This window comes from Marmota monax, unplaced genomic scaffold (assembly GCF_021218885.2).
Source record: "Marmota monax isolate L192 unplaced genomic scaffold, Marmota_monax_Labrador192_F-V1.1 WCK01_AAM20220418_F8-fsc00769, whole genome shotgun sequence".
NCBI lineage: Eukaryota > Metazoa > Chordata > Mammalia > Rodentia > Sciuridae > Marmota > Marmota monax.
In genome coordinates this window covers 6,711-78,799 of record NW_026693796.1, presented here as the reverse complement: position 1 = coordinate 78,799, position 72,089 = coordinate 6,711, and the positions used below count along the sequence as shown (strand labels likewise).

Below are 72,089 nucleotides of genomic sequence, written 5' to 3'. Positions count from 1 at the left end.
AATTTGAAGTACAGTTTACTTAGACAATTGTATGTTTGCTCATATATTTTTCTTTAAAATAAATGCTTCAAAAACTGGAGAATCCAGTAGATCAACTAGATCTAATTTTGTATATTTAAAGTAGGCATCAAGTTTCCCAAATCAGCTTTGCATTTGAGATATCTCTTTCTACTGTAGATTGAACCATAAAGTAGCTAAAATGTTTTGCGCTTCAACTGTTTGGATTCAAATCCTGCACTAGCCTCTGACTCCAGATGAGTTATTGATGCTCTCTGGACCTTAGATCTCTTACCTATAAAATAGGAAAAATGATAGTACCTGTTGGACAGGACTTTGGTAAAGATTTTAAATTATAATAAAATAAGTAAAGCAGTTAGGAATTGGGCTCAATATCTATTAGCTTTTAATGAGTTTTAGGGAATAATCATTTGGCTTATTTCATTTGGGATCTGCAAGTTTCTTACTTGGTAATTAACGTAAACAAAATGAACTTGTAGAGCCTCACAAATCAAATTTAAAAATTTTAAATGCAGTTTAAACTGCATGTGTAACAACAACAACCAAAAAAAACATATAAAACAACACTAGGAAAGATGTAACTACACCTAATAAAATAGCAACAACAGTTTTAGCAAATGTGTAAGATTACCATGCAGTGTGTCTCTAAGGATATTTTATAGTAAGAGATTTATATAGGACACCCAGGTAATTAAGTTAAATAAGAAAAGTCAAATAAAATGCCTAATTTGAAATTATCAATTAGTGGGAAAATGAAATAAAGAAAGACATTAAGTGTTTCACTGCATCTTTAGCCATCGGCTTTCATTCTTCCAAGAATATCATGCACATCACAAACCAGGGATAGCAAACAGGTTTTATCTTCTACCCAATTCTTATCAATTGGAATGACTCTCTGATGGAAGGATTCTGTGGACACATCAGGGTTCGTTGGGAAAAAGTCCCTAATCATTTATTGATGTACCCTACAAGTGCAGAAGGAAAAATGAAGCAGCACATGCCACGTAATTACTACTGCTAATAGTTTCAAACTTGTAAATCAAAGTGGTTTGCCAGTACCAGGAAAAAGCAGCCGTAGGTCAGAATAGTTTGGAACCAAGGCCAGGCTGTGCTTTCAGGAAGTCTGGTGGAGTTCACCACCAGGGTTTCCATTTGTTCCTTCATTCACCTCCTCCTTCCATTGTTCAGTACTGTGGTTGTGTAGCCTGATCCCTGGCACACCTTAAGCAGGTCCTATATCTAAGGAAGGAAGGGACAGGATTAATGCAAGAATTGCTCAGCAGGCCCTCCTGTGCTGGTGGCTTGTTGGGGTTTTGGAACTCAGACTCGTGAGCTACCCTGGAGGAAGAGTTTCAAGAGAACAGAGAGGAGAGTCAACAAGCAGAAAGCAAAGGTCTAGGTCTTGAGAACCTCCACCTGGAATCTGGTGAGTACTGGCTGAACATCCTCATAACGAATGACCAGAATAGCTTTCATCAGGGAGGAAATACAGAAGAGAAAAATATTTTTTTCATCTATAAAAGAGGGAAAAAAATTTTCTGCCTCTTGTACAACATTTCCCAAGGCCTCTTTCCATTGTTCTGTGGTAAAATTATTAGATTCATAACTAAGTCTTTCTTCAAGGGTTAACTTAAGTGCTTTCTGAGCAAATCACTGCCAGGTCCTTACCCTCCCTGTAGAAGAGAGACACGCTGCCTACCCTCATGGAGGAAGCTGGCCTCCCAATTAAAATGTGTCTGATTTAAGATTAGGCCAGGATCTCTTCAGTGGAGTTCACACAACAAGGATATCAGGGTTCTCTAGCCAACTTGCACTGCCTGTTCATAAAAATTCCTATTGAAAAGAACAGAAGCACAGACAGACAGCAGATTAAGGAGCCCAGGTAAGTAGATTGCAGAGTCTGCTTACCCAAAGACCTCCTTGAGGTCATTCCACAGGGACTGATCACCAAGGGTTGATCCTCCTTCCTTTCCTCTAGCTAGAGAGAGATACCTTCCTCTTCACCTACATCCTCAGAAGGAACTTGGACCACACAACCACAGACACTTGGATCTGACAGTCTGGCTTCACAAGTCTCACAAAGCTCTTACCCAGGTGGTCAGCAGGGCAATGCTAGAGGTAGGAATCCAGCAACTGAACTATTGACCCTAGTCATCATGCTACTCCAAGGCCACAGGAGGCAGAAGGAGGCTCTTTTGGAACTATCAGGATCTCAGATGAACAAGGCTCAGAGGGTGCCTGAAATACCTTTCACCCCAGTAACAGATTAACATGGTACTAAAAGCCCCTAGAGGCACTTAGGCATGAACTTGGTTTATGGAGACAGTATCTTTGTCACCTGACAGCATCAACTTAGTGGACTATCCTGTGACCTCCTAGCACTCTCTAGGCTCCACTGGAATGAGAATCTCAAAGCTGAGACCCATCCCTCAGGTGAATTTGTGATGTGTATGAAGGGACCAGGTCCCAGGGACCTCCTTGAGATTATTCCACAGAGGCCACTCACCAGTGTTGACTTCTGTGCCCATCACCCTGCCTTGGAGCACAGCAAAAGTCCACAAGGACACAGTAAGCATATGGAATGTAGAATAAGAGCATCCCTGACCCAACGGGGCACATTCACATCACCCAGGCAGTGACCTAGACCAGGCTTCTGCAGAAAGCACTCTTGTTCCCTAAGAGAGTACTGTCTCACTCAGACCTCCAAGTCTCAGGTGTGATAGAGGCTGGATCCAGGGGGCCTGAAACTCCCAGGCAGCCCAGGATGAAACTCTCTCCTTCCCAGTGCAAAAGAGAGCTTTCCATGTGCCAATTTCATCTTCCCACAGGGAAATCTGCAGACCAGAGCTATATCTGCAGTAATGATTATGTGTAGCCCTCTAGGGCTGGGCAGGAAGCAAGCTGTAACTCAAGAAGTAAAAGATGCCTTCCCATCTGATGGGTGGATAAGCTCAAAGTCACTTAACAATAACAGAAATCAGGTGCCCACTCTGCACTGGCATCAGACCAGCCACAGAAGGAGCAAGTTACACAGATATGGTTCCTGGAATTGAAAAGCAGAAGCTAGTTTGTTTATAAATTTCTGTGGCCAAGTTTGCTAAGTATCACTGTTTTCCTATGTTATTGAAATTATGTTTACTAAACTTAATGTGTTTAGATGCACATTTAAGAATTTATATTTTAGGTACATACAATTTATGTTTTTACTCAGTCTAAGAACTTTGAACCATTTATGGCAAGGAGATAAATCCTTTCTTCCAGTTCACAGATTAAAGGTTTGTTTTTTGTTTTTTCCCCTTAAGCCAAAAATACAGATTAAGGAACTTCCAGTTCTGATTTTAAAAACAGGCATATATACACAATGGACTATTATTCCGCACTAAAAGAGAATAAAATCATGGCATTTGCAGGTAAATGTATGGAGTTGTAGAATATCATGCTAAGTGAAGTAAGCCAATCCCAAAAAAACAAATGCTAAACGTTTTCTCTGATATAAGGAGGCTGATTCATAATAGGGTGGGAAGGGGAAAGCATGGGATAATTAGAGGAACTCTAGACAGGGCAAAGTGGTGGGAGAGGAAGGGAGGGGACATGGGGGTAGGAAAGATGGTGGAATGACATGGATATCATTACTCTAATACACGTATGAAGACATGAATGGTGTGACTCTACTTTGTGTATAACCAGAGATATGAAAAACTGTGCTCTATATGTGTAATACGAATTGTAATGCATTCTGCTGTCATATATAACATAACAAATTATAATAAATAAAAAATAGTGATTATATATATATATATATCTTACAAGATATTCTTTCATAATAAAATTTCATATATGTGTATTTATATATATATGTGTGTGTGTGTATATATATATATATATATGTGTGTGTGTGTGTGTGTATATATATATATATATATATATATATATATATATATATATATATAAAAGGCAAGACGAGACTATTTGAAAAACCCTCCAAAGACAAACACTAAGAAATCCTAAATACATACAAAAAACATTCTTTGAAATGTGGAGTTTAGTGTACAGGGATAAAAGGTAATTCCAATGTGCCCAGAAAAAAAGACTCCAACATCCAGGCACAGCATAGCTGGAGTGGCTGCCCCACTGGATGGGGCTGGTGTTTAATCCTCATGAAGATGAGGATCTTGTGATGAGCAGAGTATGATGAACAGTCTAATACGAATGTGAATTCTAGAAAGGGCTCTAGAACAAACTGCCACCCCCACCATAGGAGAAAAGTAAAAACGCTCAACTGTGTCATCCTGTGCTCAGAATATGTGAGCGTGAGTCTGTGCAACAGATTTAAATCATTAAGCTCATTAGCTAGACCCAGCAATCCCCAAGACAATAAATTAACACAAAAACAAATCAGAAATTAGTAAGATCCCTGAGCCACCTGGTCTAGTGGAGACAAGGCCCTGAGCCAGGCCTTATAGCACTCTGACACATGGCCCCACAGAAAATGAACTCGCCATCCAAAATCAAAAGTCCACTCAAAAGCAGAAAGGAAAACAGCATATTGAGGCTTTCTAAACCTTCTGCAATTGGAGCACAGATATATAGCCATTAATGTTTTAAAATGTACATTAGACATAACCAAAAATAAAAACAAGTGTATATAAAAATAGATACAGCTATGGAATTTTTTTTTTTTAGTAGAAACTGAACTTGGGGCCACTCACCTACTGAACCACAGAACCACAACCCTGGCTCTATTTTGTATTTTATTCAGAGACAGGCTCTCACTCAGTTACTTAGTGCCTTGTTGCTGAGGCTGGCTTTGAACTTGTGATCCTCCTGCCTCAGCCTCCTGAGCCACTGGGATTACAGGCACACACCTGTACAGGCACACACATGCCTGGCTCAGAAATCTTTTTAAAAAGCTAGGTAAAATACTTTTCTAAAAATACATATTCTTTAAAGCATTGCTGAGCTGGCGAAACTGTAAAGGAAACCCAGAGAAATGACAAGGAAGTAAGTTCCTAGTGAATAGGAGGGTTCTCATTCAGACAGCCAGAGGGACTTGGGGCCAGGAACCAAACCCCAAGAGCCCAGAACATGCAGAGCTTGCTAAGGGACCAAATCCAGTGGAAAACCTACCTTGGGAAAGGGGGTGACACACAATCCCCCACTGTGTCGGTGTTGACTTTGTAAAGAGGGAGGAACATTCTACTGAAAAATTTGAAACTATAAGCTGCCTCTCCCGTGCTCCCATAACACAGTAGTCTGACAGTAAATGGGACTTTGTTTTTCTCATATATTTTTCTTTAGATTGGCAGGGAGAGTATGAAGAATACTTGGGAATCTTCTCTCAGATTCGCTTCTAGATATTTTCTTCATGTTTTCCACTTCTGTTCTCCCTTCCCTTCTCATATTTATGTGCATATGTGTGTATTTGTACAAGTAAGCAAATATGAATGCACACTATTTTACTGAACCATCTAAAGGGATGTTGGGGGCACTGTGACACTGCAGCCCTGTATACTTCAGCTGATACCTCTGAGGGTAAGGCTATTCTTCTCTCTCATCCTAACACTAAACATACAGTTTATGTCCTATTTCCCCAATGCCTTCTAAAACTTTTTTTTTTCCCATTTTAGATTCCAGTTAAGTTTTTTGAATTGCATTTGTGTAGCTCTCTTTAGTTTTTTTCTAACCTAGAACTGTCTCCTCTGCCCAAGCCCTTTTGTCTTCTTTTATTGTATGTTGTTACATGATATTGATTCTTTTGAAGAAGCAAGTCAGGGTTACTTCCCCTAGAAAATAGAGGTTATATGCTTAGCTGGCTTATTACTCTTCAGTCAGAACTTGAAGACTTACTGCATAATCTGTGATTGTAGAAATCCAAGGGGATTTCTGTCATTCACTCTGTCATGGTGTAGTCTCTGGATGGTCATTGTCTAATGAGGAACCCCAAGAGGAGTGTAAATAACTTCCCCAAGCTCTACAGCTACTCAGATCCAATGCAGTTTATTCACCCTCTTCCAACATGCTTCAAAGCCAGTCAACCTGTATTCTGATTCCATTCTGGCTTCTTTGTGTTAAAACCTGACAAGAGCCCTTTGCCATGGGCTCTTCATATCTCTGCTTGTCACTCGGGCCTCAGACAGGTAGGCTCTGAAGTGCCAACCCTAGGGAGACAATTCCCCAGATCTGCTTTCCTTCCCCATGTTTATCTCCATTTGAGATGCATTTGCATCTTTATCATTTTTACACCCTGAAATAAAGCTTTTCAAAATGCTCCAGGCTTCCACAGCTTTGACTTTTCTTACATAAATAAATATTAAAAGCAATAATAAGCTCCTATCATGCACCTCTCCTCTCTTCAAAGAAAAAAATTAAGGAGTGACTGTTCTAAGTATTAGAAATGACAAAAGTATACCTTTCTTTTAAGCACCTGTCAAGTCCACATATTAAAATGTCCTTGGAAGAAATGAAAGATCTCCACCTGGAGGAAAAATACCTACAACCAGAAACCACAGAAATTGATGGAATCCTCATGACCAAGCTGATAAGTGATAACTGGGACAAAATCTGGAATTTCCAAGCAAAATCTGATGATCTCCTCATTGCAACCTATGCAAAGGCAGGTGGGTGTGCAGAAATAGTAGTAGGTGACATCAGCTTTAGCAAAGCAATGATATTGAAAGTGGGACTCCTATGCTTCTTTCCTCATAGGTTCTGAAGCACCCCACCTAAACTAGGTTAGGGGCTTTCAGTTTCTCAAGACTCTTCTTTCCTGACTAATTTGCTTTGGAAACTTCTCTTGCCTAGTTCTGAACTTCATCCTGTATGGTTCCTCAGGAAGAAATTTTGTTTCAACTCACCTTGGAAATTATGCAGTCAACCATATTGTCCTCTATATCATGGTCCTGACACTCTTTCTCTCTATTCCCCACTTCTCAATACCTCTCAACCTCCTGTGGGCCTTTCTTACACTTTCCAGCATGGAGAATATGCCCGCCTCTCTCTTAACTCTTGAAGTTTCCTCTCCTGGTTTGCCCTGCCTCCTTAATGGAGATGCACACTCCATTCCTGCTTTGATTCTTCATTCCAGGCCTTGTACCTTTCTCCTCAATTAAACCTACTGACCCCCTCTGCAGTAAGACAGCCTTCCTCCCATAGTTTAACTTTTGCCTACCCATATTTCCATTTATATCCCTCTTCTGTATCATTTAGAATTCAGGTTGACTACAAGTATCAGAAAACTCAAAATAACACAAAAGAAAAGTTGTCCTTATATTGGTAGTCCAATACTGAAACAGTGGCTGCACCCATCATCAGCAAACCTGACTCCTTCTAACTTTCTACTCCACCACCTTAAGATGTGGCTTTTGCTTCTATGGTCCTGTATAAATTGCTGAAGTTCCAATCATCATTCCAAAATACCATCAAAGAGGTCGGAAATAAAGAGTTAGTTTCTGTACCTTCCTTTAAAGACTGCTTCCCAGAATTTAGTGCCCTGGCCACATGTCATTGCAAGAAAAATTGAAAATGCAGCTTTTTCCATAAATAGTTATAAGTCCAGCTAATATTTGAGGATCTCTTAATTTGAAAGAAAAAAAAATGAATAGTAGCTAGATAATAAGCAGTCTCTGCCATTTCTCCTCCAAAAAAACATAGTAAGCTTGTTAAAGGAGGGATATTGGCTAATTCATCTTTATGTCTCATTACATTTGATTCAATATTTATACAACCAATCTAGGTCTAGTACCTGCAAATTTCTATGCTAAATACTAAGGATACAGAGAACAGGTGTTGCAAAGAAACACATATTATGAGCAGATCATGACAATGAGAATGAAGGGGCACCAGTGCTCAGAGGAGGACCCCACCCACTTTGGTTGGCACAGAGAGAAGGTGACACATGAGATGATCCTGTTCCATGTTCAGAAAAAGCAAATTTAACTGAATAATCAAGGAAAATGGATCGAACTGTGCCATGTGTGAATGGAATTGAGAATAATTGATGCTTCTAGGTACAACCTGGACACAGGAGATTGTGGACATGATCCAAAATGATGGAGATGTGCAAAAGTGCCAGAGGGCCAACACCTTTGACCGGCATCCTTTCCTAGAGTGGTCTTTACCTCCACCTCTCAACTCAGGTAAGTGTGCCCAACTGGGACCTGAGAGGTTATTACCAACATACAAGGTCAGATTTCACCTAAGAAAATCATTTTCCCATAGGCCTCTTAGGAAGTATTTCCAAATGAAACTGAGAAGGAATTTGAAGATAATCTAAGTCAGACAACTAGGAAAAAAAGACTTCCAAATTCCTTTTCTAAGATGTATGATTTGTCAGCATCAGGTACACATTCCTTCCTTATGCTTGAGCATTTTAGTGTAGAGAAGGCAGATGGATCCTAAATGTCTCCCCAGTGTCCACATAGTGAAGGCTTGGTCCCCATATGGAGTTGACAGAAGGTACAGTACCTTTGGTAGGCAGGACATAAGCTGGAGGGGTTTAGAGCATTGGGTGTTCCCTTGAAAGAGAGGGACCTGGGCCCTTTGCTCTCTGTCTTGCCCTTCCTGTCCATGAGGTGAGTTGTTTTGTTCTACCAAACACTCTCACCATGAGATGCTGCTTCATCATAGGCCCAAAACAAAAGGTCCAAATGCTCATGGACTGGAACCTCTAGAACTGTGAATTAAAATAAATATTTCCTCTTTATAAGTTGATTATTTGAAGTATCTGTTTTCATGATGGAAAGCTAATATAGCAGGATTGAGGAACCATAGCACTCATTGAGCCATATTTTTTTTGGTATATAGATACTGAAATATTATTTAGCCATAAAGGAGTGAAATTCTGTCATTTGCCCCAATGTGAATGTGACTAAAGAACATTATGTTCAGAGAGATATGCCAGACACAGAAAGAAAAATACTGCATGTTCTTGCTCATATGTGGGACTTAACAGTTAATTTTATTGAAATTGTAGACTACAAGTCACTAGAGGTTAGGAAGGGGGACCAGACAGAAATTGAATAATGAGCATCAAAATACAGTTAAATGGGAGGAAAGAGTTCCAGCATTCTATACAGGACAGTAGGTCATCTATAGTTTACAATAATTTCATTATGTGTCTTATAATGAACCAGAAGAGTTCAAAGTTTCCTAGCACAAAGAAATGATAAATAAATGTTTAAAAAGATAGCAATGCTAATTATTTTTACTTGATGATTACACGTTGTATACATGTTACATTATCACAGTGCCCCATAAGAATATATAATTTTGTGTTGATCATGTGTCAGTTGTTTTTAACATGTTTTAAAAAGCCACATTCCTGTGTCATTCTGCTACCAGCTCATGAAGGGAATGTCTTCAAATGTATTCTATCTAAAACCTGTCTACCAAAGAATTAAATCAAATTTATATAGTAACAATATCAAAAAAGATCATGCATCACACCAATATAGTAAGAAATGTAAGACACAACACTCTTGAAGAGTCTGTAATCAAGTTGAGAATAAAGAACATGTTTTTATAAAGTATATAGTAATAAATGGGAGCTTTGGCAACAGAAGATAACCCAATAGTGAGAAGGCATAGACTCAGGAATCCAACAATTCTGCTAGAAATAGTGGTTGGGATTCTTGACCATGAACAAGTTATTAGGCATCTCAAAATCTAATGTTTTTTATTTGTAAAATAATAATACCTATAATAATACCTATTATTATTTATATAAATAATAATACCTAATAATACCAGATATTTGTTATAACATTTCCTTAATTTAATAGGGTCTTTAGCACTATAAAGCTCCTCCTTCTTCATTTCATATGAGAATTGAATCCTGCTTTATCTAATAGCATCACAATCCCTTTTTATTTTTAATTTGCATGTTTTATCTCTCTTCATTCCTTTATTTTGGCCTTTATTAGTCAATGTGTTTTAGAAAGGTCTATTCTGCATATAGTTAGATTTCCTTTTATGAGTCAATTTGAAAAACCTTAATACTTCTAAATTTAAGAGCACTGACTCTTATTGATATGACTAATAGGTTTGGTTCTAATTATGTCAGATTTCAAAATTTCAAAATTTTGGTTCTAATTCAAAAATTTTGTTTCTAATTATGTCAGATTTAAAAATTTCATTTGAAATTACTGTGTATAATAATGTTTACTGTCTTTATATGATTTTTTCTTTTCTTTTATTAAAGTGTATGCAGGACTTTTTGTTTGGGCTTTTATTGTTTTGTTTGTTGTAGTATTTTTTTATGATTAGGAAAATTTCTACCTTTTTTCCAGTGTTTATCTATCTATAAATTACTACCTCTAAAAATGTAAATTTTTTTTTCTCTTACATAATCTTTTACGATCTGATATGCTGGTTTCAAAAGAATCCTCTGACTCCCTCATTACTTATACAGAAGCAGGTGATATTACTCAAATTTTGAGTTGCATTATTTCTACTTCATTGTAATCTATAAGATCTACACATTATTTTACCCAGGACTTCACTTGCATTATTTTAGATCTAGTACTAAATAATGTGAAATATTGCTCTTAAGTCCTTTTAACAAAGTGTTCTGGGTCGTTTCTTGCTTCAATGAAACTTATTCTCATAGATAGTGAAGGAAGGGCTCCTGTGTGCTGTATTTACTGACTTCTTGCACACGTAATCATTTATTCTACAACTTTTTGGTATTTAAAGCACAGCTGCACTGGTTGCAGTATCTCTTATTCACAAGTTCTTTCCTAAAGCCTCTTTAAAATGCTACTCCACTTTTTCCTTGTTTGTTTGTTTGTTTTATGCTATTTTAAAGAAGTCCAACGCTAGTTGTATTCTCTCAACTTCATGAATCATTTCATCTGTTTTCTAGAGGTCCTTATCTTTAGATGTATAACTTCAGTATGTTTCAGAATTGATCATTATAAATCTACTTCCCATGGCTCAGATGTAAATTAAAGGCCTTGTTCCAGAAAGTTTGTTCAACTTATGGAGTTAAAAATTAGTTCCATCCCACTATTTTTTTTTTTTTTACTTCTCAGGAACTTCAATGCATGCCAGTTTTGGAACTTCCTCACCTGTCTGCTGCTTTGGACACTTTCTTTTCACTTCTTTCATTTTGTCACTGTAATTTTCTTTCTTTCCTTCAATATCTCCTATTAAGTTTGCATTTAAATCTTTTGTACTTGTCTATCTTTTTTTTTTTTCATTTCTACTCTTATTGTTTGTAGTTCTGATTTATATATATATATAATCTCCCAAATTTCTGTTTCGGAATATTGAATTTAGTCTGACAGGTTGTGGCACCATGTTTTCAGGTTTGTAGTTGGTTTGGGAAAGTGTTTGGTTTGCTTTTTCTGACTTTTACAGTAATTTGGTATTAATACACTCAGCCCTTTTCCACTTATGTTTGTTTTATAGACAGTCCTTAGTTTGAAAGCACCCTCGTGCATCTGTAGCGCCTCTTCTGTGTGCTTTTGTTTGTGGATAGTGGTGATGATGGAGGAGGAGGAATAACAGTCAAGAGTTGCTTTTCTTTTCATTTCCACAAGGTCTTCACTTTTTTCTCCCTCCCCTTCCCTCTTTCCTTTCTCTACCACATTCCCATCTAATACCTCCCTTTCTCCATAGATCTGCTTCTTTGTCAGAAGGTTTGTTCTCCAGGGCTGATACTTCTGCTTTACTTGCAAGCCTTCCCCTGAAGTTTATGTAGTGTTTAAGCAATCCCAGCCTGCACTCAGTGTTCTAGCACTTAGCGTTGGACTTTCTCTTTCTGGGAATGATTTCGTCTATGCCTTACTCAGTCTTGCTGGCCATGCTTGTCTCCTGTTTCTCACAGAGCTCCACCTCTGTGGCTCTCCACACCCACAGACTGATGATTTCCCCTCATGGCTCCCACATTTAACTATGTGGACAAATGACTTGATCACTATAAAGCTCCACTTTTCAGTTAAAAATATCTTGCTGCACAGTACTCAGTGCTGGCACATGACAGGAACTTGGTTATGGAAGTAAAAGCTGAAAGAAAGGCTGAAATTCTAGACAGAGCTTCTAGGGCCATTGAGGTGCCCCAGTAACCTCCCTCCTTCAGAGGAATAGGCAGCTCTTTTCCATGCAATAATAGAGATGCCCAAAGAACCAAATACCCTGAGTCTTATTCTCACTAAACTTAAACCTCCCAAAGCCTCTTTGTCTGCCCACCCAGGCACACATCAGTGCTCAACAGGAGAGGGAAACAGTGTTGCCTCCATGTTTTGCTGTGCCTCATTAGTGTTGTACCCTACCAGAATGGACAAGTAAACTGATGGGCAATCATTCTTTAAGGCAGAAAGCCAGTCATGTGGTCAATGTGATTCCCAACGTTTGACAAAACACTATTGGATCCATGTAGCTGATGAGAAATGTTCAACTTATTTCCCAGGTCTGGACCTGGCCAATAAAATGCCTTCTCCTAGAACTCTGAAGACTCATCTACCTGTTCAGATGCTACCACCATCCTTCTGGAAAGAGAATTCAAAAGTAAGATTTGCTACTCTAAGTAGAAACAAGCAAAGACAGCCAAAGGAAACTAATCAGAGAACTGCATAGAACATGGTGGCTTTAGGCCACAATACCATACCCTCCACTCTAGATCCACCTTCCTTTCCTAATACTATTTCTAGAAATATACTGGGAAATTGTTCTGATTGACAACTAAGCCACCCTCAAAGGCAGTGATCAATGAAACAAAGCAGGCATTTCCTGAGGCAGGTTGGTATCTTAGTTTGGGTCCTCCAGCAAGCATAGGGTATGGGGGAGTTAGATATGCAAATATCTATTTGGGGAAAAACCTGTGGGGAGAAAGTAGAGACAAAGGAGCATGGAGAGCCATCAGATGGTGATGCAGGCCTGATCCCGTGGGGCAAGTCAGGAGAACTGGGGACATTTGCAATGAAGCCCTGAACAAAATGCAGCCACATCAATGCAGATTCTCCAGCCAAAGCCAACCATCAGAGAGTCCTGATGGCCTAGATAGCCCTATCATGCTCACTCTTTAGCTAAGAGCAGCCTTTCAGAAATGTGGCCTTTCAAGGAATATGGTGGCAAATTCAGAGTGATGCAGCCGAGTCTGTCAATTATATTCTCCATTGTCAAAATCCGAAGTCCATGCTCATGTTCACTATCTGGCTGTTCCAATTAGATAATGTCCACTTTGGTGTTTAAAACTATTTCTCTTCCTTTCAGGATGAGAAATCTGATTTTGTTAGCATCTAGAAACTTGGCCCACACTTAAAAAGAACATATCTCATGAAGCAAGCTTCCAGGTGCTATTATGCCTCTATGTACTCCTTTAAAAATATTTCTGACACTTCCTAATTCAATTCCCACAAATGCAGTGTACATTGACTATATTAGTGTTTCCTTTTGATATGTGCTCTACCAGTGAAACTTGAAATCAATGTAATATGGAATATAAAACAAATACCAAATTAAAATTTACAATAGAAAGTACAATCACGTGGCAGAATCAGATGCTCATATTAACTGGACTAGAATATCTCCTTATGGGCAAGATCCTAGGGAAACCCAATTACCTGAAAGTTGCAAAAAAAGTGAGTTGATGTTAAGTTTCTCACTGCCAAGATAACCACAAGCTCTTTCACTTTCTGTACTGAACTCAATGAGAAACCATAAGAGTTATGTCTGTTTAGCTATAGCACTGTCCTTGGTGCCGTGCCCATATACAAAATGCAATTCTGTTTTCTGGGTTTCTATGACTCACCAATTCTTTATCTTGACCATCTCCTCTCTCCAAATAAAGTACAATACTACTGAATAGCTGTTCATATTCAGAAATGCTCTCCCATTCCTGTAAGGGGGAAAGGGGAGCAAGACAAAATATTATAGACAGCCATAAGACTATGCTTAGGAATTCTATCCCATTCCTGAGATTACACCCAAGATACCTTGACTCGTGAAAAATTTTTGCTTTATTGCCACAGATACTTCCATTCATGACATGCTAATTTTGCTGCTCAAAAACCAGTATTATTACCAGATCTTGTAGGCTTAGTGTCAGAAGATACACTAGCCCTTGGTTAATCACCATACTAACACCTTCTTTTTGTAAACTCAGGTCTTCTAAATAATGTAGAAATATCAATGGCATTGTCTCTCTTTATGCACTAAGATTTGTGAGTTAGTTGAGTAGGAAATGACTTTAGAGAACTTAGTACAAGCTTTGCATTTTAGGATGGTATAATAGGATGAAGAGTGATTGCCCAAAGATATCTGCATCTATTAAACAGTACCTGGGAATGTTATTATTGCAAAATGGACCTTGTAGGTATGATAAAATTAAGGATCTTAAGATGGTATGATTATCCTGGATTATTCAGGCCCTAGATATCACCATGAAGGACTTTATAATACAGGAGAAAGCTGATCAAAGGAGGAAATAGGAAATGTGACAAATAAAGAAGTTAGAGTGATCCAGGAGGGTGTCAGGAGGCAAAAAAATGCAGGCAAAAAATGCAGTCACACTCCAGAAGTCAAACACAAGGAAATGAATTTTTCCATAGAACTACCAAAAGGAACCAGCTTTGCTTACACCTTGACTTTAGCCCAGTGAAATCTGACCTCCATATCTATAAAAGAATAAATCTACATTGTTTTAAAACACTGAATTTGTGGTGACTTGTTTCATCAACAATTCAAAACTAATACAGGTCAACAAACTCTTGGAAATTGATTTAACATTGGACTACACATCCCTATCTAGCCCAAGACTCATACTGTTAGTTACTCAAGCCTTGAAAGCAAGAGCCGACATAAAAATTAAGAAATATCTAAGAAAATATATTGATACATGGCTTTGTAGTTGCCTCAAATTTTTTGGTTTCTTAATTATGTTCATGAATATTGGATGGAAATCCAACAGCAAAAAATGGGCCAGAAAAATAGTCATGACAGGACTAAGAGAATAATAGGTGAAATGCAGTTGGGAATGTAAGAGAGAGAGAGAGAGAGAGAGAGAGAGAGAGAGAGAGAGAGAGAGAAATCCACCAAGAGGAAACAACTATGACTGAGTATTGGTTGTGTTGGACACAAATTCTGTTGATAAAGTGATATGCTGGGCAAAAGTGCTTGAGAAAATATTGAGCTTGTATCAGTTGGCTTTGAAGTACTGTAATGAAATACCTGACACAGCTACTTGTGAAGTAAAAGGAGGACTATTTTGGCTTGAAGGTCAAATACAAGACCAGGCAGCCCACTTAGTTAGACCTCCAGTTAGGGCAATTTATGGCAAAAGTGCATATTAGAGTGAGTTTTCACATCTTTAGCTATATACATACATATATATATATATATATATATGTATATATATATATATATATATATATATATATATATATAGAGAGAGAGAGAGAGAGAGAGAGAGAGAGACAGAGAGAGACAGAGAGAGACAGAGAGACAAAAAAACAGAACACAGGGTCCTACAATCCCCTCTGAGAATACACTTCCAATGACCTAAGACCTCCCTCTCACAAGGCTCAATCTCTTGAAAGTCCATAGCACCTTCCAGTAATTCTACCCTAAGTACCAATTCTTTACATATGGACCTTTTGGGGGAACACTACCCATCCTCACAGTGCTCTCCCTCCCGAACCCCACTGAAAGCAGCATAGGTTGGAACAGGAGCCAAGGTGGTTAGGGCAGGAGGGGGACAGCAAGACAAGAAGCTAAGAGTTCATTTTTTCCTTGCCAGGACATACCATTGCCTTTCCTTTAAGAATCAGCATCACAAACATCACTAAAGGAAGAGTTGGCACTGTCCTTAGAGGTCCTCAATCTTATCCATGAATAAAAACATAGAAATGATAATTTATCTATAAGCCTGGGATTCATCTTGTAGGAATGGGACAATAAGCTCATTGCTTTAGCTCCTTCCACTTTATAATTTAGATTTCTTGTTTATCAAAATCCAAGGAGAACCTTTCCTTCACATGTTATGACCCTCTCAAGTTCAAATATTGAAATTCTAATCCTCAAAGTAATGGTTTTAAGAATGGGGGTGCTTTCGTAGATGATTAGGTCCTTAGGTCCTAATATTAGGACTCTTATAAAACATGGTCATCTACGAGCAAACAAGACATGACCAGACAACCTAACCTCTAGAATTGTGAGAAATAACTTTCTAGTTTTTATATGACACCCAGTCTGTGGTATTTTGTTTGAGCACCCTGAATAGATGAACATACCTTATTCTCCAAGTTAAGTTAGGATGAGTACAGTATTTATGTGCAAACCAGGATAATTCTAGGATTTAAAAAAAAAAGAGGTACTCAATAGTAATACAAAGACTACCAGCTACAAATCAGAACAATTTCTAGGCAGACTGGAAGAGATGATCACTTTGTAGAAAACATATGTACATTCTATTACTCCAATAGGATCATCCAAGATTCTCCAAAACAGCTTTCTAAAAACAACAACCTCAGCACTAAATGGTGATAATTTTCTATCTTGCTTACTCTCTGCCTCTCTCTCCCTTTTCTGGATGATTCCAGATTATCTATGTAGCTAGAAATGCCAAGGACTGTCTGGTGTCCTACTATCATTTCTCAAGAATGAATTCAATGGTGCCTGACCCTGGTACATGGGAGGAATACATTGAAACATTCAAAGATGGAAAAGGTAAGTGAAAGGAAACTGTGGGTTCCTATTTTCTCACTCACTTAGCTATTGACATCAAAAAAGAAGAGTTTTCACTGAATTGTATCTGTCAAGGTCCTGCAAGGAAGTAGATGTCATGAATGAGGTCTCCCAGGAGATGTCAACAAATAGACTATTTACAATGCTGTGGGTAGAGTTTTGGGAAATCAACAAGAACTAGTGAAGTATTCTTGAAGGAGCAACAGTTTCCTGGAGATAGGAGAGGTCCCCTTCACAGGAGCTGAGGCCTTTGGTGGAGGTAGCAATCAACAAAGTGAGCCAACTGGGAGGCATCAGTGAAATAAATATATTGTTCTTCCTCTCCTCCTGCTTTCAAAAGCCTTCCAATGCTTCTTGAGATAAAGTCCATCTATAATTCTGAGGGACAAGGAGCCCCTGGTGACAGATTGTGCAGGTCAACTTGCAAAGTGCTTGGCAATGTAGACAAAGATGCAAGGTAAAAGAGGGTTCACAGGGACAACAAAAGACACCCAGCAATCTTCTCTCCCTCCCATTTACCATCACTGAAAACAAAGATGCCCAAAGAGCAGGTAATTAGAGACTTTTTAAAATAAAAGTCTTTTTTTTTTTTCAAAATCAGCATGTTGGAAACAATATTTATTGATCTATACAACTTGTGGTGATGCAAGGAAAAGATTTTTATTCCCTGGCCATAGACAATGTTTTGTGGAAAACTAAGTTCAAGGGTGGAAATATAACCCAGGAAATTCAGAATATTTTTCACAATTTTCCAAAATACTTTCAAAGGACAAGTTTTCCGTCTTGTGCAATAAGAATCCTTCTGCTCAGTATCTTTGTATTTTGGTTGTATTTAGTAATTTTCCTCTTTTATTTGATAAGTCATGCTCATTTGATAAGTTTCATATTGACATTGATGTCCCTTCTCTCTCCTCCTCAGTGCTATGGGGCTCCTGGTATGACCATGTAAAGGGATGGTGGGATATGAAGGACCAGCATCGCATTCTCTACCTCTTCTATGAGGACATGAAAGAGGTGAAGGGCAATACAATCCCCATCACGTCCTCCCAGTTCCTGGGATGTAGGGACACTGGAATGTGCACTTACCAACAGAAGAACCTCTCCATGACACTCTTTCCAGCTAGGTTTTCTCCTCAGCTCTAAACACATTATTTGTCTTCAGAATTATCTTGACTTTTGTTCACACTTTCCAGAAGATCCTTCTTCCTCTAGAAATAGCTTGTGCCTTCTAGCCAGATCACCTTGTTGAATCCTGATACATATGAGCCATGTTTCTTTACCTACAAAATTATATCATCTCTATCTCATGAGATTATTGTAAAAATTTTTTGCAATCTTAATTACCAAATGTGCATATTTCTGTTCAAGAAATCTAACTTCCTTCTCTCTCTTCTATACCCTCATCACTAATTGAGGTCTAGTCCATAGGAAATTGGCAGATTAATATCACACATTAGGACAGTGAACTGATCATTGTGGATGAGTGGATAGCAGATTCAACCCTTGTGAGTCTGGATTAATGTCCTTGAATTACAAAACTACCACCTATGTCCATGCTAAGAAGTTCTCTAAAATTTAATCTAAAGCTATAACTCCTTTTTTTGCAACTTTTTTAATCAGAAAAAAGCAAGGTATAAACATGTTAATTTCTGGGTAAATTGGATATCCCTTTTACTCATCCTTTTATTAGCCTTCTATTAAACTCATAGACCATTTGCTGCCAATTCTTATAGCCCAGAGACTAGAGTTAATTATCATACTAACCAATACTATCCGTTGTTCACTATACCTTCCCTGATCTCCTCCAGAAGATGACATTTCTCCTTCTCTTGAGGTCTCCTGGTGCTCTCTCTGGGTGCAGGAAGCACATACTTTCTCCACCAGAACCTCAATTGGTCATTTTATACCCAATTTCCTTCTTGCAGGGTAATTTCTTTGATGATAGAAATAGTCCCAATCTTCTTGTTGCTGCACATCTGGGGTAGTACAGTGCCTTTCACTAGTAACACTTGAGAAATATTTGTTGAATATGTTTGAATGAATCCCTTAACACATCTCTTAAGAAATGCAGTTAATCTAAACAGAATATCATCCCTAATGGAAGACCCCAAAATATTTGTTTTGTGTAATTGTTCTACATACAGGACCCAAAGAGGGAAATTGAGAAGATACTGAAGTTCCTAGAGAAAGACATAACAGAGGAAGTTCTGAATAAAATCATCTATCATACCTCATTTGATGTAATGAAGCAAAACCCAATGGCCAACTATACTACTCTACCTAGCAGCATCATGGACCACTCCATCTCCCCTTTTATGAGGAAAGGTAGATGAGACATATATCCTAAGATGCCAAGTGAAACCCTGTAATTCTCATGTCTACTTGGATTTTTCCATTAGTGTTTTATGCTGCATTGCTTATTCTTGCCAGCAATACCACTGTACAACTTGGGTGTACACTCAATTCTCCCTGGACTCCTGCAGCAATCACTGAGATTTTGCCTTGTTTCAGGAATGCCTGGTGACTGGAAGAACTATTTTACTGTGGCCCAAAATGAAGAATTTGACAAGGACTACCAGAAGAAGATGGCAGGGAGCACTCTGACCTTTCGCACGGAGATCTGAGACCTGCTGGTGGGGGAGGTGGGGTGCTGCCCCAGACTTTATTACTAGATTGTACCCATTTAAGCCCCATGATACTTAAAAGCATTCTTCCTCCCATCCTAAGTTATTCCACACTATCTGTAGATCCTGTACTACTATAATAATACTTCATTAAAACATAATCAAATCCTGGGTAGAAAGTTTTAAATTAAGTTACATGGTCATTGGTGTGGACTCCTGCCTCATGAAAATATACTCTGTACTAAGGCAAAATAAATACAACTTCACTCCATCACTTGTCTACAGCTATCTGGTTTCTCAAAGACAAAACTCCTGAAAAGAGAGAAATAAATAAGAACAGAATTTCAGCACAAGAGAAATTCAAAAATAAAGCAAAGGGAATGAGAAGTACCAGGGAGAATGTGAAGAACTATATTTTTTTATTCTAAACATTTGTCTTGGTCCACTTTGTGCTGCCATAACTGACATGGATGATTTATAAAGAACAGCGATTTCTTAAAATTCTGAAGCGTAGGAATTTCAAAGTTGAAAGGTTCACATCTGGCAAGGACTTTCTTGATGCATCGTTCCATGGTGGAAAGTGTGATGGCAAGAAAGGATGAGAGGTGGGGGCTTACCCTTTCATTAGGAACTCACTCCCCACCTCCAAATTCACTCCTATGGTAATGCCCTTAATGACCTAACCACCTCTTATGAGGATCTTCCTCTCAAAGGTGTTTCGATGGAGACTGAGTGTCTAACACAAGGTTGGGGGACATATTAAACCACAGTGGTGGTCAAGAATGAGAAAAATGATGACACAACTCTAATATTAGACTATGAGATACAGAGGATAACATGAAAATGGAACCCAGTGAGCTGGGTCTGATCCAGAATGACCTGAAATGGTATAAAGATCAAAGAGGCCACTGCTGGGCATTAGAGCAAATGCTAAGAAACAGAGGACAATCAAGAACCTGAGCCAACTTCTGTGACCAAAGTAAGACTGGAAAGCAGGAAGAGATTTTATATTTCAGATGAACTTCTTAGAAAAAAAAGAACTATAAATTCACCTAGGAAAATTAAAATGAAATATCCAGTCCCTTGTACATTTTAAGAACGATTTGAATCTTACATCTATGGGGGAAAATATCACTTTTCATACTTATTGAATAGACGGCTTCTAGCAAAATTGTCCTTATGGTCAAGTTAATCATAAAATCATGTTCTGTTTTCTCCTTTTCATTAAAACCTGTCTCACAAAAATGTCTGCCATCATTTGCACAAGGTATTCAAACATCTGCATTATTTTTATAGAATGTTAGCAAAATACATTTTGTGTGCGGGGTGATTTCCTATACCACTAAACAAATGATAAAGAAAATTATCTCCACCCAAGAACAAATTAAGCCCTATCTGTGTTCTTTCATCTTTCTACTTTCTAAGGGAAGCAAATCATTAACCACATGACAAACAATCCAGTACTGTGGTCGTTATGCAGTGTTGACCAGCATGAACGCCTTTAGTTCACATACCAGGAACTTCCTGAAAATTTACACAGAAAGCACATAATACTTCCCTTTCTTAATGTCATGTGGGCTGCTCATATAAGAGATATTAAAATATAAGCAATATGTCTGGAGTTTTCAACTAGGCAAAACCTACCTTACTTTTTTGAAAATTATAAAATTTTTTACTTTTATTTTTGTAAAAATGAATTCCACTTTCCTACTTCTCAAAAATTTCAATTAAAGTATTTCTGAACTTCTTTCTTTAAAGCTCTGTTATGCCCTTTTAATAATATTCTAGGTACTACAAAGAATAATTATCTGGCTTCCATGTTGCACTCCTGTAATCCCAGTGATTTGGGAGCCTGAGGCATGAGGATTGACAGTTCTAGGTCAGCTTCAGTATCTTAATGAGATTCTCAGCAATTTAGTAAAACCCTGTATAAAAATACAAAAAAGGGACTGGGTATGTAACTAAGTGGTCAAGTGTATCTTGGTTAATCTCTAGTACCAACAACAACAAAAAAAATTAATGGTTTAATTTAATTTTAAAATATTTGTGGTCCCAACCCTATAGAATAACGATGATAGAGGCAATAAACATCCACATAGCCTTCCTAATCTAACATGCTCAACGTTCATGGGTACTTTCAAAAAAAAAAAAAAAAAAAAACCTTTATTCTAATGAGACACTACACACACACACACACACACACACACACCCCTAAATGAATCAGTCATGGAAGACCAAATTGTAAATAGTTATGGAAAAATTACTTGGTAACCATTCACTTACAAGAAGTTTGATCAAAAAATTAGAAATAGAATTAGGAGAGCCAGAAATATTTCACTATTCAACAATCTCACTTTTTGGATGAGAAAACCAAGAAAAAGAGAGAGAGAGAGAGAGAGAGACTGACTATGTTGGATGCAGTGGAATAAGGACTCCCCCAGTCTCTAGCTAGTGTTCCATCCCTCTTCACTATAAAACCATAGATTTGGGCTGGGGATGTGGCTTAAGCAGTAATGCGCTCGCCTGGCATGTGCCGGGTGCTGGGTTCGATCCTCAGCACCACATAAAAATAAAATAAAGATGCTGTGTTCACTGAAAACTAAAAAATAAATATTAAAAATTTCTCTCTCTCTCTCTCTAAAAAAAACAACAACACACCATAGATTAAAAATGCCTTAAGCTTATAGGCTGAAGCAGAAAGATTGCAAGTTCAAAGACAGCGTCATCAACTTAGCAAGGCCCAGAACAATTTATTAAGACCCTGTCTCAAAATAAAAATAAAATAAAATAAAAATGGCTGGAGATTTTTCTCAGTGGTTAAGTACCCCCGGATTTAATCCCTAGTACCAAAAGAAAAGTACCTTCTCTTCAGACAACATTTTTTAGTTCTTTGATTCTACTTAGCACTTAGAAGAGCACTACCACAATTTAACTGCTCTTTGGATCCTTTCTTATCATGTAACAAATCCCGAAACCTAGCAAGCTGGCTTTATTCCATGATTAATCCTTGAATTTCCCTGACTCCCAAACCCACCTTGGCTTCCATTTAATTAACTATAAAATCTCTTCATTAAATCATCAACCATTTCATATTTCATCTTCATCATAACCAAAGCAAAAAGAAGGGTCCTTGTTTTTTCTGAATATCTTGGTATCCCTCTTGGAAACCTCTTCTTCCTGGGAAATCTACCTGTGCACTGGGCTGCATCTGGCCTTGTACTGGCATTGCCTCATGTGAGCAAACATTCTTGTTTTTTTATTCTTTATTTAAGCAGCCATTTTATAAATTAATATGTATATAATGTAATTTTGTATGTATACATTACAATGCATGTTTTAACAGGTATATACTTTATTGTTTTTGTTGTTGTTAGATACACATGATAGTAGAGCATATTTTGACATATTATACGTACATGGAGTACGACTCATTCCAACTAGGATCTCATTCTTGTGGTTGTACATAATGTGGCATTACACTGGTAGTGTCTTTGTTGAACTCATGGAAGTGTGTCTATACCAACCACCCACAAACCCTGAAAAGCAGAAGTCCTGGATTGCATAAATGTCCATCTGCCTTGAGTGAACATCACTGATTTGCCTTATCTGAGCCTTATATAAAGAGACAAAATGATAAAAATATATTCAGAACATGGTTCAAGTGAAGATTATATATATATATATATATATATATATATATATATATATATATATATATATATATCTCCTATATTCCTTCTCCTCTGCCCCAGAGAGGCAGTCTGGCTCAAGCTGAATTTCTGGTGCAATCTAACTGGAACTTCCCTGAGAGGGTGAGCAGACATTCTCCAGATCCATATTTATGAAGATAGAAGTCCTGGTTCAGGATCACATGGAAGTCCCAAAATCTAGATGCTATAAGAACTTTCCAATCTCTTTCCCAAAGAGCACTGAGGAGACCTCGTTCAAAATAGGAGACTATCACCAGAGAGGGGATTACATCTGTGTGAGGCTTATGAGGGGGAAAACACCCAACTGTCCAGGAAAAATGAGGGTCCAGGTTACCAGATCTCTTGAGCTCCTGAGGCGGGAACTCCTCCTCAACTCACCTCCAACACTGGACAACCTGTTGGGAAATGGTATACATGCCATGAGTTCTAGGAGTAAGGAGGTGGACATAGAAGGGACCCATGGTAAATGTGGGTCATGCTGGCAAGAATTCTGTAGTAAAGACAAGGTGTTATTTTCAAGTAATTAACAGGAACATGGCCTCCATCCAGAAGAGGAAGAGAATCCAGAAGAGTTTGGAGTACTTAGCTCTCCATGCATCAGGTTATCCCCAGTGAACCACTGAATTGCTGAAATGTTGTGGGAAACAAGTTTCCAAGGAGAATGGCATCCCCCCAGAGTGATCAGGCCTATATCCATAGTTTCAGAGAAAAAAACTGAACCGACTAACTAGCGCTTGGCCTACCAAGGCTTAAAATTCCATAATCCATCATGTCTTTAACCAGGGGGCCACTGTCTGCCTCACTAAGCTCTGAGGTGATGAAGAACATCCCCAACCACCATGTGTGAACAACAGGGAATAATGAACAGTGCAGGTGAGGGGAACAACAGGCCAATTTGCCTTCCTCCAGAGGGTCTATGAACAGTGGGCTGTAATAGCTGAATATGAGTTCCTGCGGGAAGCCACCCATGAGATGTATGAGGACCTTTATAGCATAGAAACCAGCGAGGGGGTATCAATTGGGAACTTACAGTGGCAATCCCTGCTATCAAGATTGCCCTTTGCAAGTGAACTCCCCCTCCATTCTGCCGAAAGGTCCCCAAGCATCCCCAGAGATGGGCATGACCCTTTAGGAACTGAGCAGCCTGCCTGCCCCCATCTTTATTCTGTTTTCGTGAAGAATTTTCTATCAAAAATCTTTGATGTTTTCTGATATAAATAAAACAAGTGTGGGCTCCCTTCTTTGTTAGAAACTGAACCCATCTGGTCAACTTGGCCCATGGCTGCCCTCACTCTGAAACTACTTTTCTGTGTCCTGTGGTTATCTCGTAGTAATACTTCTTAGCTTTGATTTCTCAGCCAGCCCAGGCTTCTGGAGGGGAACCTATTCCCTCGCCCTTGCAGGATGTGGGTGAAAAGTTCAGATGCCCTTCCCAGCAACCCACATATTTATGAGCCCAGGACTCTATTCCGGGCCTCAGGGAGGAGGAAGGTGGAATTTGTTGGAACATTAGGTCACGGCTTGCTTGTAATCCTGAAGGAAACTGCAATCGGCCACAGGCTGTTTAATGAGGCTGCCTTCTCACAGCTTCAGGAAGTCATGGAAAACTCTGTTTGGAGCTGGGCTCCCAGAAGCAGACCCTGGCAGTAAGATTTGGGTGCAAGTTCTTCCAAGAGAGAATCATCAGGGAGTAGGGAGACCATATGGAAGCCAAGCAAGGATGTGGGCTCCATAAGTCCCTGCCTCAGCCTGATCTCAGCCTGTTCCAGGTAACGTCCCTCCTGGAGGCAAGAACTGGGCTTCCTATTTACACATCAGTCCTTTGCCGAGGGCTGCCACAGGGAGGCTCTTGGAGTCTCACAGCACAGTGAATCAGTTCAAAGGACTGCACTCTGAAGGAAGCCAGGCCCAGGCTGCAGAGAGAAGAGCCAGACTGGGAGATGAGGCAGAGTGTTGGGGTTGGGGATTCACATGCATCTGAAAGAGCACCAGCAGCATAATTCCATCTATAGTGAGAATTAATCCTTTTCTGCATCCCACATGAACAGTAGAGCACTATATGGGCACCATGAAGACCCCTGAACTCCACATGACCACAGAGCATCCTTGTGAAGCCAGATTCTTGGTAGTCAAAGGAATATAGGTTACACATGGGGCTGGGCATACTGAGGCACAGCAGAAGCAGCACATGTGAGATTGACCTGCCAGCGCAGAGTTGTGAATTCCTTTTTGTCATCCAAGCTGGGAGAACCACAGGTGATTTCCACTTGCTGTTCAGGAGAGCAATGTTTCCTTGAGTGTTCTTGTTGTTGATGTCCAATATTTTAAATACTATGAATACCTAAATATCCATGAATACCTAAATCCATGGATGTTCAATTCTCTTACATCAAATGCTGCAGTATTTGCCTATAAACTATATACTCCTGTGTACTTTAAGTCAAATCTAGATTATGTATAATACCTAACACTGTGACAGTGCACTGTAAATTATTGGTATACTGTTTGGTCTAAGGAATAATGACAAAAAAATAGTTAGTACATATTCAGTATAGACACAATTTTCAATCTAGGTTTGTTTAATCTGAAGATGCAAAAACTGTGGACATGCAGGGTCAACTGTATCTACTTTCACTACCCATTTCATATACTTTTTTGTCTCCAGCAAAGAACTCAGCATATCTTTACCTGGTGTGTGGAAGGGGACTTAAACATTCATCCCAAAGTGTCTAAATCTGAATTGAAGTGTTATAATTCCCATTGATGCCCACAAGTCATGATAATACTAAGAGATTTCCATTCTAATTCATATTCACAGAGTATAATAATACTAAGAGAAAATCTAGGAGATCTCCTGTATCCTAGACTTGTTCTTCCTTGCCTCCATTGTAGTCTGTGGGGCTATGGGCATTTAGGGCACTACATTAGATATGGTACTTGCACCATCAGGGCCTGCCCAATCCAATCTCATATATACCTCTTCCATTCAATGCTGCACTGCACATGCAACCTAATAACTTGGGGGGCCAAGATTATAGCAGTTTGTGAGGGCAGCTCAGGTCACATGGTAACTTAGTGGCCCATAGTTAAATGTTCAGTCTCTATGAAAGTCCGGTAGCAGGCTAAGACCTATCTCTAAAATGGAGATAGTTCTCTGAGGGCGATTACAGTGACTTGCTCAAAAATCCTGAAGACCTGAGTGATGATTCACCTAGAGCCCTGCCTAAGGCTCTTCACAGAATCAATATTACAAGCACCATTCAAGCACCATTGTATCTGGTGGATCATGTGGCAAGGCAGACTGCATATACTGTTCTGGGCCTCACTCAAACACAGAAGCTTTTGTGGCCAACAATGTAGGGACTGTGCTCTGTCAAAGTTTTCCTCACTGGAAGAGCATGAGTGCTGCTCTCCATGTCGCACTCCTCTGCTCAGTGGTCTCTGTGTGGTGCTGAGTAAGGCCAGGTAGCATCTGCTCTAGAGCTGCATTGTCAAGACTATGGTTCCCGAGTGGCTGCAACAGCAGGAGGACCATGACAACCTGAGGTCTGTGTCTGCACACCTGAATGTTGATCCCTTACTTCAGATTGACATACCTGATGCACTCAGTGACAGAGACAAGGTCAAGTTGACAGTGCACACCAAGACTCCACAGCCCACATTTCAGAGCCCAGAGTTTTCTGTCACAAGGCAACATCAAAACTTTGTGTGGGTACATGATACTCTCATTGAAGCCATAGACTAGGCTTATTATTCTCCCTGCTCCTACAAAATCAGATTTCAGTTGTCCTCCAGAAAAGATGCAGAAACAAGGAGAGGGTGGAGGGGCTATGACCAAAAAAGAATTTGCAAAGATGAAGCATTAACTGGAAGCTGAGTATCTTGCTGTCTTTAAGAAGATTGCATCCTCTCATGAAGTATTTCTTTAGTAGCTTTTTCTCATTCTGTTCTCAGTAAATCACAACTTTCATGTTTTCCTGGAATACGATAAGGATCTAAGTGTTAGGTGGAAAAAAAGAGATGTTTGGTGGCTTCTTTAAAAGTGTGGTGAAAAGTGCTGATGAAGTTCTTTTTCCTGCAGTTAAGGAGGTGGATGACTTCTTGGAGCAAGAGAACTTTCTTATTTACTATTCCCACAGGATCAAGGATTCCTGTACTAAAGCAGACAGAATGACCAGATCTCATACAAATGTTGCTGATGATTATATTCACACTGCAGCCAGCTTGCATAGCCTGGCTTTAGGTAAACCCACAATCATCAAAAAATACCTATTGAAGTTGCTGAACAATTTGAACACCTTAGGAAAGTAGAGGGTGGAGTCTCATCAGATGAAGATTTAAAGTTGACAGAGCTTCTCCAATATTACATGCTTATAGAGGCTGTGAAGGGTCTCTTTTACAGAGGCACCAAAGGTTTCATCGACTATGAGAACTCAAACAAAGCTCTGGATAAGGCCCAGTTAAAAAGCAAAGATGTCAAGTTGAATGAGGAACACCAGCAGAATTGCTATGAGAAATTAGAACAGCTTTCTGAATCTGCAAAAGAAGAGCTTATAAATTTCAAACAGAAGACAGTGGCAGCATTTAGAAAGAACCTAATTGAGGTGTCTGAACTGAAAATAAAGCATGCTGGAAACTATGTCTCCTCTTGCAAAGCTGCATTGAGTTGTTCAAGAACAACTAATCTACCTTTTCTCTGAAAGACACAAATGTGAAAACTGCATCACTTAAATCAGTACCATAAAGTACGATTAGCTATGACTTTAAAATTATGTGAATAAATATTCTGATTTCTAAAAATCTTAACACTTAACCATGTTGGTTTAAAAATATATATTTTTATTTTTTTAAATATTTATTCTTAAGTTTTAGGTGGACACATTATCTTTATTTTACATGTATGCGGTGCTGAGGATCGAACCCTGTGCCCCATTCATGCTAGGCAAGCACTCTACCACTGAACCACAACCCCAGCCCTTAATTTTTTTAATATTTATTTTTGATTTGTAGTCAGACACAATCTCTTTATTTTATTTATTTATTCTTATGTGGTGCTGAGGAGAGATCCCAGGGCCTCACACATGCTGGGCAAGCACTCTACCACTGATCCACAATCCCAGCCCCTAAAAACATTTTTTGCATGTTACTTGGACATAAGTAATCTTTTCCTTATGCATTTAATACCTCAAAATGGGAAGAATCTAAATACTGGATTCTCATGTAGTTTGTCTTCCGTCACTTAAGAAAAGGTGTAGAAGACATGTGCCTTCTGGAAATGAGTAGACACAGCACCAGGCCCATGTCTGTCTCCCTAGTTCATGTGCCCATGTCCCCACAGACTGATTAGGTCAGAGAGGTTCCAGTTCCACAAATAAGAGCAGGTACTTGTTACGGCTAGCAGACATTCCATTCCTTCATTAGACGTTTCTTTTTTATTTTCTCCTTGTTTCTCTCACGGTTCTTGAGTCACCTCAAGTTTTGTATAATAACAAAGGGAAGAAGTACACAATAAAATAATACAGCACACTATAAAAACATATGGACTGGCATAACTCACCAAAATAAAAAAAAATATGATGCCTTCAGAATCTCCAGAGCTCCACTCAGCATTTTTTCTCTATTGTTTTGGCTGTAAGGGAGCAGCAAATTACCCTTTACCTTAGAGGGGATACCTCAACAGGCCTCATATCTCCGACACTTAGCAGTGTTCTAAACTTTTTTAGCAGGAAGATCTGAATTTTCATCAGAATTATTTCCTACCTTCTCACATGGAACTATCTTAAAATGTATGAAGTAGTATCTTTTTACTAGGTCCAATCAACAGAATGGACCAGCATAACATCATATGGAAGGGAAAGGAGATCAAGATTTCTGCAAACTAGTGAAAACTAAGGACTAGAGAGTTGATATACCCTTGAGGAAGGACAGAGAATGTGTGTTTATGGCCTTGCTAGAAAACAGCAAACTCTTTCTGGTGGACCTAATTGACAGGAAATGGATAAAAATAAATTTTTCAAATCAATAACTGCATACCATGTGCCAAGGATGTGTCAAGCAATGAAACCAAATCTGGTATAGTAGCTGCAATTGAAGATAATACCTAGTTAAACTTAGAATAATTCACTGTAATTTTCCAAGATCCTTCTGTTTTTTTCCAATTTATTTATTTATTTATATATGTCAGCAAAATTCATTACAATTCTTATTACACTTATAGAGCTCAATTTTTCATATCTCTGGTTATATATAAAGGATCCATTTGTTTTGTGCACAGGGTAAACAGGAAAGTTGAATGAGGATATGGAAATCGCCTTCCTTACATCTCTCAAGTCCTTAATGGTGGCACTACTCTCCAGTCCCTTCAGGAATGTGGTACTGTTTTTGGCTTGTGACTTTTTTCTGGAAAGGGACAGTTCTACTGTATGACACTTACTATTTTGCATGCACAAAAGTTAACTCAAAGTGGATCAAGGAGCTAGATATCAAATCAGAGACTCTGCGTCTGATAGAAGAAAAAGTTGGCGCCGATCTACATATTGTAGGGTCGGGCTCCAAATTCCTTAATAGGACACCCATAGCACAAGAGTTAATAACAAAAATCAACAAATGGGACTTACTTAAACTGAAAAGTTTTCTCTCAGCAAGAGAAACAATAAAAGAGGTAAATAGGGAGCCTACATCATGGGAACAAATTTTTACTCCTCACACTTCAGATAGAGCCCTAATATCCAGAGTATACAAAGAACTCAAAAAATTAAACAATAAGAAAACAAATAACCCAATCAACAAATGGGCCAAGGACCTGAACAGACACTTCTCAGAGGAGGACATACAATCAATCAACAAGTACATGAAAAAATGCTCACCATCTCTAGCAGTCAGAGAAATGCAAATCAAAACCACCCTAAGATACCATCTCACTCCAGTAAGATTGGCAGCCATTATGAAGTCAAACAACAACAAGTGCTGGAGAGGATGTGGGGAAAAGGGTACTCTTGTACATTGCTGGTGGGACTGCAAACTGGTGCGGCCAATCTGGAAAGCAGTATGGAGATTCCTGGGAAAGCTGGGAATGGAACCACCATTTGACCCAGCTATTGCCCTTCTTGGACTTTTCCCTGAAGACCTTAAAAGAGCGTACTACAGGGATACTGCTACATCGATGTTCATAGCAGCACAATTCACAATTGCTAGGCTGTGGAACCAACCCAGATGCCCTTCAATAGATGAATGGATTAAAAAAATGTGGCATTTATACACCATGGAGTATTACGCAGCACTAAAAATGACAAAATCATAGAATTTGCAGGGAAATGGATGGCACTAGAGCAGATTATGCTTAGTGAAGCTAGCCAATCCCTAAAAAACAAATACCAAATGTCTTCTTTGATATAATGAGAGCAACTAAGAACAGAGCAAGGAGGAAGAGCAGGAAGAAAAGATTAACATTAAACAGATACATGAGGTGGGATGGAAAGGGAGAGAAAAGGGAAATTGCATGGTAATGGAGGGAGACCCTCATTGTTATACAAAATTACATATAAGAGGTTGTGAGGGGAATGGGAAAATAAACAAGGAGAGATATGAATTACAGTGGATGGGGTAGAGAGAGAAGATGGGAGGGGAGGGAGGGGGGATAGTAGAGGATAGGAAAGGTAGCAGAATACAACAGTTACTAATAGGGCATTATGTAAAAATGTGGATGTGTAACCCATGTGATTCTGCAATCTGTATTTGGGGTAAAATTGGGAGTTCATAACCAACTTGAATCTAATGTATGAAATATGATATGTCAAGAGCTTTATAATGTTTTGAACAACCAATAAAAAAAAAAAAGACTGGTCTGACACTTCTAACTCATTCACTGTGAGCCATTTTTCAAGTCATGTTTCAGCCAACCATATATACTTTGAAAGCCTTTTCTAAGTCCCCAAGCTCTAAAATTAACTGCACTTAGTAAACTCATATCAATAAACTCAGCCAGATCCAACTGTGTGTTCCCCTCCTTGTTATCCCATCTCTAATATTTGCTTCACATGTAAACTTCAATTTTCTTGTATAAACTGGAAAACTCAAATTGTTATTATGGAGTATGGTTCACCTCTTCATGGGTCACATGTTGCACTTAACCTTGGTGCCTTCTGGTTTCAGACTCTAATTATAGGATTAGAACCATGAGGAATGAAGGGTTAGGTCCTGAGTAGAGGATCACTCCTTTGCCATACAACTGGCTGGTGTGGGGATGAAGCTATTATTTTTCCTTAGGTAATGCAAGGTTAACTCCTCAGATGATTTTGAAGAAGTTGCTTCTACTGGCAAAGACTATCATTGGAATTTAGGGATTCATTTTCTCTAAGTTCTTCAGTCTTTACTTATCTTCCAAATTCAACTGATTTCTTCTAAATGAATGTCCTTACATTAAGAGTAGACATCCTGTGAAGACGGTAATTCAATGTGAGTTGTAATTAAATCACCTAAAGGATAAGATTCTGGGTTTGATTTTTAATGAAAATAAACTCTGCAGCTATGGGAGATAAAAATCTCTCTCAGGACAGAAAAGCTTTCAGATAGATTTGTGTGGCCCTCAGCCCTGGGCCCAACTTTTTCTCTCCCCACTTTGTTCAGCAACATTCGAAGCAATGTTTTTATCTGCATTAATTTAGAACAGAATATTTGCAAGTACCATATATGTAATCACCCAGATTCTTGCTTTTTGTGCTTGATTAGGAATTTAGAAAGGGGATTTTTTTATACCTCTTTATTCAGATCATGTCATGGACTATCATGCTCTCTTTACTACTGAAAAGAGAATCATTAATGTTTTTAAGTCAATATATTAGAGAGTCAGTTTTCAAAAACATAGAAGCAATTCAGAAAATTCAGTCAAGATTTGTTCTTCAAGAACTACTCTCTAGAGAAATAGAACTCGTGGTACAAACATACATATGTGAATGTAATATATATTATAACCAAGCAACTCACACAATCATGAAAGCCGCAAGTCCAAAATATACAGAGCTAACAACTCAGTATGTCCAAAGACCACAAGACTGCCTGCAAGAGTCCCATTTCCAAGGCCATCAGGGAGTGCTGTAGTGCAGTTCAGTGGCAGAGAACTTGCTTAGCATGCACAAGATCTACTGTTGATGCCCAGCTCTGTAAAAAGAAAAAAAAATGGTGGTGGGAGGGGAGTGAAATAGAAGAATACTCTTCTAATCAGATAAGGTTTAGCCTTTTGTTGTATTTAGGCCATTAACTAATTAGATAAGGTCCAATACAAACCATTTTACTCAGTCTAAATGTTAATCACATCCAAAAATGTCCTAATGGAAATATATAAAATAATGTTTGACCAAATATTTGGGGATGCCATGACCCAGTCAAGTTGATATAAAAAATAGACCATCATAAGGAGCGAGAATCAAAGTTGTGCATTCTTAACATCTCACTCTCTAGCAAGCCCCATGTTCATCACATCCAGTAATGGCCACCTGTCCATAATGTTTTGCCTGCTGTTTTTCTCTTTCCCATTATCATTCCTGCTTCAGTAGCATGTATCCCTCGCCTGGGCTCCTATAGCAGCCTTGTAATTTCCCTCCCATTCTCCACAATGGTTTCTCCAGCCCATTTGGTGGTCTTCCAGCATACTATCCTTTAAAGGAAGCTCCAAATATGCCATTTTGCTACACAAAACACTTTGAAAGTTACCTATTGGCTATCAGATTACTCATATGCTCCTTGAAACAGGATTAGAAAAGTTACCACAGTATTATGGACATTATATTATTTAGGGGTCCAAATAAATTTTGTTCATCAATATATTTTCCGTTAGAAATTCCATGAGACCTTTTTTTTTAAAAACACAGGAACACATACTACTTATTCCATCATTTCATTGATCATCAAAATAATGGCATCATCACATATAATATAGCTCTGAAGAACCCAGGGCACATTCCTGAGAGAATGAGTGTGAAAAGAAAAATGCCAACTTATTATTATGAACATTACTTTGACCTTGTGGGACTCCTGATAGGGTTTCAATTATCACCAGTATTTCAAAAGCATACTTGGGAAAGTGCTGCTCTACATTGAAATCAAACAAGAATGGTCTCCATTAACCAAATAGATCTCCACCTTCCCATCCCCTTAACTTTATTCCTTTGTCTTAATCCTTTCTGACAATCTATATGCTATCTTAGAAGATACATTCTCTGAATGAAATCATGTAAGTTGCAGATAAATGGATGAAACTTGAGATCATATATTAAGTAAATTTAGCCTAAATCAGAATGTCAAGTTTTATGTTTTCTCTTATATATGAAAGTTAGAAAAAATGCAAAAAAGGGGAAAAAGTAGTGAGGGAATTATTAGTCAATGTTTTCTAATTGTGACCAAAATAACTGAAAAGAACAACGTAGAGGAGAGAAAGTTATTTTGGCTCAAGTTTTATAGGTTTATTCCACGTCTAAATTGCTTTGGGCCCCAAATGAGGTAGGTATCATGGAGAAAAGGTGTGGTGGAAGACCACAGCTACCTTCATTGCATTCAGAAGGAAAAGAGAGGAAAAGCTGAAAGGGTCACAGGAAAAATGAACCCTTTCAGGGCATGCCCTAGTGATCCACCAACCATGATACACCTGCCTATAGTTACCACCAAGTCAGTCCATTCAGACTAGGATGAACCAATTAGGTTACAGCTCTCATAATACAATCATTTTATCTTGAATATTCTTGCATTAGCACAGGAGCTTTTGAGGGACAACTCATGTCCAAATCATAACATTGTATCCCTGGTCCCCAAAAGCTCACATCTCTCTCAAAACACACACACAAAAATGAGTTTATTCACTCTCCAAGAGTCTCATAGTCTTAACAATTTACCATTGTTCCAAAAGTCCATGTCCAAAGTCTTCTCTGAGACTCAAGGAAAACTCTTGACTGTGAGTCATTGTAAAGATCAAAAACAAATTTATTGTTAGTTCACGATAAGTGGGGACTAGGTACTTTCGATTAGGCAGAGGGGAGTAAAGAGGGGTGAGGGTATGGGGGTAGGAATGTGCATATATGATTATACAATCAGTGTGATTCTACAACATGTACCATGAGGAAGTTACACTCCATTTATATATGATGTGTCCAAAATACATTCTACTGTCATGTATAACTAATTAGAACAAATTTAAAAATTACATAACCTTAAAAAGATAAATAAATAAATAGTAAAAAGGTTAAATATATCCAATGTACAGAAGCAAAGAGTAAATCTTCCATTCCAAAATGGACAAATACAGACAGAGACAAAAGTGATGGGACAACGAAAACACGACCAAAACTCAACCAAACAAATAAGCCTTATATCTCCACCTCTGGCATCTGGGAAACTTGGTGGTAAGATGTGATTTCCAAAAGATTTGGACAGCCCTGCCTCTTTAGTCTTCCTAGTTGCAGTGCACACATGTTCTCAATAGTCTGAGTCTCTGCACAGTCAGAAGATCTTTTCAGTGGTAAGTTCATATTACAGGCATCTCTTAATTCCTGGGATCTTCATTTCAGCTTTGTTGTTATGATCACAACTTCATGCATCACCCCTTCATGGTCAACCAATAGGGATTTTGATCCTGCTACACTTTGCCTGGCCTCCCAGTCATTCCATTGAAATCTTGGTGGAAGCTTCCATGGCCCTGACCTTGAGCATTCTGTATTTCAGCAGAAGAGACACCCTGTAGATGATGTTAATGTCTGCTACCAGTTGGGGAAGTACCAGGGGCCCCTGTAATCATGACAGCAGTATCTTAGGCCCTGAATGGCTGAGCCGTGTGAAACAATTTCCTAGGCCCCCTGGTGGAAGCAGGGTGCCACCAAGATCTTTTCTCAAAGGGTTTTTTTCCTCCACATTATCCAGTAGGCAATGTGTGCTGTCTTGCAAATTCCTGAGATGTCCTCAGCCATCTTTCCTATTGTGTCTGTACAAAGTGCTTAACATCTCTGTAGTGGTCATAATCTCCTTTAAAAATCACATTTTTCTTGAGCACAGATTTATATGCACTTGTCTAGTCAAACTGAAGTTTCTAAAATTCTTCAGATATGATTTCTGGCCCCAAATTTTCACAGTAAACCTGGCTAAAAGCTGGGGACAATATCCACACCACTGATTGAATTCTTTGCTGCCTTGAAATTTCCTCAAGAAGATGTCTATTGTCTTTATATAGAGTCTCACCTGAAGTCTCAGAACATGGGCAGGATGTGACAACTTCTTTGACACAATGTAACATGAATGGACTCTAGTCAAATGTCCAAGGGAATCCTTATTTCCCTCTGAAACCTCGTGAGCAGTTTTTATCTCTGCATTCAGAGCTCCCACCCGAATTTCCCAGTAAGCTCCATTTACAGCATTCTAAAACTTTTCTAGCTTGCAGCTCCAGATTTTTAAAAATTCTCCCCCAAACAAGCTCCAAAGGATTCTGGATCATATAGTCAGGTTAGCCACTGCTTCTTAGTACCAATTTTCATGTTAACAAATTTTGCATTTTTCTGTCAAAAAGACCTTAAAAGCGGGAAAGTTTACTTTTGTTCACAGTTCCATAGATTTAATCCATGTTCAGCTGAGTCCATTGCTCTGGGCCCAAAGTGAGGCAGAACATTATGGCAGGAGAATTTCATGGAGACCACTGCTACATTCATGGCAGCTAGGAATGAGAGATAGGAAAGGGGAAAAGGGTCACAGGGAAGATAAAACTATATTTCTAGGGCACATCCCTACTGACCCACCTTCTCCAGCCAGGTCCCACCTGCCTACAGTTGCCACCCTGTCCATTCAAACTTGGGTGAACTGGTCAAGTTACTACTCCTGCAATCCAATTCTTTTACTTCTGAATATTCCTGCATGAATATAGGAGCTTTGGGGGCACACCTCATATCTAACTCATAACAGGGCAAATGTCATGAAAATAGAAGGGAGACCTGTAGAGTACAGGAATGGTCCATAGGGAGTTTTGAAAGGAGTGAAAGGGGAAGTACTGAAAAATGACAATGACCAAATCAAATTGTTACATTGCATACATGTATAACCATGTCATACAAATCCCATTATTAGGTAGAATTTTAATATAGCCATAAAAATATGGGAAAAGAGAAAAATAAATTAAAAAATGAGTCCTAACCCCAAGATTATCTTAACTAATAAAATGCTGAAGTGCTTACCAACTTGAAAAAATAAATAAAATATGTCTTCTTAGAAGGAAAACAATGTCATTTCCTTTGTGCAAGTTTTCAAGATGAATCACTGTGTGTGTATGTGTGTGTGTGTGTGTGTGTGTGTACACACACATGTGCACATGCACGTCTTTCCTCAGAATTTTAAAAAGCTTCCTTCATAGTGCTTATATATTCCTCCTTCTGTTATCGCTCTTTATGCATTTATCTTGTTCCTTTCTGGTTCATATATACCGTGTTTACCTTTCCAAAACCAGTTCCCCTTTGGTTATCACCACCTTGATTTTGCTTTGAGGAAACACCCCTCCCTAAATGTACACAATTTCATGGTATTATCAATTTACAATCCCACCTTTCCTGGCCAAAGTGTGAACACATGACCCAAAGCAGTCCAGCCAGATTCTCTGCTCTAGAATTTCAATTATGAGCAGAGACAAAACGTATTTGGTGCTCACTCAATTTGACAGAAGTGATTTGAAGAGAGATTGTCCCATTAGATACAGTTTCCTAAATTCCTCATTTTCTGTCCTGGTTCTTTTCTCCATTTTGAGAACTATACCGTATCCTTCCTATTAAGTATTTTTGTTCCTTATTCAACCATGATCATTTCCTGTTTCTTACAGTCAAGGAATTCTAATAACTATTTGCTTCAATACACATATGCAATATAAACATAAACCCACACAAATGCAAGTTCCATGACAGCAGGGCACATGTGATCTCAGCAATTTTCTAAACTTCTGCCAACACCAACCCACCACACACACACACACATACCACATAACCTCACAAAGAAGTCAATAATAACTTGAAAAAGTTAATTCTATGAAATATTTATTATCACAAGTTTCCTAATTTAATGACATCATCTCTTTGCTAGCGATGGCAAATGAAAATTACTTAGAACCCCAAACTCTACAAAATCTGAGGCTTTTAGACATCATGCTACCTGTGGGCAATTCCAACTCCAATTCCACCTACTTCCATCTAATTCCACCTACTACCACCTCAAGTCCCCAGTTTCCATTAATACCTCCATCACTTCCAAAATAAGTTATGCCTGCTAATAAGCCAAAATGTTATCGACCAACCCTATCTATAATCAGTGATGCCAAGAGTGCACTTCCAGAAGCAATTTAAAAAGGCATTCAGCTACAAAAATAGAAGAGCAGCATAAACAAGAAGCTCAATGATGACATTGCCCCATCCTGTCTGGTCATATTGCCGTGAACTGGAGTGATTCAGGAGGTGTTTCAGAAGCTGATGAAATATAGTAGAAATAATAAAAATCATTGATAATTATAATAAAAATGAATGCAAGTGTCTTTTGCCATATTTGTTGTTTTAAAATGTTTGCTCATTCTAATGTTTTTCTTTATTTTTCACATGATAAATAATCCTTTATCACCTTAAATTATTATTTCTAATAAAATATATATTATTTTATTAGAAATAATAGTATATATTTATTATTATATATATTTAATAAATATATTATTTAGTATATATTTCAAAGTAAATGCTTTGTTTTGGCTTCTTTTTCCCTAAAATGATCTAATTTAGTCAAATAAACCCATACTAAGCATGAACATCAGCTAGAGTTGCAGATGCATTTTTTGACATATTTTAATTGTGCACATGATGAATTTTAATGTAAAAAAACACTTTGATCAAAATCTTGAGGGCAGTTATATCTTCTGAGGCTTAGTTAATTTCTTAATGTTTTGAAAGAAGAAACAGTAACTGACTATATGAATCACTCAGAATTGTGTATTTAGCTTGTAGTGTTAACCTCTCTTAACAGAATCTTGAATTAAAAAAAAAATATTTTATTTATTTTAATATTTTAAATATTTACTTATCTTATTCAGACATGTGTCCTATATTCATATATGAATACACAACCAGTAAAATTATACATCATGTACAACCTTAAGAATGGGAAGTTATATCCAGGTTGTGTATTAAGTTATATTCCATATATGTATAATATATTAAATTACACTCTACTCTCAAGTATATCTAAAAAGAACAAATAAAAAAAAATTAAAATACTTATTTGAGTGTGTAGTATTACCCTTTTTATTTATATACTATATGGCACAGGTTTGCTTGCCTCTGAGAGAAATATATTTCCATGTAAAATAATCTGGATTATACATAGATGCAATTATATAACTGTTAAGAATAACAGTCTTTAAAAAAATGAGCAAAAGACTTGAATAGACATTTCTCCAAATTTATAAAAATGACCATCAGTATTTGAAAACAATTCTCATTGTCTTGAGTATCACATTAAAAAAACGTGATTCAAACTACAATAAGATATCACTTCATTGGGCTGGGGATATAGCTCAGTTAGTAGAGTGCACGCCTTGCATGTACAGGGCTCTGGGTTGGGTTTCCAGCATCACACACACACAAAAAAAGATATTACTTCATACTCACTAGTAAAAAAGAGGTAATTAAAAGTGTTAGTCAGGATGTAGTGTTAGATGATGCAGCTAAACTGGGCAAATAGCATAAAGAAACTCCTTCCAAAAGTTAAACAACAAATATTTGCTATGGTTTGTACCCAAAAGGTTCATGTGCAAGAATCTTGGTTTCTACAATTTGTTGGAACATTTAAGTGGTAAACCCTAGTGGAAACTAATTAGGTCATTGGAATAAACTAATGCTGGTCTCTCAGAATGAGTTAGCTTTCAAAAGATATATGTTATAAAGTGAGGCTACCCCACATGCTTGGCTCCTTCTGTACTCACAGAGTTCCCTGTCCATTTCTCTGCTCTGTTGTCATGCAACCTGAGGACTGATTCCATGATCTTTGGGCCCTATGGTCACAACGCAGGAACATTATTTCTTTATAAAGTATCCAGCCTTGGTATTTTGTTGTATTAATAGAAAACAGACTAAGGCTCCATATGATCCAGAAATTCCACTCCTGGGTATAGAGTCAAAAAAATTTTTTTAAAGCAACCAAAAGGATATGTTCACACAAAACTTCATACACAAATATGCATATAGCAGCATTACTCACATTACCATAAAGAGGAAACAATTTCCATCAAGTGGTGAATGTGTTAACAAAATATGAAATATTTATGCAATTGATTATTATTCAGTCATAAAAAGAAATAAATTCCTGATATAGGCTGCAGTCTGGATGAATCTTGAAAAGATAGTGAAATTGAAATTCCAAAATTATTATGAAAGAATCTAGTCACAAAAGGCCACTTATTATGTGATTTTATTTATATGAAATATCCAGAATAGGTGAATCTACACAGTCATAAAATAGATTAGTTGTGGCAAGAGCTATGTGGCTGATGGAAGGGCTAGGGGAGGTATCTAATAAGCATGGGATTTCTTCTCTCAACACATTAACTGTTCATTTTAAATGGATAAATTCCATGGTATGTAAATTAGACCTAAATGAAACATTTACAAAAGAAAACAAAAAAGCAACATTAAAGCCTTAAATATGAAGGAGGGGGCAGGACAATATGAAGGAGGGGGCAATCAGAGATGCAAGTAGAGACAGGTTTACTAAAAGTGGTTTAAAGTTCAAGAATTTACTCTTTATTCTATGTACCAGAGTGCAGCTTGCCACTTGTTTTTGTAAATAAACTTTTACTGGAGCACAGCCCACTCATCCATGTAGTATTGTCTTACAGCTGTTTTTACACTGCAATGACTGAGTTATATAGGTGCAACCTGACACCCTCTGATCAGAAAATCAAAGTATTTACTACTTGGTCCCGTAAATGAATGTATTCTGATCTCTACTGTTAAGGTTTGAATTTATCCCCATTAAGTTCTTGTGCTGGAAATTTAACCCCAACATTCATTTGCTAATGGATTTGGAGGTGAGGCCTTTGGAAGGTGAATGAGAATAGATAAGATTATGAAGGAGGTGCCCCCTTATGGCATTAATGGCTTTATAAAAGGGAGAGACCTGATCCTGCAGGCTTGCTGGGTCTCACCATGTAATGCCCCTGCCATGTTACAATGCAGCAAGAAGACCCTCACCAGATGCTGGCACCTTGCTCCTGAGCTTTCCAGACTTCAGAAATGTGAGCTGAATAAAATTTTATTATTTATCCATTGCCAGTATTGGATATTTTGTTATAGAAACATAAAATGAACTAAAATCCCTTCTATGTACAGGGCAAAGACTTTGAAGATTTTTAGAAAGAAAACTATGATTTCCACTTAGAAAAAGTAGAGAAGTAGATTTGAAAAAGTAGAAACAGAAAGCACACACTTGCCCCTGTACCTTATTCCTTCTTCTCACAGGACCCTCACAACTCTGTCTACCTCTTTCTCTTCTACAGAGCAGTCACCTCTGCTTATACCTCCTGATTCTCTCTCTGGTCAGGACTCCACACGGCCTTTCACTTTAGAATTTCTACCTGTCCCTGAGACTGAACAGGTCACAGGCCACTTTGTGATAAGATTTTTAGAGAGCAGTAACAATTTCATAGGTTCCAAGATTCCAGAAGTCATACAAAGATCTTATAAAATTCTTATTTCTTTGTGTTTTCAGTGCCTACCATGGTCCTGATGATCAACTAATGCTGAATGAATGAACGATAATAGTCAATATGCTGTGTTTTTTTTCTCTTTTATTTTGAGAGTCTTTTGGGATCATCTTCATCTTTTTTATGGAATCCCTGGCCTTTCCTTACCTGCTTTCACTACCTTCTGGCTTTCCATAACTGAAACATGGTTCTAGGAACAAATGTCTAAACTAATAGCCATACCCAGTGGGCCCCATAAACTCTCTGGCAGGAAGTGCAGAGAGTACACTGTCCTCTCACTCTCGCCTGATTTCCATTGCCCTCATGCAATCAGTTCCTCCCACTTTGGAAAATGAATTCAGGACAGAAATCTAACCCTGACTCTGCACCTAGGTGTAGGCAAAAGTAAACTCATTAATCAGAGTCCTGATAGGGCCATACGAAACACATCAGTTCTTGAGGAAGAAAGCTATAGCAATGTACGAGCCATGCTTTGCCAAGATGTGGTCACACTCTTGGTGATTGGGAAAATGGTGATTGATTTCCCATGCTGCCAGTTAATCTTGGGTCAGGGCACTCAATTACCCTGAAGGAGGGCCCTCCTTAGGGCCCTCTCGGAAAAACCAGGGTCTGGACCCCAACTTCCTCACCTAGTGATTCACTGCTTGCTGTTAAACACCAACTGTAAGTAATCAGAGAGACAGTCAGACGAAGAATGTATTTGCAGCTTTTCTTTGAGTTAGTCCTATAGATAAAATGTACTTAAATATTGAATATAAAATATGCTATTAATTGTGAAATGTGGGTGGGTGGGATTGTGAGTCACATAAAAGATAAATCTGAATAAATTTCAGATGACCTTTTTTAACAAAAAAATTGTTTTCCTTTAAAGTGATAATGAGCTGGGATTGTAGCTCTGTGGTAGACGTAGGCTACATGCATGAGACCCTGGGTTCAAAGCTCGGAACCATAGACACACACACAAATGATACCACTCCATACCCCAAACAATTAAATTATCCTTAAAACTTAAAATATGAGACCTCAAGGATAACAGAATAATTTTCCTAGAGGAAAAGATGAATTATAAATGTTTTAAGGATGTGGCCTGGAGTTCCTTCAGGCTTTTGCAGAGCTTCAAAGATATATGTGATATATGAAAGTACCGGGTGCTTTTGCCTCCAGAAATACAGACTGAAGGTCTAGCTTCAAGGTACAGGACCCAGTGTGATAGTCTTTTTTTCCCCATTATTATAACAAAATAATTGAGATAAATCAACTTTAAAAGAGAAAAGGCTATATTGCCTCAGTTTCAGAGCTTTCAATCCATAATCTATTGGGTTGGAGTGAGCCAATACATTTTATCAGGAGTGTATGGTGGAAGAAACTGCTCGTTTCTTGATAGTCAGGGAACAGAGAAAGGGAGGGAGGAAGGGATGGATGGAGGGAGGGAGGGGAGAGAGAGAGAGAGAGAGAGAGAGAGAGAGAGAGAGAGAGAGAGAGAGAGAGAGCCCTAAATCTAGTCCCACCTAAGTTTTAATAGCATAGCTAAGAAAAACTGGGGGCATTGGGCAGTTAGTTGATTTTCTCTTTAAAATAAAAGAGGGAACTGCTATTAAAGAAAGGCAAATTACACATGCTATCTTATTCTATTTTGTGCTAGTATTATAGAATACCTGAGACTAGCAATTTGTAAAGAATAGAGATATATTTTTATGGCTCTGGAGGTATGGAAATCCAAGTTCGAGGGCTCACAACTAGAGAGGACTTTCCTGTGGTGGGATAACATGGCAGAAGGCATCACATGATGTGAGAGCAAGAGGGGGTGAACTTTACTTTCACAATGCACAATAGTGTTGTGATAACAACTTATTGAGACTTAATCACTTAAAGATCGCACCTCTCAAAACTGTTGCACTGGGGATTACATTTCAAACACATAAACTTTGGGGGACACATTCAAGTAATAGCATATGTAGGCTACATACTGTATGATTCCACTTATATTTGTATGCATAAAATATTCACAGTAAACGAGTCAATTGACATACAAAATAAATTAGTGGCTACCTAAGGTTGACGAATAGGGGCAATGAAGGGTAACCATTAAATGGTGCAGGGTTTGTGCCACCTCCTCCTGTTCCTCCTCCTCCTCCTCCCCTTTCTTATTCTCCTCCTTATCTTCCTCCTCCTCCTCCTCCTTACTTTGTGTGTGTATGTGTGTGTGTGTGCGAGTGCGCACAAAAATGCTCTAAAATTGATTGCAGTGATGGTTACACTACTTTTAGTTTTACAACTAAAACTATTTTAAATGGGTGATGTGAATTAGACCTCAATAAAACTGTGATTTCTTAAAGAAATAAGAGCTAGTTTGTAGCACAGTTTACTTTCAGATAGAATCTGAGAAAGGCTTCAAGTAAAATTTGATTTTAAAGCTGATACATTCGACTCTATAAAATTTGATTAAGAATATTTTGGATAGGGAGAATAACAGGACTGAAGCGAAGAGGTAGGAAATTGCAAGATGACTCCAGGGAACACTAAGTTCAGCCACGGATGGTGTCATCTTAAAGAAGACCTTGAATTAAGGTGGAAGCACCAGACTTTGGGCCATACAGGATGAGAAGTAACTGCTCTGGACTGAGCTAATTTATACGATGAACACGGTAAAAATCAGAGGAAAGAGACTGGGGAAAAGGAGAGCTGATAGAAGGTTTTGCAATATCCCAGTTCACTGATATGAATGCAGAGGGAGCAACCAGAGCTCTACTTAAAACTATAAATTCTGGGATTTTAAAAACTATGGGTTTATTTTATTTTTAAATTTTGTTTTAATTAGTAATACATTACAGTAGAATGCATTTTGACACATGATACATAAATGGAGTTTTGACTTCTCATTTTCCTGGTTGCACATGATATACATTTGCACTGGTCATGTAATCATATATGCACATAGGGTAATAATGTGCAATTCATTCTACTTTCTTTTCTACACCCATACCCCCTCCCTCCTTTCATTTCTATCTGTCTAATCCAAAGTAGCTCTATTTTCCCCTAGAGCCTCCTCCCTTATTGTGAATTAACATCCACATATCAGAGAAAATATTTGGCTTTTGGTTCTTTGGGATTGGCTTATTTTGCTTACAATAATATTCTCCAGCTCCATCCATTTATCTGCAAATGCCATAATTTTGTTGTTCTTTAAGACAGAGGAATATTCTATTCTGTATATACACCACAGTTTCTTTATTCATTCACCTGTTGAAGGCCATCTAGGTTGGTTCAATAGTTTAGCTGTTGGAAATTGAGCTGCTATAAACATGGATGTGGCTGCATCACTGTAGTATTCTGATCTTAAGTCCTTTGGGTATAAACCAAGGAGTGGGGTAGCTGGGTCAAATGATGGTTCCATTCCAAGTTTTCTGAGGAATCTCCATACTGCTTTCCCAAATTACACCAATTTGCAGCCCCACCAGCAATGTATGAGTTTACCTTTTCCCCCACATCCTCATCAACTTTACTGATGCTTATAATCTTGATATTGCCATTCTCACTGGAGAGAGATGAAATCTCAATGTAGTTTTGGTTTGCATTTCAGTAATTGCTAGAGATGTTGAATATTTTTTCATATATTTGTTGATCGATTATATTTCTTCTTCTGTGTAGTATGTGTTCCGTTCCTTAGTCTATTTAGTGATTGGGTTATTTGTGGGGTTTTATTGGTGTTAAGCATTTTGAGTTCTTTTTATGGTTTATTTCTTATTTACAGTTGTCCTCAATAAACATGTGATGATAAAAGATATTGTTAGATAGGTCAAGGAACCCAAGGTAATGCTTCAGGTGTGAAAGATGGCAGCCCCAGGACCTGAAAGGAAATGGGGCAAGGGAATGAGGTAAGAGGGGGGTGGCATGCGTTCAAGTGGCTCTGGTATTGCAGACATCTACACAATTGGACACGAGGTATTTGAACTGCAGAGAAAGATCATGAGTTAGCCCTAAGAACTTTTGAGTCAATCAAATGAGGTTGAGTGTTGACAGCACTGGAATAAGGGAATTGGGAAGAGAGTAGAAGAAAAAATAGATTGCAATTAAACACAGAAAATCCCCTTTGGAAAAGGAGAGGAAAAGAGATGTCTGATGTCAGTACAGGGTCAAAGATGTCAAACTTTGGCAGGACAGGCAGCTAGGTGCACAGTTACATCATAGGAGAATAGATTCTCTGGAAGAGTCCAAGGATTTCTAGAGGGAAGGGGGAACCTGACTCAGCACCAGTGGCATACATAATGGAAAAGAATTTCAGCACATGCCAAATAAAGTTATAGACAGAGGTTTATTTGGGAAAATAGATACACATTCAAGGGAGAATGGGGGCAATCTCAAGAGAGATGTCTTTGAGGTAAAGCAAAGAATACACATCCAAGAGAGACTGCAGGCTATATCCAGAGGGAAATAAGCAATCTATTGGAGTGGGTTATTAATATTTATAGGAGGCCTATGCTAGGGGCTGGACTAGAGGTGGAGCCAGGGAACAAGCACATAATTTTGCATAAGTTTTTCTTGTGCTTGACAATTTCCCTCATTTTACAAGGATGAGGGCCAAGGGCATGTTGTTCAAGAATTACAACTATTCCTGAGTGCACTCAGCATTTCAATGGCTCACAGATGTGAGAATCGGTGTACCTTTGAGACTTGGTGTATCTTTCTTTTAATCCTAAATCCTTCTCTCAGTTACACTTAAATTCCAGAAAGAAATCACTAGGTCAGAACAAGGTTGGGAGTTGACAGAAGAGTAGCAGTCAGTGAGTATTTAATGCATGGCCAGTTTGATTTTCCAGGTAGCCTACGTCACCAAAAATATAATCTGTCTTCATAACTGCATGCCTTTTAAAAGATAAGGCAAGGTTAAATAAATGTATATCTAAACTCTAGATTTTTGCTGTATCTTTTCTGCATATAGGTGTTGATGAATACTGTTCAAGGAGAAAGAAAAGGAGAACCAACATTTGTAAGCAGTATGGGCTAGGAAAGATGTTTTCATTATTGTTTTTAAGCTTAAAGCAACAATTGGAGACAATCACCATTTCCTTCATTTTTTTAGGTGTAGATGGACACAACACAATGCCTTTATTTTTTATGTGGTGCTTAGGATCGTACCCAGGTCCCGCCCGTGCTAGGCGAGCGCTCCATTGCCCAGCCACAATCCTAGCCCCATTTCCTACATTTCATAGATTCAGAAAGTGAACCTTGGGCTAAAGAAATCACCAAAGGAGCAGGAACTTATTTGGAGCTCTTTCATTTCCCCCCATTAATGAACCCAAGTCTATTTACTCACCACTTATAAAAGGGTCAAATGAATTGAGGACAAATTGTTGGGGCAAGGAAAAAGATTTACTTGGTAAGCTAGCAAAACTGAAGATAATGGACTAGCACCCTGTAAACCCACTCTTCACACAGGTTTTAAGCCCCCTTTATCTTTAGCTAAAGGGAAAAGAAGGGGATTCAGGTTAGGAAATGATGATAAAACCAGGTGGCTGGTAATCTGTTGATTCGGTACATCATGGCAGCATCAGCACTGAAGCGGGAGGAGAGAGTCAGATAAATCAACTTTGGGCTGCTGGTTTAAATGATTAACAAGGGCTGGGTGCTCAGGCACACACAGACCCTGACCAGAAAGGAGAGGACCTGGAAGCCATGTGCCTGTTTTCTCTGAAGCATAGCCTGGCTACACTCCAGGCCCTGCCCATTGTGGATTCTCTGCCTCTCTGAGAATCCTGGAGGGAGGAGCCAGAGCCATGAAGTGCTGGCTTCTGCTGCAGAACTGTGGGCGCCCACAGGTGCCGTCACTGGGAGGTCATAGAAAAAAAGGAGGGGTGTGCTGCTGCCAGACATTCCTCCAGACAGCCTGGAGTTTTCAGCTCAAGAAAGCTGAAATTTGCAGAGTAGTCAAGGCCACAGTTAAGTGAGCACTGTACAATCAAAGGTGATTCTTTGTCAGGCAGGTGACAACAGAGTTTTTTCCCTATACAGCCAGACTCTTTCAGTAGTGACTGTAATGTACCACACCAATAGGAGAGCCTCCCCAAGTGCCTCTACCTGCTGAAGGTCATTCAGCTGCAGCACAGAGGTAATTTGAGCCTCTGTGATTGCCATAGCCAGGGAACACCACCCTTTCCCTTGGAATGTAATTCCTGTGCCTACTGACCCTTGCTCAGGTCTTAAGGCTGCTGACTCTCTACTGGAGCTTGAAGGTAAGAATATGGCTCAAAAGAAATGCTGTACTTACCTCATTGTATTTTTTCATCTTGTGCCATGTAGGTGTTACCAAATAGGTTAACTCAAGCCAGGTCCTAAGGAAACTGAAAACAATGGCATGAAAGGTGTGTGTGATAGATACCAGTCAAACTGCTTGATCTAGAAATTTAGGTAATTACTCCCTAAACTTTCTCCCTGAAATATTCTCTCCTCTGACAGTGCTTCTGCAGCCTAGCAAGGGATCTGAGGGAAGGTGAAAAGGGCCGGAAATTCCTTCCATGGCATGGCCCTCTGCTCCCCAGCACTACTCAGCTTTCTCCACACTCCTGTTGAACCCCCTTTCCTGAGCTTCAGTCAGGTTCCACCACACCCTGTGACTGCCTCCAACACAGTAAGGGCATGGGGATGACAGCACATTAGACAGCCCCATCTTTAACTTCCCTAGTCCTCAGACAGCCATGTTTGTCAGCACCCTGCATATTGTGGCCTGTTGAGCTCCAGGTGCCCTTCCATACACAGATGCTGACTTATGATGGGGTTATATCTTGATAAGTCTATCATAAATTGAAAATATAATAGATTAAAATGCATTGATAAAACCTACCTCCAAACCATCCTAGCTCAGCAACACAGCGCACTGTAGAGTGTCAGCTGATTCCTCTTGTGATCATGGGGTTGGCTGGGACTTGCGGCTCTTTGCCATTGTCCAGCATCATGAGAGGATTTTACCACATACTGTAATCCTGGGAAATGATTCACATTCAAAATTCAAAGTAATATTTCTACTGAATGCATATGGCTATTTCATCATATAAAGTCATAATTCATAAGTCTAATGCAGTTAAGAACTAAGTGCCTCTTGACTCTCACGCTCTCCTCCCACACCTCAGCCCTCAGCACCTGCCTCACTCACGATTTTCCCAGCAGGGTTAGACAATGTGTTGACTGAATGATTCTCAAATCTCCATCCCCAGGCCAGAGCTCTAGACCCACCTTCACACCTGCCTAAGGGTTCCAGATATAGAGGACCCACAGGCAGCTCAGATTCCCCCTCAAATTGAACCATGCAAAAACTGCTCCCCTCCAATGCTCCCATTCGCAACAAATTCTCTGACTCCCCAGCTAACCCCATCAGAAATCTGTTCACAAGCTTGACTTTCCCCCCACCGCCCCTTCACCTCACATTAATCATTAAGATCTCTTAAGTCTGCTTACTTCTTCTTGTCCCCTCTGCCACAGTACTAAGCAAAGATATGATCACCAACTCCACCTGAAGTGCTGCAGAATTCTCCCACTGGGTTCCATTCCAATCCTTCCAGTACCCCACCCAGTGTGACCTTTCTAAAGTGCAACATGTCACCTTGGGCAGTCTCCAGCTTCACCCTATTTGGTGACATCCTATTGCCCTTAGAATAAAAGCATACCCTGAAAGGCCCTTGTAACATCATCCATGCTCATTTCTATACACTCCCCACCCTAAAGCTCTAAGCTCTAGAAATTATTTAACATGAAGATACCTTGATTCCTTGTTCCTTTGATCCTTTGATAAAGTTTGAATGTGGTGTGTCCCCTAACCCTCACCTCCACCCCCAACTCATGCAGGAGTTTGATCTCCAAACTATTATGTATAATATTAAAAAGGTGGAAACTTTATCTTACTATAGTGTTTAGAGGCAGGGCCTTTGGGAAGTGATCAGATTAGTTTAGGGTCCTTAAGATGGAGTCCCCACAATCAAATTTCAGAGAGGTAGAGAGACCACACAGGAAATACACATATACTTCCCCTATGGTATGTTACACCTGAGTGGACCCTTGCAAGGGCCTGTCCAGTGTTGTTTGGACTTCCAGCCTCCAGAGCTGTAAGCTAAGAAAACCTCTTTATAAGTAACCTAACTTAGGTAGTTTACAATAAAAACACAAGCTGACTAATACAGCCTTCACCTGCTTCTCTGTCTGAATGTGCCAGTCCCTTCCCATGATATTATCTAGATTTCTATTCTAATACGGTAATGCACAGTTTAATACATGAATATAAAGCAAACATCCTTGTATCTGGCACCCAGGACAGTATATTATAAAAACTTGCCAGCTTAAAAAGAAGCCCCCATTTGCTCTGTCCTCTAACTTTTTAGAAGTGGCCACTGTCTTGACACTTAAGATAATCACTTCCTTTTTTAAAAGTTCTTTTTTGTTTACTTTTTTATTATTGTTTTACTCTTTTTTTTCTTTTGTGCAGTGCTGGAGGTTAAACCTGGGGTCTCCTGCATACTAGGCAAGTGCTATACCACTGAGCTACATCCTCTGCCCCCTTCTTTAGACTTCTTCAAAGTCTAATCACCTAAGTGAACATTCCTGTGCATGTCTTTTCTTTAATATGTCCTTTTAGGTGGTTTTAAAAAATATATTCACTCCTCTTTATTTTTTTTTCAAATGTCTTGTCATTTATTTGAAGTAAGTTTATTATTGTCCTGTAGACTTTCATGTAGTTTACATTTTTAATTGATTTATTTTAATTGGTGCATTATAATTATACATAAAAGTAAAATTCATTTTGATACATTCATATGTGCACATGACATAGTTGGGTTAATTTTATTCTGTTGTTACTCCCCTTTCCTAATTTCCCTTCCTCTATTCCACTGTACTCCCTTCTATTTTCATGAGATTCTCCCTTCTTTAGTTGCTTATTTCTCTCTAGATTTTGCATGTAAGAGAAAATTTTTGATCCTTGACTTTCTGAGTCTGGCTTATTTCCCTCAGCTAGAGGTTCTCCAGTTCTGTCCATTTACCAGCAAATGATATAATTCATTTTCATTTATGGTTAAGTAAAATTCAATTGTTTTTATGTATGTGTGTGTGTGAATAGACAGATGGATGGATGGATGGATAGATAGATAGATAGATAGATAGATCACATTTTCTTTATCCATTCATCTATTGACAGGTACCTGGACTGGTTCCATAACTTGGCTTGTAAATTGTGCTTCTATAAACATTTGTGTGGATATATTTCTATAATATGCTGATCTTAATTATTTTGGATAAAAGTCAACTAGTAGAGCAGCTTGGTCATAGAGTGAGTCTGTTCCCAGCCTTTTGAGGATTCTCCATACTGATTTCCAAAGTGGATGTACTCATTCACAGTCCCGCCTACAATATATGACTATACCTTTTTCCTCACAACCTCAACAGCATGTATTATTATTTATATTTTTGATGATTATCATTCTAATTGGACTGTAGTTTTGATTTGCATTTCCATGAATGCTAAGGATATTGAACATTTTTTTTTCATATAGTTTTTGGCCATTTGCATTTCTTCATTTGAAAAAATGTCTTTTAATTAATTTTTTAAATTAATTTTTAATTAATTTTTGTCTATTGATTGGGTTGTTCGATTTTGGGGTTTGGTGTTTTTTGAGTTCTATCTATATTCTGCATAATAAACTCCTATTTGAAGAATAGCTAGAAATATTTTCTTCTCTCTTTTTGTTCTTAATTGTTTCTTTTGCTGTGCAGAAGTTTTTTTAATTTGACGCAATTCCATTTATTGATTGTTGGTCTTATATATTGATCTACATTTTCATTTCATTGTTGTGATATATTTTAACATAAATTGCCTTTAAACCAATATTTGCTTACTGATTTGGGTTCAATGTATGTGGTAGGACCACTTCATAGGTAATGTGTTTTCTACTGAGAGACATAAACTGTCCAATTGTCTTTCATTTCGTGATGTAAACCATGCTGTGGGGTTTGACTCTGTGAGAGGCAAAGGCAATCTGAAAGCTAGGTTTGGCCAAGCTGGGCTGCCAGTTCCCTCACCCATTCTATGGGATCACTGAACCAGCTTCTTTTATTCAACTTCCAACAATCGTTTGCTGTTACATTTTCTGTAAGGACCCTTTAATCTCTAAAGTTCTGTCACTCATATTATGCAAGAACTAAGAACTAATTTATACAGGCATTTAGCCTAACACATGACGAATTAAAGTGTTTGATAAGTGCTGGGTTTGACCATTATCATTTCACTCATAGTGGTATTAATAAATATCTTCTGAAATCCCAAGAGTAACATGGCCCACTACTTCTGTCTTCCTCCTTTTGTGCATTTAAAACCCTTGTTTTCAATACAACTTCTTTCAAAACAACCAACAACAAATGTAAAAATGTGCAAAGACTTTGAAAAGACATTTCTACAAAGAAGTGAACAATTAGCTCATGAGAATAAGTTCAACATCAAATCAAAACCACAATAAGATAAAACCTCATCCTCATCAGGATAGCTATTTTATACACCCAGAAAACATCATGAGTTGGTGAGAATATAGAGAAATTGGACCCTGTGTACTGCAAGTAAGAACTTGAAATGATATAACCACTATGGAACAAGGTGCAATAAGTTTTTCCTAAAATTAAACATTATATGTTTAATTTTGGGAATTTCATTTCTATGTATTTACCCCAAAGTATGAACAGTGGGAACTCAAAGAGATATTTATATACCCAACTTCATAGCAGCATCAATCACAATAATCAAAAGGTAGAAAACAATCCAAGCATCCCTGGATGAAGTAATAGATGAACAAATACAGCACATGAGCAAAGACTGTCATTCAGCTTCGAAAAGGAAGAAAGTCCTGTAACATTCCACAATATGGGTTAATCATAAAGCTATTAAGCTAAGTTAAACAGACCACTCACAAAAAGGCAAATAGTGTATGATTTTAGTTAATTAACACATCTAGTGTTTGTGGAAACAGAATGTAGAATGGTGGTTTTCAGTGGCTGAAGAATGGGGAATGAGGAGTTAGTGATTAATGGGTACAGTGTTTCCATTTAAGAAAAAGAAAATGTTCTAAAGGTGGGTAGTAGTTATGGGGGCACAACAATGTGAAAGTAACTAATGCTACTGAATTATATAATTAAAAATGGCTAAAATGTTCAATTTCATGTTATGTGTATTTTAAAACCATTTTTTTTTAAGAAAGCTCTTTTCTTTTCCCATAAGGACTCTCCATCACAAGATACTATGGCTCTCACCTCAGATTTGAAAAAACAATCACAACTGAAAGAGGTGGCAGGGATCCCCCTGCAGAGTACCACTGTAGACAACTGGAGCCAGATCCAGAACTTTGAGGCCAAGCCGGACGATCTTCTCATTTGTACTTACCCTAAAGCAGGTGATTGTGGGGCAGGGAAACAGCAGAGACCTCACCCTGCTAAGTCAGAAAGGCTATTTCCACATCAGCCAGAATTCCCCAGGATGGAAGACGTGCTCCTTGCTGTTCTAGGAGGGGGCTTAGGCTTGGATGGCTGGCATCCCTGGATTCCCGGAAGGGGCGCAGCATAGCAGTGCTGGAGGCCCCACCTACTGTGCTCAGCCATGCCCTGCTCTTGGGTGATTGTGAGCTTTTCCTTTGCTGCTCCACTCAGAATAGAGACCCAAAGTCTGTCCCACATGGACGTCCATCTCTCATGGCAAACAGGATCCTGGACCCAGAGGAGTTTGAAGCCAATAACAATCTCCATGTCCCTTCATCCTTTTCCTCAGGAAACTTCAAGAAGATTATCTAATAGTTTTCTGCTTCTTGTCTTTCTCTTCTGACCCTCAGGGACAACATGGATTCAGGAAATTGTGGACATGATTGAACAGGATGCAGATGTGGAGAAGTGTCAGCGAGCCATCATCCAACACCGCCACCCTTTCATTGAGTGGGCTCGGCCTCCCCAGCCCTCAGGTGAGTCCCTCTGGTGAGCTCCAGAGAGTTCACAGATACACACACACACACACACAGAGAGAGAGAGAGAGAGAGAGAGATGCTTCCCAAAGCTGAGCATTACAGAGATCCATGTAATAGAAACTCGGGAACACAGATAAATAGAGCTATGAGAATGAAGCAATGCAGCTCTAGCATGGAAATCTGGAATTCTCAGAAAACCGTTGATGGTGCTCTAACAAACCTTTCCAAATGCTTTAAGAAATGAAGTTCCTGGTCTGATTGATATGCAGAAGAGCTTGTAACCTTGTCCAGGTGTATCTCCAAGCCAGGATACCCTTGAGGTCCTTCTGGATCTAAGTTCCTATGTAGGTGACACTGGCTTTGCAATCCAATGCCTGATGTTCTCCATCTCTTAATTATCTGTGGGGTGCTGACCCCCTATACAGGCTAACCTCTGTTTGCCTAACTGGGATTCATTCCATGTGCAATCAAGATCTTCCATTTTTCTTTGTCTCTGATTCTGACTCCACAGTAGGGTAAATCTAGACAACTGGGGTTCAAATTCTGGCTATGTCACTTATCCCATGACTTTTACCAAGTTACTTAACCTGTCTCTACAATTTACTCAGCCACAAAATAACCACAGAATTTAGCACCTACCTCAATTAGTAGTGAGGATTAACTGAGTTAATATATATAAAAAGCTTGAAACAGTGCCTGTCCGGGTGTATCATTGTAAAGTATTATTGCCAGCTACCTCTCCAGGATAAATCACTTGCCCCAGGGTGCCATCTGGTCCTTGGACCAACCAAGCCCAACTTTTGATCTTGTTTCTACACCCTGCCCCAGTCACCATTGCTTAATCTCTGACAATTGGGGAGATTAAAGAGACAGAAAATCCTGAGCAAGATTTCTAATGAGGTTTCTTGCCAGTGGGGAGCACAATGTCCCATCACTAAGTCAGAAAAAAACAAGACAGAGCCTCCCTCAGGTCATCCCAGCAGCTGTAGAATTTTTAAGAAGCATGGTAACCAATCACCCAGTTTGGCATGTCATATGGAAGCCAAGATGGTTCTTTATGAATCAAGGTGCCCTGAGTCCAAGGAGGAACAAACAGTCTCAGGTTTTCTTTTCTTCCCAGCCACTGACAGATGAATACTCAGTGGAGACTCATCCATGCAGTGGTTTTATTTCAGGATAGACAGTCTTTGCCCATAGAGGTGAGGTGTGCCCCTGAGAGGAGGAGGGTAGCTGATGACATCGACTTACACATGTGAGTCAAGGGTCAAAACCTCTGGAGTGGATGGGCACCACTGGGCAATGAATGAGCTAGTCAGTCTCCTTCCTAAGGTCCCTTCCACCCTCTGACCAAATCCCAGGTACAAAGACATTTCACACCAAAAGCACAGAGTCTAACAGGAATACATTTGGAAAGACTGAGGAAATGTTCATGCATGTGGGTGTGCGAACAACATATAGGTGAAATCTAGGAGTAAGCCACTCAGTTCAACACTCACTACAGGCCCTGGACTGCTCATAAGACATCTGGCATTCACTGGCCCTCAATAAGTTATGGTTCCATGGAAGAGAAAAATGCAGACAATATGTATGTCACAGTCAGTGGGTGAGTCAGAGGTTAGCGTGGAGTGCTACGGGCAGAATGAGGGGAGCATGGCCAAACTGCACTCCTGGAGGGGACCAGAATGATCAGCTGTTACTGTCCTTGTTGACTATTGCCTCTCTCTTCTGCCAGACCACAAGCCCCTTGAAGGCAAGAATTATTTAACTATTAGCTATTTAACTTTGTACTCCCTGGGGCTATTTCCGCAATGCAAGCTGGACTATTTCTCTCATAAGACACATGGTATATGGCTCAAATCCCAGGGCTAGGACCTCAGTGCAGAGGATGAAGGCCAAAAATGACTGACTCCATGTGTCCCCTGCTCCCTGCAAGTGAGATGAAAATGGGTTCCATAGCCTCAACAGAGATGCAAGCAAGAGAGAAGACGCATGTCCTCTACACAGGGGGCCTGCAGCAGTGGGACCCATGTGAACACAGGGGCAGAGTCTGAGCAGGAGACCAGAGAGGAGCTGAGGAAAGGCAGGGCAAGTTTGAGAATCCTTACTGAGAAGTATGAATTTAATGGCCTCTAAAAGTGGCTTTCCAACTTTCTTTTTGGTACTAGAATGCTCTCTTATTTAAAGAAAATAATGTTGGAACCACATGATCCACAATGTCACTTTTAGACAGATATCCAAAAGAATTGAAAACAGGGACTCAGACAGAGTTTACAGCAGCACTAGTCACAATAGCCAAGAGAAGCAAGCACAAAGAAAACGTAGTACATACATGCAATGGAACACAATGCTGATGTATGCTGTAACATGAAGAACACCGAAGACGTGTTAAGTGAAATAAGCCAAACGAAAAAGGACACATACTGTGATCCCACTTATATGAATACTTACAGTAGTCAAATACAAAGAGACAGAGAGCAGAATTGTGATTGCCAGAGACTTGGAGAAGAATTGTGGAGTTAGTGTTAAAGGGCACAGAGATTCAGTTTGGGAAAATAAAAAAGTTCAGGAAATGTATAATTATACACCAATGCAAACATACTTAAAGTCACTGAAATGTATACTTAGAAATGGTATAGATGGGGTTCGGAGTATAGCTTAGTGGTAGAACATGTGCTTAGCATGCCCGAGTCCTGGGTTCAGTCCAAGGCACACACACAAAAAGGTTAAGATGGTTGTTATGTGAAATTGTGATACCAGTTTCTTAAAACTTAATTGGAGATCCCCATAAATAAAATTGAGATGATCAGAATGTTAGTGTTAATGCTAATGCTAAAGTGAAAGTTTGGGGAGAAAATGTGGAAGAGCTGTGGAGATGAGAGATCATGCCAAGCTTCCAAAAAGAACTGTTCCTCAATTGGAGTGGCTCAAAAGCAGCCATGATTTGAAAGTACTAGGTCTGCATGCTTCAAGTTGTCCATAACACGGATGTCAGCTCCAGACCTGGCCCCTCCCTGTTCCAGGGCTCAGTTCTCATTCTCTTTCCTGGGACCTAGCAGAGAGACTCCCTCCTCCTCAGGGCCAGTAGAACAGCCATTCCCATAACACTTAAAGATTGCCCAGGAGCCTGGTTGACAGCAATGGAGGGAAGTTGGCATCCAGAACAACACTCCCAGCACCACACTTTTAGAAGGCAAAATATAGTTTACAGGTGTGCCCAGAACAAAGGACAAGAGACACAGGGAGGCATCTTCTCCACAGTTTCCTTCCCGATGAGGCCCATCCTTGAAAAACAGGCACTGAGAGAAGAGGGCTTAGCTCCTCAGTCAGCTGAGGGCACTTTGATTACAGGCTTACAACAGGAGACCTGATCCCCTGCCAGTCCTCACACCATGCCAGCAAAATGGGAGTTTGTGTGGAAGCCACTTCTAAGTGTAACTCCCTGCTGCACATTTAAAGTAACATGTTATTTTATGTCATTTCTTATTTCTTTATTTTAGAAATACCCTCCCTCAGCAATCAGCATTCTTGACCCTTCATGGAGAGGGATCTTCACCCATCATATACAAGAGGTCCAAATTCAACTGTGTCACCTAAGCACATCAATTCACTCCAGATCTTTGGAGCAATTTTGATTTTCAGCACTGACTCCTTTGGCTCTCCACTGGCAATTTACCTGAGCCTCTGATTGCTACACTAGAGTTGAAACTCCTTAGAGAGAAGATGTTTGCTTTATTTGTTGTCCTTTCCCCAAAACCTCAGTTCAACACAATATTGCATACAGCAAGTACCCAATAATGGTATAAATGAAAGAGTAGAAATCAAGACTTACATGCCAGGAAATATCTATGGTTTTAGAGTTGGAAAAAGTGATGGGCATAGGCCAGTCACATGGGGTTGGCTCTAGCTGGCTGGAAGGTGACAGCCCTGCTCTCTGGTCCTGATGGGCTCCATTTCAACAGGATACAGTCGTCCATCTCCTTGTCTTTGAAGTAATGAAGTAGCTTAACTTGAAGCTCCCTTATAGCCATCATGTTGTCATTCTTCAGAATGAAAGTAATATCAGTAATATGACTGTGAGATCCCCAAAGAAAGCCAAGAAGCAAGCAGAGAGATAAGTGCATAATGAAACATTCCGGACAGAGCCTGAGACATAAGTCCCCACACAGTGCTTACACCATACAGATGTGTCCTCTTGAATTATTTTAAAGGTGTGGAAAAAGCCAATGCGATGCCTGCTCCACGGATACTAAGGACTCACCTTCCTACTCAGTTATTGCCACCATCTTTCTGGGAAAACAACTGCAAGGTAGGATCAGTTCAGCCACCTGGTGGCAGGAGGAGAGGAAGCCCACCCAGAGTGAGGCCTCCAGACCCCGGTTCAGAACTTCCTCCTCCATATCTTTACCTCTCCTCTACTTCTGAAGGGTTGACAGCTTCTCAACAGTAAGGGAAAATGCAAGATTCTATGTTCAGTGAACAGTTTCAACAAGGATGTTCCCGTGAACAGTTTTAACACGACGTGAAGGCAGAAGCTGTACTGAATTTCTAGAGAGAATAAGACATGGGGAGGCGTGAGGATCCACTGCTCTGAAGAGCAAGGCTTGCTGTGAAAGGAAGAGTGAGAACAGGGGGCCACAGTTTGGGCCATTGAGAGAGGGAAAGGGGAATAAAATAAAAGCCTTGCAGATTTTTCAAAAGGGAAAGTTGATGAACAGATGGAGCAATGAATGCTCTTGAGTAGGCACTTGGCCACAGCCTGAGCTCCTTGTTTTATTCATTCTGGTACTTTATTTATCATCTACATCAGTGCCTGTTAGATTTCTGTCACAACATAGGGCAGTAAAACATGCCTGCTGATCTACAAAAGATGAGAACTGTGTAACCAAAGGGAGTCAAGAGCACAAATTGAATATGGGGCACTGTTTTCTCAGCAGTGGAAATAGATGGGAATGACTAAGAAGGCAATTTCAGGATGGCAGGGGTGCAGGTGGGGGCACTCACATCAAATACAATGGCTTCCTTTTGGAAAATCTGGGTAAGGAGTGAGAACTTCTGTTTCCAGGATGATGTTTTGTATACAAAAACATTTGTATACCACCAATGAATGCTGCAGGACATAGCAGAATTTCCTTTTTAAATGTACAACTGAGATGGGTTTAAAAGTAAGGAAAGTCCCTAAGTTCTAAAAATGAAGAGGGAAATAAAACTCAGAGAAGTAAATTAGGCCTGGATCTGTCTGGGGAAATTTGATGACCTGGATAACCCAACAACTTAAATTTTGATGGCTGCAAAGGCACAAGGCCAAAGCCAAGGATATAAGGAACCAGAAGAATAAGGAGAATAACTGGGATACTGAAAGGTTGAATCCTCAATGGTGGGTGGAGAAGATGAAGGAGAACCCAGGGAGCCTGTCTTGAGCCTGCTCTTAGCTCCCCTGAGAATGTGTTCCCACTGTCCTCCTCTCTCAAAACTTTGAGATTCAAATTGGCCTTCCTTATGCTGTTTAAGAAAATACAATAAGTCAAATCAGCATATAATAACTGTCAGTGTTCACAGGAGGCCTGGCAGGCACATACATGGTCTGGAAGAATACAGTTTCTGTCCAGGCCCCACAAGATACCCACCTGAGCTCACCACCCCACATTACAAAATACAGAATTAGCCAAGATACTGAGATTGAGATAGAGATGATAGATAGATAGACAGATAACAAGCGGCAGAGTTAGACCTCAAGAACGTTACTTAACAATTTATCACCTATAGAAATAAAAGAAGAGGTCTGGGAAGTAGTAGGGTGTTTTCCTAGCATACAAAGTTCTCGTTTCATTTACAGCACTGGAAAGAAAAAAAGAGAGAGAGAGACAAAGAGAGAAAGAAGAAAAAAGGGAAGGAGGAAGGAAGGAAGAATAGGTTGTACAAAGAAATGAAAGATTGAATCAAAATTAAAATACAGGTATAAGATATAATTAGAAACAGAACTATTAAAGAAATATATGTCAGTTATTGAAATTTAAAACCCAAGAATAGGCTAATATGCAGTATAAATACAGATGAATATCAAATTCATGAACTTGGAGAGGGGATGCAGAGAGATGAGATAACAATATGTACAAGAGCCATTATTGTAGTTTCTGCAGGATGGGGACAGGAGACGCAAGGAGGCAGGCTTCGAGTTGGGTGGTTTGAACAATTTCAGCAGACTCTGGGGCATAGGGCTGTGTCTAATTGTCAGGTACCTGCCCTGTGTTGAGTGGGCAGGTGGATAGTGGTTCAGAGTATGAGAGCTTCATAAAGGAGGAGGTGGAACAGTGAGCTCTGGATTGGTTGGCTGCATATTTACTAGACCTTGGAATGAGCCACTCCTAGAAAGGATACTCCCTCTAAAAACAGAAAGGTTCCAAAATGTCCAAGTATCAGAATAGAGAATATAAAAGATGGTTTGATATGAATAAATATAGCACTACTGATATTTTGAGCCAGATAATTCTTTCATGTGGGTGGGAGCAGAAGGACTCTCCTATGTATTTTTTTATTAATTTTTAAAATTTATATATAAAGCAGAACACATTACAATTCATATTACACATACAGAGCACAATTTTTCATATCTCTGGTTGTATACAAAGTATATTCAAACCAATTTGTGTCTTCATACCTGCACTTTGGATAATGATGACCATCACATTCCACCATCATTTCTAACCCTGTGCCCCCTCCCTTCCCCTCCCATCCCTCTGCCCTATCTAGAGTTCGTCTATTCCTCCTATGCTCCCCCTCCGTACCCCACTATGAGTCAGCCTCCTTATATCAGAGAAAACATTCAGCATTTGTTTTGGGGGGATTTAACATTATCTCCTCCAACTCTATCCATTTACCTGCAAATGCGATGATTTTATTCTCTTTTATTGCTGAGAAAATTCCATGGTGTCTAAGTGCCACATTTTTTTTTTCATCCATTCATCTACTGAAGGGCATCTAGGTTGGTTCCACAATTTAGCTATTGTGAGTTGTGCTGCTATAAATATTGATGTGGCTGTGTCCCTGTAATATGCTGTTTTTAAATCCTTTGGGTATAGACTGAGGAGAGGAATAGTTAGGTCAAATGGTGGTTCCATTCCCAATTTTCCAAGGAATATCCATATTGCTTTCCATATTGGCTGCACCAGTTTGCAGTCCCACCAGCAGTGTATGAGTGTACCATTTTCCCCACATCCTCACCAACACTTATTGTTGTTTGTCTTCATAATGGCTGCCATTCTGATTGGCATGACATGAAATCTTAGTTTTGTCTCCTGTGTATGGTAGAGTGATGTACAGCATTCCCGACCTTTACTCACTAGAAGCCAGCATCACTGTCCCAGCGTCACAACTAAAAATGTCTCTGGTGATTGATAAATGTCTTCTGGTGGAAAATATCATCCCTGATTATGAACCACTGTTTTACGGTGAAAATCAGCACAGCACCGAAATTACTGTTCATGGGTCCTGGGTGGATAGTTGAGAGGCCACTTTGGGGGCTGATACAATCAATGTGAATTTACCTACCTCACTCATTTTATAATAATGAGACAAAAGTTGGTTAAATGAAAAGTTAGGAAGAGGAAGATTTGAATTTGAGGTCAAAGTGACACATAAAAGGATGCTTTGTAGGGGCAGAGCTGAAGTGACTAGAGATAGAAATAATAAAGTTGGAGAGGCCAGAAGGAAGATAGTAACTCTTTTCTTGTTCCACAGTCCAGACCCTAACCATGAAGCTATCCTGTTTCACTAGGAAACCAAGATGAGTTTGTCAGAAGGCTCATCCACATGCATGTGGCATTTTTTAGTCACACGACAGGTCATACTTTCTAAAGGAGGATTTAGCTCCCTGCCACCCGTGGGGATCAGGTTAGCTAATTAAAGACTTAATAGGACCAGGTTGGAAACAGAGTATAATTGGCAAAGATACAAGGAGAGTGGTGAGAGGTTACAAAGCCACACAGCCAGCTCCGAAGTGCTAAACAGGTGTGTGTAGATATCCTCAGGAAGACTCAACCCAGGTGAACTTTGTGAAAATCCATTTCTATACCATTTTTCATCCATCTGTCTCCTTACCCTAAAGTTCCTTTATGTAGCTCGAAATGCCAAAGACTGTATGGTTTCCTACTACCATTTCCAAAGGATGAATCAAGTGCTACCTGACCCTGGAACCTGGGAAGAATATTTTGAAACCTTCATTGATGGAAAAGGTAAAAGAAAATGCTTCATGTACCTGTATTCCCATTCTAGTGAGACTGATTCAAGAGAATCAGACATAACATTTGATTCTCTAGAAGTTTATGTGCCTCTTTAGGTAAGTCCTGCCGTGGATGGGGACCAGGTAGAGCAGCTTGGCTGCTTTTCCACTATAGACCCACAGCCCTCAGTAAATATCTTCCACCTGATTAGAAAGTCTTTATTCTGGGTCACAGGTTCTGTTAAGGCACCCTCATTCCAAAGGGATTGCTGTCTCAGTGAGGGTACGCATGTTTGTGCATCCTCAACAGGAAGACACTTTGGGTAACATGTTTGGACAAATAACCCCAAGCCTGTCCCAGTCCACATGACCATCAAAATCAAACAGATTAGGACTCTTAGGAGGTATCTGATGCAGAATTTGTCCCCTTTACACTTCAAATCAACAAAATCCTGACCCTCAGAAGGTTCTGTGCCATTTCTATGCAGACTGCTCTTTGTGTCTGTTACAGTGGGTTGGGGCTCCTGGTTTGACCATGTGAAAGGATGGTGGCAGAAGAAAGACAGATATCAGGTTCTCTTCCTCTTCTATGAGGACATAAAGAAGGTGAGTAAAGAACCACTTAGACCCAGGGCCAGAGAAACTTGAAGCTATGCAGGGCTGTACTTCTGAGAAAGAATCATGGCTTTCTGAAACTCATCCATTCCATTCCTATGTCACCCTCACACAGGACCCAAAACATGAAATTCAGAAAGTGGCACAGTTCATGGGAAAGAACTTGGGTGAAACCGTGCTAGATAAAATTGTCCAAGAGACATCATTTGAGAAAATGAAGGAAAATCCCATGACAAATCGTTCTACAGTTCCCAAATCTATCCTGGACCAGTCCATTTCCCCCTTCATGAGAAAAGGTTTGTGGGGCTTGTCACAAATGCTTAGCCTGCCTGGTAACATTGACAAAAAGATACTGGGTTTCACTAATTCCAAAGCAATGTATTGACTATTCATGATACCTGGTTCTAAAAAAGCTAGGTACTTGAACCTGTTGTAGTAGACAAAGCTCTGTGAATAGCAAAGGAAATGCAACCTTGTCAATGAATAAAGGCAGGAGCAACTATTGATCAAGAATTCACAGAGACTCCTGGACCTACCTAATGATCTGGGACCTAAGCAGCAGGAGGTCACAACTCTTTGCTCTATGAATCCACCACTTAAAAGGCTCAGCTATTGTCTACATTATGCATATCTTCGGTCATGACCCATTTCCTCTCTCTTTGCCCATTGTAACTTTAACTTACATTATAGTTTCTTCTGTCTCAATATCTGCTCAGACCTCGGTCATGACCATGTCAAACCTGCCCTACATCATGATTTTCAACTGTAACTACTGCTGAGAACTGCCTCCTCTTGGTATTTTTTGCTTCTAATTCTTAAAAGAGGGATTCTAATTGGCCCAGCATATATTTTTCAAGGGAAAAAAACTTCATCACTTTTATGTAAGAAATAATCCATTAAAATTATAGAAAGTTAAATCAATTCAATATTATCTCTTTAAAGAAAATCTCCTCCAAATGCTACCACCCCAAAGTTCTTCTGCTCTCTGTTTTATAAGCATAGACTTTTATTTTTCACAACAGTGGAACTATGGTTCACATACTATTTTGTAATGTCTTTTCTTCTTCCTTTTATTTTTTGGTAGGCAACTGAAATTATTTCATTGCCCTTTCCAATCTAAAAGAGTACTCAATGCTTCTGAAACAAATCAAATGATTCCATTTCTTTTCAAATAGCTGATGGTGATTTTGCAAATAGCCCTTCTTTAGGCCCTTACATATCTACCTTTCTATACACACTCTTCCTTTTTTCTCATACAAACACAGAGATATGTATACCATATGTAGTTATCCTATACAAATTTGCCCACCAGAATATGAAACATCTCTTCAGGGCAAGGCATATAGATCCAAGCCCCTCACTGATTTTAGGAGTCCTCTGTTATATCAAAGTGGCATAATAAGCATTCATAATTCACCCATCTGTTTTTCTAGTGATAGGGAAGTTATCATTGCCTTCAGTTTCCATCTTTATGAATAATGTCACAATGAAAATTTTTGTGCATAGTTCTTATTTCCTGATACTTTTCTGTTACATAATTTTTCAGAAGAGACATTGGTAGAACAAAGAACATTTTCTAATATAAAATTATTTTAATCACTGCTTAGTGAAAAATAGTATCTCCTTCTAACTATTTTCAAATTCTTTTATGTTGATATATAATCTAAATACAAAAATGCTCAGATCTTAAGCATACAGTTTAACATACTTTGATATATATGTAGCCATACAACCAGCACCCCAATCAAGATATCATTTTCATAACTCCAAAAGGGACCCTCTCATATCCTGTTTTTATCAATATGTACCTGCAGAGACAACTGCTATTCTAATCTCTATCCTGTAGATTGATTTTACTTGTTCTTGGATGTCATACATATGGAATCACGCAGTACACTTTTTTATGTCTGGGGCCTTTGGTCAACATAACATCTTGAGATTTCTTCATGTGGTGTATTTCCATAGTGCATTTGTTTTTATGTCTGTGTAGTGCCACTGTGTGACTCTACCATAGGTGGGCTGGGTCATTCTGGGTCACCAGCTCCTGGTACCAGTCATGATTAGATTTAGAAGCCCATCCTACTGCACTGAGCCTCAGAGGGCTGCTTCCCATAGCAGATAGCTGCAGATGGAATGGAGTTCATTGAGGGATAACTGGGTGAGTCAGGCTACTGACAGGCCAAGCCTAATGTGGGTGCCCCACTGATTAACTTGGGTCCACTCAGTCTGTCCATAAGAGAATGACAACTCCTATCTGGTTTCCATCTTCTAGGAACTGTGGGGGATTGGAAAAACCATTTCACTGTGGCCCAGAATGAAAAGTTTGATGAAATATATAGGGAGAAGATGAAAGGAATCACTATAAACTTCTGCATGGAACTCTGAGGAGGTAGTAAATAAAAAGTTGGAAGACAAGAACACAAACGCTGTCTTCAATCCTCAGCCACAGCCAGATGAATCTCTGAAAGCACATTGGAAATGTTTATGATTGTGGTGCAAACCATCTCTGTAATTATGAACAATATGTCACAGCTTTGCAAAAAGGATCATGCCTAATGCCTATTTTCTCCTCTATTTTTTCCAAACTAAGAATAAGACATCTTAATAAACTAGGTAAAATATAAGACTTAAATACTACAAGGATTTTTATAATCCCCATTCTTTTGGGAAGTGTATCCATTTTCTAGGGTGCAATATAACAATATCTTGAGAACAAATACACAAATATTAGATAAAATATATACTAACAACATGAAATTCTGATGTCTGATCTGACCACTGGGGAACACTGCTCAATCCGGAGGTTCTTCCTGGTCACAATGGGAAGAGAAATAATGGGAAGGGATACAACCCTGGTGCTGCCAGACCTGAAAAAATATATTCTGAGCACCCTGATTGTAAGCAGAGAATGAAAGGAAAGGCCAGAGAGTGAATGTCAGAAGTCTAAAACATGATTAAGAGGGACAAGGTGCTAGGCCACATAGGAAACAGCAGGAGGGTGGTGTTCGGGAGCCCAAGTTAGATCCTGGTGAAGGCAGAAAGTAGGGGAAGTGACTGATGTCAGCAATGTCAGCCCAGGTGTGGTGCTCAACATGGAGACAACTGAGCCTCAGCTTCACTGCCATACATTCTGGGGAATACTTCCTAACCAAGTTAGGTGTCCTTTGCACTCAATTCCCATACATTCCCCTATTGCTTATCTGTACATCCCACTACATTGTAAATCCCTTGGGGTTTGGTTCCATATCTTAGTCGCCATTTTACTCCCAGTGCCTAATGCATACAGCACTTGCCAATACAAACTTGTTGCATGAGCGAATGAAAGCATAGAATACAGGAAGGAAGGCACATTTCAAATTACTAATTCCAAACTTTGACCCTTTTCTTTTAGACCCGAATCAGAGGGTGCACTAAGCCAAATAAAATACTGATTTCTTTTCATCATTGCTCAAGTTTGGACCTGAACTTTCCCACAAAGTCCCATGTGTTAAAGACTTGGATTCCAGTGTGTCCCTATTGTGTAGTGATGAACCCCCAGAGGAAAAGCTTAGTGGGACTTCTCCAGGTCATTGGAAATATGCCCTCAAGGAGGATAGTGGGAACCCAGGCTCTTCTTCCTGTCTTACTTCTTAGCCATGAGATGAGCAATTTATCTCTACCATGCATTCTCACCATGCTGCCTCCATACCAGAAGCCTAAAAGTAATATGTTTAACCAATCATGGACTAAAACTTAAGTTTGAATCAAAGTAAATTATTATATCAGGTAATTGTTTCAGTAATGGAAAGCTGACTAACACAATCACCATGCACTGCCAATTCTAAATAATATCAATGGTAAAATATCCCGCTCTAGAAAAAAAAAAAAAGAATCTTCCATTGGCCCAACTTTTAAACAATTGTTTATATTGATTTCATACAGTTAAAAACACATAGCTTTAAACATATGTAAGTTTCAAATTAACATCTTTGTTATGTTAAAAAATCATCTGTATCTTCACTGGATTATATTTTTTTTGTTATTTGGTTCTATGTCTTATTCACCTCTGTATGCAAATTGATTCAGAGATTCACCTGGTAAAACCTTCCATAATAAACAGAAGCTATAAGAATTCATAACAAGAAAGAAAGCCTGCACTACAAAGCATACACAATGAAATATTTCATGAAGCAAAAATTAAAAATAAAAATAAAAACCAGCATAGAGATGCACTACACTAGAAGAAAAATCAAATGACAACCAAGTCTGAATTACACATCAGAAATAAATCAAAATGGCAGGAAATAGAAACCATCTCCCTGTAAGGATAAAAGCAAATGAAGGAAATAGAGAAGAGAAGCAGTTCAACACTGACACACATTTATTCAGTAAAAACCTGCAGATGGGGGCCCAGTGGAGACTGAGACCTATCTTCCATTTGCAGCCTGGGGTAGATATAAGGGCAGGAGGGAGTGTGGAAAGTTTTGTGGTTGGGCCATTGCTAGGAGGGTTGTCAGGGAAGGGTCCTTTGGGTCATCACCTGTGTTCTTTGAGGTGATCACTGTTTCATGTTGAACTAGGTGTTTTCAGAATTCCAATCTCAGAAATTTCCTTTTTCTGTGTGATGATAAATTATTGTTTGAGATTTTTTTGTACAATGATAGAATATTGTCTGGGGTTTAATGTCAGGCTAAGTCAGAATAACAATGAGGTGACTCTTATTCTATGATGGGGGATGTATTTCAAAATGGTGTTGCCTGTGTCAAGTTCTATCTAACATTCCATCCTTTTTTTAAATTTTATGAAAAAGAAGTGAAGGGAGGGGTGAAGGGAGAGGGTCAGTGATGTCTCTTACAGTACTTCCTGCTGAGAGAGGGCATTAATTGAAGACTCCTGTAGGCATTGATATTGAGCAGTTCTCTTGTTACTCAGCAGAAGGCTGTTCTGGATCACGTGATTAGTGGTGGCATTGATGGTTCTGTGTGACAAGGAGATGAAGAGCTGAAACAGGGAGGGCCCAATAGCAAGGTCAATCATTATACAGAGAATTGGGAAGACAAAAGGGGCTATCCAAGAGAACATAGCCAGGGGAGAAAGCCATCTCATAGTTCATGAGGAGGAGTACTGATCAACTTGGTGCCTGTTCTCTTAATTTTAATGCCATTCCTTACCAGACTTGTTAGTGTAAAAGCAGCAGGTTTCTTGTAGGAAGAAACAGATACCTCCTTTGTCTGTGGTTAATAAATCTAGATATCCTCTGTTTTGGAGGACAGTTGGTGCCAACAAATCTCTTTGGTCCTGAAGCATAAATAGTTGGGTTGAGATTTCTCTGAGGCTAGCCGCCATTTCTTTAGATAGTACTGCAAAATTGATGGGTGGAAACTCCTACTCCTGCCACTCCTGTGCCCACGGCTGTAGTTATGCCCACGAATATCAGGAGAGGAGCAAAAGGGAGAGCTCATTTCAGTCTGGGTAGGGTGTATACTGGGATTGGGATGGGTCCCTTCTCAGTGAAATATAGGAGGACTGGTGTGAGAAAGGCTGGGGTGCGAGTTTCTGTACAGTTAGTGGGTAAACAGATGTGGTTTTTTTTCACATAGGAAGAAGGTTCCCTGATGATAGTCAAGGCAACAGAAATGTAATAGGAGACTACTTGTTTTAGTTGGAGGCTATTGAGGTTCCATATCCACCCCTGGTAAAAGGCAAAGGTGGTGGCCATGTATGCAGCCCCAAGAGGCTGGAGATCAATATTGGTGTTCAAAAGATGGGACTTTTCAATTAAAATTTAGTGTTTGGAGGTTTAAGAATACTTGTCCAGGTAGAGGAAGGAGCATTCAGTGTTCTACATTGTAGGGCTTAGGTTTTATGTTTATTAGAGGCATACTGGTTAGTGGACCTCTACCTTGGCAGAATAAGAACTGGCTTTTGGTTATAGGTAAACTCCAAAGAGCACAGGGAATGAAAGCTCTTATAAGTTTGCTTGTGGGCCCCTTTTAGGTACTGTGTTCAGCAGTGGGATTGGGGAAAGGAAAGGTATGATTACATAAAGAAAGAGAAAGGAAGGCTGCTGGGATTTCCTCTTCTGTGCATGGGACACAGAGAAGAGTCTGAGAAATAGGGGGTTAAGTAAGGGTACCCATCTGACCTGTCCTGGGGATAGCAATGTGTGAGGCAAAGTATTTGGCAGTCATATATCAAAAAGGAATGTGTCGTATGGCTGATTCTCTGAATTCTGTTCTGTCTTCTCGGTGCATGTGGTCAGAGGAACTGGCTGGGCTACAGAGTTGGGGCTCATGGGGGTAAACAAATCCAGCAGGGGAAACTGGATGTGTTAGTGGAATTTACCAGAAGGTCAACAGAGGTTTTAATAAGTGCAGGCATGTAATGAGGTATTAAGGCCAGACAAAAAGGAGGCAGAAAGAGAAGAAGGAAAGCTGAGGATGTGAGAAGTCCCAATAAGCTCCTTTAAGCCATGGTTGATGCATGGATTTGAAAATTTAAGCTGGAGTATTCAGGGGCTCTGGGAATAGATACCAAGCAATGTCCCGGGTAGTAAGGATAATAAATTGGCAAAAGTTGGGTAATAAAGAGACATAAGTTTATAAGGCATAATCTCGGTCCTTTAGGTCTCCGAGTATCTGGGGGAAGTGTATAGGAGTGGGGCTTGTGAAAAAAGCAAGAGTATTTTATACAACAAGGAGGGCTGCTGGGGATGTGCGTTGTTCAGGGGGGATGAGTGAGCTGCTACCTTTTTAAGCTTGGAATTGGGTGTCCAGTGTGGGAATGATTTCAGTTTGGCTGCTGCAGGTGGTGTCGGGACTACCTGATATGAACCTGCCCATTTTGGGTTAAGGGGAGTAAGAGAGTCTGTTCTCCGCATCAGGTCTCCTGGCTGTAGTTTTAATGGAGTCTCTGAATAGTCAATAGGTTCAGGAAGGAATTGTTCTGCATGCTATCTGCTTAGGTGTAAGGCTGCCCAAGTATCAGGAATAGGAGGGGCCAAAGAAAGAGGAAAACCCTGGAGCACAAAGGGACAGCCATAGAGGAGCTTGAAAGGGCTTAGATGAGGGGTTTTCAGGAAGGATTCATAAATGAAGAAGATCCAAGGGAGAAGCTTGGTCCAGGTAAGTTCAGTTTTAAGTATTAGTTTGCTCAGGTGCAGTTTTAGGAGGGCATTTGTGCGTTCTACCTTTCCTGGGGATTGGGGGCAGTATGGGATATAGAGACAGTTATTTACAATCCAAAATGTAAGGACCCATGGTGAATTAGGTTTCCTGAAGAAAGGCTGAGAGAAGAGGAGGGGAACTGACCCCTTCCCCCAGAATTGGTTTCTTACCATAACATTTTATAATTTCATTTTATAACTAGGTCTAGTTTTGCTGCCATAAGTAGGTTAAAGGGGGCAAATATCCTGAATGTACTTTGGAATTGAAAGCCAAAAAAATAGATTCTGTTGGGGACTGAAGGAGAACAATTTTTTGGTGATCTATTAGAAACCAGCCATTTTTAAGGGGAGTCCCAGGTTAGAAACACTTTATATTCTGAGGCAGAATAGATGGAGTAGGGAAGAGAAAACAGGAGTATGGAGGGGTGTGATGGGGACTTCTTTAGGCTTCGTGTAAGAACAGAGGTGACCAGTGGGGGAAGGGTCTTGTCAGCAGCCTACTTTGCTGCTGCATCAGCTAATGCTTTGCCTTTGGCTATGGGATTGGTTGATGCTTGGTGTCCTTTGCAATGGATGACTGCTACAGCCATCCATTTTGCAGCCTTAAGTAGGTATGGGAGTCAAGAATGTGAAAGGTACACTTGGAGTCAGTATATATGTTTACTCGCTATCTCTGAGCAAAAGTGAATTCATTGGTTAAAGGTATTAATTCAGCCTATTGGCAGATGGTATGGGGAGGTAAGGCCCCTGACTGTATAATCTAATCTTTGGATATTGTGGCATATCCTGTAATAGGATGAAGATTTATGAAGGAACTTCCATCAGTAAACCATGAAGGGACATTGAGTAAAGGAATGTCTAAATTATGGGAACAGGGAGAGAACATGGTATCTAGAAGTCAAGGCATGAGTGAGAGGGGAGGGGGTCTGAGTTGTTATCTGAGAGGAGTGGTAGGAGGGTGCCTGGGTTATGGGTTTACAGTCTTGGAAAGATATCAGTGGATTGTCTACAAAGGAAGCATGTATTTTTGGAGTCTGAATTGGTGAGGGTGGGGTAGGACAGAGAGATGGCTGTTTAGTTCCTTTAGGTTGTGAGAGGAGAAGATAGTAATATGTTCATATAGAGTTAATTTGTTGTCCTCTGAGTCTAAAAGGGCTGCAGCTCCAAGCACCTTGGAAAAGGGGGCCATCCTTGAATCACTGCATCTAACTGTTTTGAGAGATAATCCACTGACTTGGGGGAATTTTCAAAGATCTGACAGGAACCCCAAGGCTACAATCTGGGCTATGGAGACACAGAGAAAAAAAATGGTTATTCTGAGTCTGGAAGTCCAAAGTGGGGGACTTCAAGAGGGCCTGCTTTAGCTTTTGGAAAGGAGTGTTAATGGGAAGAGAAGGGTCGAGTGGTTCAGAAAGGTCACTGCGAGAAGCAGATAGAAGGGCTTAGCAAGGAGGCCAAAGTTAGGGACCCAGATGGGGAAATAACCGGCTAGCTCTAGAAAAGAGAGAAAATCACATTTGGTAGTAGAGAACAGGAGGTCCTGAATGAGTTGTTTACAGGCAGTGGGTGCCGCAGTCTGGCTGGGCACAAATAACCCGGAGGTCAAGCCACTTGTAGATTCAAGCAGGAACGAACTGATGCGAAGGCCACCCAGGCGACCCTCCAGGAACTCCGAGTGAGCTCAACCAGAACCCAACCAACCCACGGGAACTCTCTAGGAACTCCGCGAGAGCTCAAGGGAACTCAACGAGAACTCCCCGAGAACTCAAAAATAGCGGGCACCCGAGGCAGCAGGAACTGCCCCTTCTGGCAAAATGCCAGGCACCATCTTGACCTGGCCGTGGCTCTCAACAAGTGGGAATGGTGCAAAACTGAGGAGTGAGTCCTAAATAGGTAACTTGGGTTTGAGTCACTCGGGCCTTGTGAGGGGGGGTGTAGTAACATAATTTATTTAGAAAATTTAAAAGAAAGGTACTGTGTTTAGCAGAAAGAACATGGAAAGGACTACAGAAAAGTAGATCATCTATATACTGCAGAAGGAGACTAGGAGAGAGTTTCAGATTAAGATTAATTAGGTCATGAGATTAGGCTTGGCTGCACAAGTGGGAACTGCCTCTAAAGCCCTGAGGAAGGTCATCCAGGTCAGCTGGGTAGAGAAGTCAGTATCAGGGTCCATCCACATAAAAGCACATAGATCCTGAGAAGAGTGATCTAATGGGAGAGTGAAACAGGCATCTTGAAGATCAAGGACTGAGAAGTGAGTTGTAGTTGAGGGAATATGAGAGAGTGGAGCACAAGGTTAGGGATTACAGGATGATTTGGGACAACTGCCTGATTAATCAGATCCTGGACTAGTTAGAAAGTACCCTGGAATTTTAGACAGCCAGAATTGGGGTGTTATGAGGAGAGCTGGTGGGTCAAAGACTGTTAGCTTTGTGAAGGCAAGAAATGATGGGTTTAAAGCCTCAAAGTCCTTGGTGTCTGAGAAGATGTGGGATTGTCAAAAGGAGGAGATGGTTCCTTATAGAGAACTCTTAACAGGAGTGTGATGGGTGGCCACAGTGGGTTTGGAGGAGCATTGACGGAGATGTTAAAGAGGAATCTGGAAGAACATCTGGTCAGCATCAGAGTGTAAAGGAGACAGAGGAGTATGGGGAGTTATGGTGGTTTTTGTTGAAAATTAAAATGAATGGGAGCATTGAATTTGGTTAGGATGTCCCTACCAAAGTTAGGTGCTACGGATTGGGGTATAATTAAGAAGAAGTGAGAGAATGAAGTGTCAAATAGGTTACAGAATAAAGCACCTGTTTGTCTAAGGGTGCTGTGTTTTCTGCCAATGCTAACAATAGAGGTGAATGAATCTCAGAAAATTAGAAAAAATTAGAAAAATCTTAGAAAATTAGAAAATTCTGGTAGAGCTGAAAGATTTGCCCCATGTCCAATAAAAAAGAGATGGGCTCACCAGATACTGACAGCATTACCCAGATCATGGATTGAGTGATAATAGTTGGGTAATAAGTCCAGTGGCCATCAATCCTCTGTTGATAGGCTGTCCACTATCAGGGAGAGGATGTTTGCCAACCTGAGGTTTGTGTCTGTGGACCTGTGGGAATTGGAAGTAATCATATGAGAGAGAAGAGTCTCATTGAGTGCATTCCAATTTCCAGTGTCCCCTTTGGTGACAGAGAGGGCATGGCCCAGGCAGAGGTTTAGACTTAGGGCATGCATTTGCCCAGTGTCCCTGTTGGTCATATTTGAATCATGGTGCACAGGACCTTTGTTTATAAGGTCTTTGGGGACCTTGTGTGAGTGCATCTGCCAGCATTTGGTATTTGGCTTGATCTTGG

At 39.5% G+C, this 72,089-nt stretch overlaps 2 protein-coding genes, 1 long non-coding RNA gene and 1 pseudogene across 4 annotated transcripts; 3 read left to right on the top strand and 1 right to left on the bottom strand.

The window, feature by feature from the left end:
- The first annotated feature begins 6,463 nt into the window (after nucleotides 1–6,463).
- On the top strand, nucleotides 6,464–19,325 carry LOC124105105 (sulfotransferase 1C1). Its single transcript, XM_046462173.1, has 7 exons — nucleotides 6,464–6,635; nucleotides 8,025–8,153; nucleotides 12,428–12,525; nucleotides 16,557–16,683; nucleotides 17,621–17,715; nucleotides 18,846–19,026; nucleotides 19,213–19,325. The coding sequence occupies exons 1-7, from the start codon at nucleotides 6,464–6,466 to the stop codon at nucleotides 19,323–19,325; spliced, it is 915 nt and encodes a 304-aa protein (XP_046318129.1).
- A 7,209-nt stretch (nucleotides 19,326–26,534) lies between these two features.
- Nucleotides 26,535–27,719, top strand: LOC124105110 (sorting nexin-5-like; annotated as a pseudogene).
- Nucleotides 27,720–31,979: 4,260 nt separating this feature from the next.
- Nucleotides 31,980–47,906, bottom strand: LOC124105109 (uncharacterized). The gene is made up of 3 exons (XR_006855635.2): nucleotides 47,629–47,906; nucleotides 47,056–47,128; nucleotides 31,980–32,191 (listed from the first exon to the last, which is right to left on the bottom strand). It is a non-coding gene; the product is annotated as an uncharacterized LOC124105109 (long non-coding RNA).
- LOC124105108 (sulfotransferase 1C2) lies at nucleotides 46,878–64,222 on the top strand. 2 transcript variants are annotated; one of them, XM_046462175.2, is made up of 9 exons: nucleotides 46,946–47,020; nucleotides 49,261–49,296; nucleotides 52,036–52,207; nucleotides 52,640–52,765; nucleotides 56,977–57,074; nucleotides 60,870–60,996; nucleotides 61,495–61,589; nucleotides 61,714–61,894; nucleotides 63,871–64,222. In XM_046462175.2, exons 3-9 carry the CDS (start codon nucleotides 52,057–52,059, stop codon nucleotides 63,981–63,983), a joined length of 891 nt encoding a protein of 296 aa, XP_046318131.1. In that variant the 5' UTR covers nucleotides 46,946–47,020; nucleotides 49,261–49,296; nucleotides 52,036–52,056; the 3' UTR covers nucleotides 63,984–64,222. The 2 variants fall into 2 exon arrangements, with proteins under 2 accessions (XP_046318130.1, XP_046318131.1); XM_046462174.2 differs by lacking the exon at nucleotides 49,261–49,296 and having other exon boundaries at nucleotides 46,878–47,020.
- The last annotated feature ends 7,867 nt before the right edge of the window (nucleotides 64,223–72,089 follow it).

Excerpts from the sequence above, each read along its gene's own strand:
- LOC124105105 (XM_046462173.1), top strand. The coding sequence starts at position 6,464 with ATGTCCTTGGAAGAAATGAAAGATCTCCACCTGGAGGAAAAATACCTA. Across the intron at positions 6,636-8,024 it reads TGCAACCTATGCAAAGGCAG|GTACAACCTGGACACAGGAG; the intron begins GTGGGTGTGCAG and ends TGATGCTTCTAG. Across the intron at positions 8,154-12,427 it reads ACCTCCACCTCTCAACTCAG|GTCTGGACCTGGCCAATAAA; the intron begins GTAAGTGTGCCC and ends CTTATTTCCCAG.
- LOC124105108 (XM_046462174.2), top strand. The coding sequence starts at position 52,057 with ATGGCTCTCACCTCAGATTTGAAAAAACAATCACAACTGAAAGAGGTG. Across the intron at positions 57,075-60,869 it reads TCTGGGAAAACAACTGCAAG|TTCCTTTATGTAGCTCGAAA; the intron begins GTAGGATCAGTT and ends CTTACCCTAAAG. Across the intron at positions 60,997-61,494 it reads AACCTTCATTGATGGAAAAG|TGGGTTGGGGCTCCTGGTTT; the intron begins GTAAAAGAAAAT and ends TGTCTGTTACAG.